Raw genomic sequence first — 72,089 nt, 5'->3', positions numbered from 1 at the left:
TCAGAGATAACTCAGCTAATGGTCCACGGTCTCCCTTATCTCCTTCCCTGGCATTTCCCAGATGAGTGTATAAATCCCAGTGGAATCATGGCCTCCATCTCTTTAATGAGGCCTTTAAAAACCAGAGAAAATTATAGCAGCAGATAAGATTGGCTTTCCTGTGTACCTGCTTCATAAATGTTTTTCCTCTCCCCAGTGAAGTCAATGCCATTTGATAAACCCAGAAGTGAATTTCCTGTGAATTGTCTGGGTCACATGATTGAGTTAATTCTTCCAGCAGGAAAGGAGTAGTAAAAGCAGTTTCTGTCTTTCCTGATCTGATGGGCAACAGAAATGAAAATATTCCTCTCCTCTAGTAAAGGCTGAGGTAGAGGGGAGACTGTGGCTTTCATAATCATGGGCCAGAAAAGAATCCGCTCGTTGCTGCTGTTCAGTCACTAAGTCGTCTCCGACTTTTTGTCACTCCGTGGACTGCAGCATGCCAGGCTTCCCGGTCCTTCGCTGTCTCCTGGAGTTTGCTCAAGTTTGCGTCCATTGAGTTGGTGATGCTATCCAGCCATCTCATCCTTGGTCACCCCCTTCTCCTTGTGCCTTCACTTTTCCCAGCATCAGGGTCTTTTCCAATGAGTCGGTTCTTCGCATTAGGTGGCCAAAGTATTGGAGCTTCAGCTTCAGCATCAGTCCTTCCAATGAATATTTAGGATTGATTTCCTTTAGGAATGGCTGGTTTGATCTCCTTGCAGTCCAAGGGACTCTCATACCTGGTGTTTACTAAAGCTTAGGCCATGGGCCAGGTGCTGAGGTGACAGTACTGACAAAGGAGCGTAGAGGAAATTCCAGCCTTGCATGGACAATACTGGGGAGGGTAAATAGATATGAGAGATACATGACCCGATAGGCGAGACACCTGTCTGCAGGCCCTGGGTACCATCTCCAATTCCTCGTATGCTTTCCCTGATGCTAAAAGCATGGGGACCAGCTTCCTCCAGCCCCTTGCCAACAGGATTTTGGTTTACAGTCTGTGCTGAGAGGCTCACAGGCAAGATTTAGAAAAAGGGAGATAAGTGGAAGATATTTTTACAGTGACAAGAAGAACCAAAGGTTTGGGGGGGGATGTGCCATTTTGCAGAGCAATCCTTTTGGTGGGACTTTAGGCAGCTGTGACAGGAACTGTGGGTTCCTGACCCAAGGGACAGTGGAGTGGTGGTATCTTCTTTCCTTGAAATGTAACAATGTATTGTGGAGGTAGAAATGGTCTTTCATGCCCTCTTCTCTTTCCGCCCTTGATCATATGCTTGGGGAAGACTGAGGTTCTGCGTATTGGAGATTCTGATGAATAGGAGAAGTTTCCCCGGCTCTCATCCCTACCTGAGTCTACTAAGACCCCTTGAAACCAGAATCGTCCTTTCCATTCCTGAGGAATCTAGGCTTCCATCCCTTATGGCTTCATCTGAGGCCATTACCTTGCCAAGAACCATCCTCAAGAAGACCCCAAGAACCTCCTCTCCCACCCTTTTATTGTCTCCTGTCCCATAACTGGATAAAATCCTAGCATATCCCAGACAAATGTGTACAGGGGACTTCCCTGGTGATACAAGGGATAAGAATCCACTTGCCAATGCAATGGACATGGGTTCCATCCCTGGTCTGGGAGGATCCCACCTGCCTCGGAGCAGCTGAGCCCGTGCCCCATAATTACTGAGCCCATGCTCTAGAGCCTGAAAACTGCAACTACTGGGCCTGTGTGCCACGTGAACTGAAGGCCGTGCTCTGCAGCAAGAGAAGCCGCAGCAATGAGAAACCCACGCACTGCAAGTTGGGAGTAGCCCCCGCTCTCACCAACTAGAGAAAGACTGCGTGCTGCAATGAAGACCTAGCTAGCACGGCCAAAAATAAAATAATAAACTAATTAAAAAAAATGTGTACAAGGTCTAACCTGGGAGATGAGTTTACATACCAAAATAATATTGTTTTCATTAGTGTTGGTAGATACTGAAGAAATATGTGTGGGAATGGGTTCCAAGGAGTATTGATCAAGGAAGTATCTACCTGAAATCTAGGAAAATTTATCTTTGAGGGGAGGTGCCTTGTAATTCCATTCTGTATAGAATACCTTAAGAAATGACTAAGTAAATACAGGCAGGATCACATTTCAAGAGGGAAATTTTGTCCCTCCATCAGAGAAAAACCATAGGAGGCTGAAGGCAAAGGGGTCATAGGTCAGTGATAGTGCAAGATGGAAGTTCTGAACAACAGGAGTCTCACTGCAGTTGCAAACAAACAGAATAAGACTTTAAAATACACGCAGCTTCTTCTTTGTTTTGTTATTCAAATATTTGTTAATAATTATGAATTTTTAATTTCCTGTCCTCTTCTCCTGGGTTTGTGCGTGCTAAGTTGCTTCAGCTGTGTCCAACTCTTTATGACCCTATGAACTGCAGTCCGCCAGGCTCCTCTGGGAAGCCAGGGATTCTCCAGGCAAGAATACTGAAGTGGGTTGCCATGCCCTCCTCCAGGCGATCTTCCTGACCCAGGGATTGAACCCGTGTCTCATGTCTCCTGCATTGGCAGGCAGCTTCTTTATCACTTAGCAACACCTGGGAAGCCCTTCCTCTTCCTATGCCGTCTCTGAAAGGAATACAGGTGGTAGATATTAAGAGTGGTGGAGACTGAACAGAAGAGATGGAGACTGGAATCATCACCATTAATGACGAACCAGGACTCCAGTCTGTGTTCACTCCTCCAGTTCATGCACCCATCCATGTAATAATTAAATGTCAGGCTCAGAGATCTGTACGTTCTGCTGACACACCGAAAAATACCATGAGTGTATATTGATCATGCAATCAGAATCCATGAACCCATCACTCTCAGATTCTGTGGAAGCTTTCCCTTCTCCAGTGTGATCTGGAAAATGCTGGCAAAATTTTATATCAGCAAAAAGAGCGATGTGATTTTCTGGTGTCTATTTAACTTCATTGCCGTATCTATATCTCAGACAGAGCCTGCTTTTTCTTCCTCAAGTCTGTGAAAATAAGGAATAAACATTTCAAGCCCTTTTTGGCAGAAAGGATAATACTCTTCTGGTAGTCCAAGCTATAAATGGATCAGTCTTGGGCAAAAATATAAACGCCCTGACATTTCTGCTCATCGCCATTAAAATATCCCTACTGAGTGACTGAACTGAACTGGCAATATCAGATTGTGGCATTTATACACCATCTATGTGGCATGGTTATAATAAAAGCTTGAAAACCTTGTTTTGGATGAACAGATGAAATGAATCTCTTGGGGAAAAAAAGCTCTTTTTTCATAGATAAATAAATAAGTGATTAGTACTTAAATATTCTTTAAATATTCGTTAAACTTTAATCAAAGGAAATTATCTATCAAAGGACCTGACAAAAATCTAAATTAGAAAACAAGCAAACAAACAATTATCTCACAACTTAATTGCAAAATTTCAACATTTTTAAAGCACAGGTTTGAACTGAACCAATCATTAAATATAGAAAACTACATTGAAATAGGCCAATTTGCTTACCACCAAGTTGAACAAAAAGTGGATTATGTAAAAAGCAAAAACAAACAAAATCTGGGAATTCTTAAACAAGTGGAAACAAAGGCAAATGAAATGATTGAATCAACTGAAATCCAAAGTAAAAAGAAAAACTTGTTTCCTGAAGTGATTATCTTGTAACTGAAAAGGTATTCTCTAACATGAACCTGAACCCAAATGCTCACGTTTTAAGATACAGTTAATCGTTTCTAAAAGAGGTGACCATTTTCCATCTCGAAGGGCCAGTTAATGTGGAAAGTCTCATAATTTACTTTCATCTTAATTCAACGCAAGTAGACAGATCAGTTCAGTTGCTCTGACTCTGATCAGTTCGTGTCTGACTCTTTGCGACCCCATGGACTGCAGCACACCAGGCTTCCCTGTCCATCACCAACTCCCAGAGCTTGCTCAGACTCATGTCCAATGAGTCAGTGATGCCATCCAACCATGTCATCCTCTGTCGTCCCCTTCTCCTTCTGCCTCCAATCTATCCCAGCGTCAGGGTCTTTTCCAATGAGTCAGTCAAGTAGACAGATAGATAGATATGTAGACAGATTTTCTGTTGGGTGCTGAGCAGCTGGAAAGGAATCTCAGACATCTTGTAAATCTTCCATCCTGTGGCCTCTCTTCTAAATATAGAAGATTCTCCCAATTCTCCCAATCCCCCAGGGAGAAATCCCCAATCCCCACCCTTTAACCATGTCTATGGTAGAACAGACATTTCCCTCCTGGTGGACTGAACCTAATGCGGCCCTCACAGGAAACCACCCATTGCAATTTAGACATCTCAGTTTTGAGGTAGAATTCCTTCTTCTCTGGGAAACCTGAGTTTTTGCCCTTAAGGGGTTCCACTGATTGAATGTGGACCACCTACGTTATAGAGGATAATATCCTTTACTTAAACATGAATCTGCGCAAACTCCAGAAGATAGTGAAGGACAGGGAAGCCTGGCATGTTGCTGTCCATGGGGGTCACAGAGAGTCAGACAGGACTTAGCAACTGAACAACAGCAACTGGCTGTAAACATTAATCCTGCCTACAAAACCCCTTTGCAGCAACATCTAGACTAATGTTGGAACAGGTGGCCAGGTGGCACAGCCTAGTCAGGATGACACAGAAAGTTAGCTGACACAGAACAGTGAAATAGCCAAGCTCCGGGGCAGGAGGTCATAGTTATTTCAAAGCAACAGCTGGAGGAAGCGAGAAGCTGCTAGGAAAGGAGCAGCCTGAGTTAAGTGGGCTGGGACAGAAGTGGAAAGAGGGGCCATCCCATAATGCTCAGCCTGGAAATATGATCTGCATTCTGAAAGCCAGAGACTGAGATGTTTATAAGACCTTTCCCCTCCACAGGTGAAAAATCATTTCACTGACTGAAGCCACCGAGTCCGTTTCAATTTGTAGGCAGCCCATGGGAACACATCTGCAAAGTTGCTAGATTGCATCAGTTGTGAGGTTGCAGAAAGAAAAAGATGGAGTCCCACATGCCCTCATCCTATGGTCTTGAGGTTTTTTACCAACCAATTATTTCAAAAGTGAGCTCACCTTGCAGGGGCTTGTTCCCAGCAAACCTGCCTGCTCTACCTCCAACCTGTTCCCATTCTTACTCCTGATGCTTGGGTTCTTCTATTGACCCTTCTCCTCCTGGTCTCTCCCTTTCCCAAGGTTAACTGACATTTAGTACTTCATCTCCTTAGTGCTGGGACTTGCCTAGTGGCTCAGTGGTAAAGAGTTTGCTGGCTAATGCAGGAGACACAGGAGACATGGGCTCAATCCCTGGGTCAGGAAGATCCCCTGGAGTAGAAACAGCAACCCACTCCAGCATTCTTGCCTGGAAAATTCCATGGGCAGAGGAGGCTGGCGGGCTACAGACCATGGGGTCGCAAAGAGTTGGACATGACTGAGCACACAGATGCACGCACTCCCTAGTGTTACTCAAGCAGCAATGCAAGAAATTGGGTGAGATTCACCCCAGATTTTTCCCCTTCTCTTCCTCTTCCCTCCTCTTTCCCCACTCCTATGAAATCAGCCCAAACTATGGTTTTTCCAGTAGTCATGTATGGATGTGAGAGTTGGTCCACAAAAAATGCTGAGCACCAAAGAATGGATGCTTTTGAAATGTGGTGCTGGGGAAGACTCTTGAGAGTCCCTTGGACAGCAGGGAGATCAACCTCATTAATCCTAAAGAAAATCAACCCTGAGTATTCATTGGAAGGACTGATGCTGAAGCCGAAGCTCCAATACTTTGGCCACCTGATTCGAAGAGCTGACTCATTTGAAGAGACCTTGATGCTGGGAAAGATTGAAGGCAAATAGAGAAGGGGGCAGTAGAGGATAAGATGGTTAGATAGCATTACTGACTCAATGGACATGAATCTGAGCAAACTCTGGGAGATAGTGGAGAACAGAGGAGCCTGGTGCGCTGCAGTGCATGGGGTCGAAAAGACATGACTTAGCAACTGAATGACAACAACAATGAAATCAGTGTATCTGCACTTAATCTCTTGGGAGCAAATTTCTTGCTCCAGCTCACAGCTCTATGCAGAATACTCATATCCACCCAAACTCTCCAGCTTGGGATGATGACTCAGGAAGTTGAATTCTGTGCTTTTAATGGTATATATATAGTACATGATCAGGGCTTCCCAGGTGGCACTAGTGGTAAAGAATCCGCCTCTGACGCAGGAGACACAGGTTCGATCCCTGGGTCAGGAAGATCCTTTGGAGAAGGAAATGGCAACCCACTCCAGTTTTCTCGCCTGGAAAATTCCATAGGCAGAGGAACCTGGCAGGCTGCAGTCCATGGAGCCACAAAGAGTTGGACACAACTGAGTGACCGAGCACTTAATGGTCAATTAATGCTTGATATTATAATAATAGTTGTTGGGGGGTGGCTGATATGATGTGGGACTGAAACAGAGAAGCCAGAAATTAAAGACGTTTAGTTCCAAAAATTAGTAAGTAGGAGAGAGGCTCAACTGATGACCCCAGAGGCATGGTCAGGCGAGGCAGCCACATTCTTAGTAGCAAGAATCTGTACACACAGCCGAGAAAATGGAACCAAAATGGAGATGTCCAGGCAGAGATGGGTTCTTGAAGGAATAATGCTGAGCGTGAACCGAAGATCAGGGAGAGGAAACCCAGGCTCAATGGGGTAGAGGAAGTAGGAAGGTGGGAATGACGTGAGGACACCAACGAAAGATATCTGCCTGTTCTAGGCTGCTTTCCAGAGATTCTCCACGTCAGTTCTTTTTATTTATTTTAGTTGGGTAGCTCTTAGTTGCATGCGGGCTCAGTAGTTATGTGCAGGCTTTAGTTGCCCCACGCGGCATGTAGGGTCTTAGTTCCGCGACCAGGGATTTAACCTGAGTCCCCTGCATTGGCAGGCAGATTCTTAACCACTGGATCCCTCAAGGAAGTCCCTCCCTCTTGGTTCTTATTTCTTGATGTTTTAAAAGGAACATATGGTGCCCCAGAGTTAGAAATGCTTCGTTAAAAGGCCACAGATGGACAGTTGATTGGATTTTTAGTTAAGATAAAGAGTCAGGCACGACTTAGGCACTAAACAGCAATAAATTCAAGACAGAAAGCTCCCTTAGAGGTTTTGTAGTGACCACTTTCACAGACATGACCCTTACTGAAAAGTGGAGGGCATGTTTCTTCCACAAAATAGTACTTCCTGTTTATTCTAGAGTTCTGAAAATATTACCCCGACTCCACATAAAATGCCACCGACCACTATTAATTGTGATAATGGTGATCCTCTCTCTTGGAATAAGTGTGAACTGCAAGCTGAAGTTTGCACATGGTCCTCTCTGATAATGAATTTGACTGATGCTGACGTTGGCTTGTTTCAGGGTCGGTTTCATTGCAAGACCAAGAGACTTTCCTTACTTCCAACTAGAGGTGAAACAGAAGAACCAATTTGAATCCTACTTTCAACATGATCCAGCCATGTAAGCATAAACAATTCATTTACATTCTGTGAAGTTCAGCCTCAAAGGGATGCTGTTATAATTCAAATCAGCTAGAATTATCCTTCCCCTTAAACTCTAGATTTGAAGATTAGTTTGCAACCCCATTCCCTAAGTTGTGGATAGCCCATTGTCCCTTCCAAGATAGAGTCGCAAGATTCTGGGTGGATTCCCTGGTCACCTCGGCTCTCAGCTTTGGTGTTTATACTGTGTGGTGTTGCTTCACAGCAGACAGACAGGGAAAATCACCTCCTCTCCCTGACATCCTTCAAACCCTCCCCACTTACAAAAAGGGCAGCTTCCCAGGGTATTCAAATGCAAACTATTGAAGCAGGGTATTCTGCATTCTTGGTGTCTAAACCCACAGTGAAACTGAACGTCGCTCCATCATCTCCGATTCTTTGTCAGGCTCCTCTGTCCATGAGAGTCTCTGGGCAAGAATGCTGCAGTAAGTAGGCATTCCCTTCTCCAGGAGATCTTCCTGACCCAGGGATCAAACCCTGGTCTCCTGCATTGCAGGCAGATTCTTTACCGTCTGAGTCACCAGGGAAGTCACAGGCCCTCCGTTGAGCCTGATCCTCTTTCTCTCTTCCTTCTCTGTTCTCCTCATTTCTATTCATTCTGTTGCAGAACAGTTTGTCTGTTTCTCTCCTAGCACAGTCTCCTTCAGATCTGCCAGGGTCTTACTTTCTATACTGAGTGAGTCAGAAGGTATTTTCCTAAGCAGACACGCCCCCCTCTTTAAAAAAAGACTCTGGCTTTCAATACTCAAATTGTCTTCCCTCCCACTTTATGATGGAGAATTCATGACCCGAATCAACAGGAATGCCTATTGGGGACTAGCACCCTGGGGCTTCGGAGCAAGTGTAATATACTAGGAGTTACGCTAAGGACTTCCCCGTCTGTCTGTTCATGTGTGGCTTTCAAATCTCCCAAACCGGCAGTCCACTTCCTAAACTGAATTCACTCCAGAAATCTATTATGCTGCTTCCTTTTGAGGTCTGGAGATGTAGATCTGTCTTCAGTTGAGACTACAGGTATTAATAGATTCAATTTCCTAAGTTTATTGAGTGGATTAAGTGAAATATTGCCTGTGACACACATACTAAAGAGAGAAGCACCAGATAAGTGCTCAGCAAATATTGTCTCTCATTATAAAAATATTTACTAAACGTGGCTATTTTCCTGTATTTCACTCTTAAAAATATTCCTGAAATGACCCATATTTATACACATATTATTGTGCAATGATGGTTTGTTTGCAGACTGAAATCAGAGACGTGTCAAAGGTCAAAGGGTATTGTGGTGGAACATTTCAATGGATATCACACAATTTCCCCCTAAGAATTATGCCATCTTAACCCCCTCAGAGGCTGTGTTTGAGAATGCCTGCTGAATTCAAACCCCCACCAATGTGGGGTGTTATCAACTCTTTTCATTTTTGTCAATATGCATAAGTCATATTTTATTTTAATTTGCATTTCCTTATTAGTGAAGTTAAGCATATGTATATGTTCTTTGTCTTATTCACGTTGTCTACTCATTTTTCTTCAGTTAATTAATTAATTTGGCTGCATCGGGGCTTAGCTGCCGCACGTGGGATCTTTGTTGCCATGCTTGGGCTTCTTTCTGGTTCTGACACCTGGGCTCAGTAGTTGTAGCCCTCGGGCTTAGCTGCTCCTCAGCAAGTGGGATCTCATTTCCCTGACCAGGACTCTGAACCCTAGTCCCCTGCAATGCAAGGCAGATTCTTAACCACTGGACCACCACGGAAGTCCCAAATCAGTTTTTCTTTAGCTTTATTTGGGCATCTGTTATATGCTGGATCTGGTCTCCGGGCATTGTGAATATAGTGGATATCAGAACAGATAGGTTTCTGCTCTTGCCAACTGAAAATGTTTACTCATTTTTGTTCTTATTGATTTGTAAAGCCTCACTGCCTCTTTAGAAAATTCACCCTTTGTCTATTAAGAGGCTACAAATTTGGGGAGGAATGGGATATTTAAGGCAGGAGTTAATAAAAGACATCTTTTCAGAGTGTAATCAAGTGTTAATTCTCAGGAGGCACATAGTGGTTCTTCCATACTTGGGGCAAGCAGTTATCACTGAGTGTGGTAATGATTTTCCTGATACTTTGGTAAGAATCAGATGGTAAGTTTCTTAGCGCATTCTGGATAAGAGCTGGTACAAGGTAGAGGACAGGAGAGGTAAAGTAATTCTTGAATCCTGAATAGATGCCCTGGTTTATAGCAATCCACTAGGAAAAAAAATACTGATTACAAAACACTTACTGGTATGGCCTGATGGTGGACTCTCAGGCCCACATCCAAAAGGCAGAATTGAAGCAAACTACCTAACGATAAAGTCATTTGGGTAGGAGATTGGAAATCAATTTTCTTCTGAGTATGGAGGGCTCTTATTTCGGGGGACAATTTGTACCTAGTCTGTGCCAAAGTCTTAGAAGCGAACACGCACGACACCCAGACCTGATGCTCACGTGGTCTCCACCATTCAAGGCAGGGGGACAGGATGGTCATGGAGGCCCCTGCCCTGCAGGGTCCCAGCAGTTCACCTGGGAAGTCACAGCTGAGCTGAGGCTCTGGGCTCTTTTCTGTGAGATGTTTTCTCCAGGGGTGGCCACTGTCACTGTGAGAAATCCAGGACGGATCCCGAAGACCAGAGCACAGTCTGAGTCAGGGGTCCCCAACTCCTGGGGTTCCCTGGTGGCTCAGAGGGTAAAGAATCCACCTGCAGTGCAAGAGACCTGGGTTCAGTCCCTGGGTTGGGAAGATACCCTGGAGAAGGGAATGGTTATTCACCCCAGTATTCTTACTTGGGGAATTCCAGGGACAGAGGAGCCTGGCAGGCTACAGTCCAAGGGATCGCAAAGAGTCAGACATGACTGAGCAGCTGTCACAACCCCTGGGCCACGGACTGCTAGGAGCTGGGCTGAATGTCAGGAGGTGAACAGCAGGTGAAACTGACACCATCTCTTCTCCCACATCCGTGGAAAAATTGTCTTCCATGAAACTGGCCCCTGGTGCCAAAAGATTGGGGACCTCTGGTCTATATGACTTAGAGGGACAGCGTATCAGGGAAGGCTCCCCCCAAAACACTCGCGTATACGCAAACGCATTTCCCCACCTCTTCCATCCCTCATCGACGCACCCTCCTCAGCACTTCTCTTTATAACTCTTTAAACTGTAAGTATCCTGAGAGAAATGATTCCTCTGGATGTGTATCATCAGACCACACCTTCAAAGGAATCTCCTCCAAGCTGACTACTGCTGCTTACAAGGACTAAATGAGGACTCTTGTGTTTATTCCACGTGTGACCTGTACGTTAGATATATGGGAATATTTAATATGCTATCGAACCGGTTGTGTTTCTTCATCTCACACAGCGGACTCACTAAGCACTCTTAGCACAGAATCACATTCAGAGGTCTTTTTATTAGCAAGTACTGACAGAATACAAATAAGGTATTATAGCATAATACATAATTACAGCATAATAAGATAATATTTATAGCATAATAAGAAAATACAGCATAGTAATCCCCCAAATATTCTTTACATAGGTGCTTCTCAGGTTTACAACATGCTTTTCTGATGTTAAATTTAATAAGAGATATTATTTATTTAGCTCCTACTGCATATGTATGTAGTATATATACTTTGCTTAAACTGTTCATATATGACATATATATTTATATGTATTACTAGGCTCAGGCGGTAGAGAATCCGCCTGCAACTCAGGAAACCTGGGTTTGATCCCTGGGTTGGAAAGATCCCCTGGAGTAGGGCCTGGCAACCCACCTCAGTATTCCTGCCTGGAGAGTCCCCACGGACAGAGGAGCCTGATGGGCTGCAGTTCATGGGTTTGCAAAGAGTCGGACACAACTGAATGACTAAGCACATAGGTTATATATCTAAAAATCTTTGCAAAAAACCCAAGTACATATTTATTATATTGCATTTTATATCTATATATACTGTATATTATACATAGTCATTTACTGTTGTTGTTTAGTTGCTAAATCATGTCTGATGCTTTGTGACCCCATGGGCTGCAGCAGGCCAGGCTTTCCTGTCCTTTACTATCTCCTGGAGTTTGCTCAAATTCATGTCCATTGAATCAGTAGTGCCATACAACCATAATCATTAGTGTTTATAAAAAAGGCCCAGAAGTTGGGCATTGTTATACTCATTTTATGAATGAAAAAAGTTAGGACTTTCTTGGTGGTCCAGTGGCTAAGACTCCGTGTTCCCAATGCAGGGGGTCGGGTTTGATCCCTGGTCAGGGAGCTAGATCCCTTAGATCTCAACTAAGAACCCACATGCCACAGCTAAAGATTCCGCATGCCACAGCTAAGACCTGGCACAGCCCAATAAATAAATAAGTATTAAAAAACAAAGATAAATGCACAAAAGTGAAGTTCAGTAACGGTTGTCAGCTTGCTGAGTGTTGACATATAACCCAGCTTTGACTGAAACTCAGATCTCTCTTCCTCAGTCACAATATTAATAAGAATAACAATAATAGCTAAGGCTATATAGTTCTACTGTGTGTCAGATGGTATTCAAATTACATTTTAGATACATTCACTCATTTAACCTCCATGAGATAGGTATGATCGTCACCCCATTTTACAGATGAGAAAACTAAGGCACAAAGAGGTTAAACAGAGTGCCCAAAGTCACATGATTAATGCCTGGAACTGGTATTTGAACCCAGGAAGTTTGACTCCAAAGCTCAGTGCTTTTTTTGCTACATCAAACTATTAATATTTCTCCAGAAGATTTGAATTTTAATTATACACTAATTTAAGTCTTTTTGCCAAATACTTAGGAATCATGGAAGAGAAAAGAAGAATAAAGCATCTTATAATCCCGACATCAAGAATCATCCATGAATAGCATTTTCTTGTATTCCTTTGCTGTCCCTATAAATGAATATTTCTATACTGGGACTGGCGGAAATCAGTTTCTATGGAGTGGAAAAAATGAATTTTATGACCACTCCAGAATTTATTTCTTCATTTCTCTCCTGATGCTCATTTGTCTTTCTCTCTATGTATTTGAATCCCTTATTTAAGATGTATGTTTTGAGATAGAATTGAGGGTGAGGGAGAATCTCCTTTAACCTTTTGTAAGCACTGCTAAATTGACTTCTTAGCAGATTGTTCATATTCACCAACCCGTCTGAAATGGACGTGAATGCTCATTTCACATACCACTATCAAACTTAACATTTTTCCTAAGAAATTCTAGCCACTTGGGAAAGCATAACATGGTATGTTGTTAATGTGACTGCGTGGTTTTCATGTTTTTTGTTGTTGTTTTTGCATAGTTGCTAAGTCGTGTCTGACCCTTTGCAACCCCATAGACTGCAGCCCACCAGGCTCCTTCTGTCCATGGGATTTCCCAGGCAAGAATACTGGAGTGGGTTGCCATTTCCTGCTCCAGGGGATCTTCCTGACCCAGGGTTCAAACCTGAGTCTCCTTCTTGGCAGGCAGGTTCTTTACCCCTCAGCCACCTATTTTTAATTGCTCTTGCTAGTGAACCTTTCCCCCTTCTCTTTGGACACTGTCTGGATTGATTATTTCCCACCTGAGATGAGTTAGTTGAGAGATACGGACTCTTTCTGACCTGGTCCTATTGACTGCATGTTTTCCACTTCCTTGCTGACCTCAAATGCTCCTGACTGGACCTGATGCCTCTTTCTGGACCCACCTATGTTAGCTGATTTTTTTTTTTTTAATCACTTTGTCAAATTGATCATGTCACGCTGAATCCACTTAATCCTACAGGAAGGGAAAGAAAATCTCCTCTCAGAGCTGTAGGAGCTACATTACCATCTCTCCTCTGCAACTTTTCTGCTTTCTTGTGCGACTCATTTAGCGGGGAAAAAAGCACCGTACCTATGGCATTGAATCGACAGGCAAGTGCCAGGCTCTGCTGGCGTTTCTTTGATGAAGGACACAAGAAGGCCCCTCAGCGTTCTGCAGAGAAGGGCCAACAGGGACTGCAACACAGTTTTGTTTTTCTCTTCCTGGCTTGCTTCGCTCTGTATGACAGTCTCTAGGTCCATCCACGTCTCTACGCATGACCCAGTTTCATTCCTTTTTATGGCTGAGTCATATTCCATTGTCTATATGTACGACATCTTCTTTATCCCTTCCTCTATTGATGTATATGTGGAATCTAGAAAAACGGTATAAATGATCTTATTTTAGAAGCAGAAATAGAGACACAGACATAGAGAGCGTAACTGTGGGCACCATGGGGGATAGTGGGGGGAGTGGAAGAACTGGGAGACTGGGATTGATAATATATATACTATTGATACTAAGTATAAAATAGATAACTAATGAAAACCTACCGTATAGCTACTCTATGCTGTGTGATGACCCAAATGGGAAGGAAATGCAAAAAAATGATTCACTTTGCTGTACAGGAGAAACTAACACAACATTGTAAAACAGCTATACTCAAGTAGAAATTAATTTAAAAAAAGATGAAAAAAAGACATAGTTTTGGAATCAGACAGAATGGTTTGAGACCTGACTCATTTGATGTAATGTGGAGAAAGAGCGTGGAGAATAATTTAACACAGAGCTGGCGCATAACATGTGCTCAGTAAATGACAGCATGATCAGTAGCAGTAGTGTAGACTGATACCAGGGGCATAAGGGAACGCAGCTGAAGGATATCACTGCCATATCACTAGATAAAGGATGTTGTGCTGAGCAAGCCATCAGCCCCTGCAGCGGCCCCACATGATGTACCCTGAGGGGATTCAGGCTGGAAAAAAAGAGTATACTCGCCCTAAATAGTCAAAAGAATAATTTCAATAAGCCAAGACTTCTGCATTTTCCCATACATAGAAAAGCACTAACGGAGAAGGCAGTGGCACCCCACTCCAGTCCTCTTGCCTGGAAAATCCCAGGGACAGAGGAGCCTGGAAGGCTGCAGTCCATGGAGTCGCTGAGGGTCGGGCACGACTGAGCGACTTCACTTTCACTCTTCACTTTGATGCATTGGAGAAGGAAATGGCAACCCACTCCAGTGTTCTTGCCTGGAGGATCCCAGGGACGAGGTAGCCTGGTGGGCTGCCGTCCATGGGGTTGCACAGAGTCGGGCACGACTGAGCGCCTTAGCAGCAGCAGTAGTAGAAAAGCACTAAAGTCATTAACTCAAGATATCTGGTTTTCTTTAATTAACAGTAAACTGTTGATGTTCCAACTACCTGGGTCGTTTGCAAAAACTCATATATCCTGGCTCTTCCCTAACCTCTACAGAAGGAACACGTAGAGCTGTGGTCTCCAATCTTTTTGGCGCCAGAGGTTGGTGTCATGGAAGATAATTTTTCCACGGACTGGGCAGGAGGGATGGCTTTGGGGTGATTCAAGTGCATTGCATTTATTGTCCCCTTTATTTCTATTATTATTATATCAGCTTCACCTCAGATCATCAGGTATTAAATGCTGAAGGTTGGGGGCCCCTACTTTAGAGCTACCTGAGAGGATTCACCCCTGGCTTAAGTCCTCAGTAAGTCTGCCTCAGTTCAGTTCAGTCACTCAGTCATATCTGACTCTTTGCAATCCCACGAACTGCAGCACGCCAGGCCTCCCTGTCCATAACCAACTCCCAGAGTCCACCCAAATCCATGTCCATTGAGTCGGTGATGCCATCCAACCATCTTATCCTCTGTCATCCCCTTCTCCTCCTGCCCTCAATCTTTCCCAGCATCAGGGTCTGTTCAAATGAGTCAGCTCTTTACATCAGGTGACCAAAGTATTGGAGTTTCAGCTTCAACATCAGTCCTTCCAATGAACACCCAGGACTGATCTCCTTTAGGATAGACTGGTTGGATCTCCTTGCAGTCCAAGGGACTCTCAAGAGTCTTCTCCAGCACCACAATTCAAAAGCATTAATTCTTCAGTGCTCAGCTTTCTTTATAGTCCAACTCTCACATCCATACATGACCACTGGAAAAACCATAGCCTTGACTAGACAGACCTTTGTTGACAAAGTAATGCCTCTGCTTTTTAATATGCTGTCTAGGTTGGTCATAACTTCCCTTCCAGGGAGTAAGCATCTTTTAGTTTCATGGCTGCAATCACCATCTGCAGTGATTTCGGAGCCCAGAAAAATAAATTCAGCCACTGTTTCCACTGATTCTCCATCTACTTGCAATGAAGTGATGGGACTGGATACCAGGATTTAGGTTGTGCGTTTTTTTTCAATCAACAGGAAGAAAGTAGTCAAGAGAAGGACTTTGATAAGAAAAGAGTCAGGAGTGGTTCTCTAGGAGAATTAATGTCTCAACCTTACAATTTTGCCAGAAAGCAAAGTACTAACTGTACTCTTTCTCCAATTTTACTTATTTAGACTCTTAACCTTGTTTCCCTTCTTCTGACTGTGGTCTTCAATCAAATGACTTAGTTTCCATCTGTCAACAAATGATGCCAATGACAGAAACCACCACAGTCCCCTTGGCTAATTGGGCCACTCATCAAATGGACTGAAGCTGATCTGTTCAATCAGAAGACACAGTAGGAAGATGTCTGACTCAGAGTCAATCCCATGACTGGCATAGACGTAGCTAAAAGACAAGAACACCAGACATGTTCAATCATACTTCCTTGCAGGAGTTTCCAGTGAACTTTATTTTCTAAATGTGACTCTCAATCTCTCAAAGATTTATAAAGCTGATTTAGTTCCTTGATGTGAAGATAAATATGCCTGGGGTTTCAGAAATGTCAAATACTTTGCTTGAAAATGATAATTACGGGCTGTCAACTTCATGGGCCACATGGGACCCTAGAACCAGTTTAGCTGATTCTTAACCATCTTATTATCTTAGTAATCCCCTAGCCCACTTTCCTATACAAGCAAAATTAGCTAAGTCCTTTACTCACACACATTTATTTATTCAGTGACCTTCTTGACTGAGAGCCCCAATCAGTTTATGACTGTCAGCATAGTGATAAAGCTTAGCTTGCTCCAACCTTTGCATGTCTCACATCTGCCACCTTCAACCCATACTCATTGTGTTTGTATTTTTGTGTCATCTTGTGTAGATTGGCATGCTATTTTTTCTTACTCCTTCTCAAGTTATCTTCCTGCACAAGGAGTTTTTCTAAAATGCAAATAACAACATAGCATTTTCCCACTTGCATTTTGAAGACTCCCCAAAATCTATGATAGTATTGTGCAACAAATAGCAATGAAGGAAAGTTCTGCATCTGAGCTGTTCAGTAGGATAAGCACCAGTCTCATGCAGCTATTGAGCATGCTGATTTTAAGTAAAACATTAAGAAACCTCATTCCCTTAGCAATAGAAAAGGAGTTGGGGATGGCGTGAGATTACTGAATGAACAATGAGCTGCAAATATCTAATATCCAGTTTCACCTGTTCATTCAGCCCAGACAATCTGAGAATCGAAAGCCATTAAAAGTACAAAGCCTCTTTTCAAAAATGGCTTATTCAGTTGTCAGACTGTTTCTCTTACAGTTACTTGCCAAATTTTAGCTGCATTTAAAATATATGTAGTGCCTGTGTTTTCAGAAAACAGATATAAATTAGAGCTGTCCTTTGCACAGTTTAAATTACTACAGCAATTTCTCTATGTGGAGGGAAGAGACTTTTAAGTAAGTTCACTGGTTTAATCGATGTTTATACAATGAATAGAACTCCATGTGGGCATCTGTGAATTCTGACCTGGAAAACATTATGAATTTCTCTCTCATTTTTCCAAGCTGCTCTTAAATCCAACACACAATATTAGCTTAGTTTTGATGCATGGAGTGAGACTTTATTCGCAGGAGCTAAAATACTATTGGACGCTGTCATCCAAGTGATCCAGCCATCTCTGAAATGCAGAAACTCAAAAGCCAGAAATAAGAGCAAAGCCTCAGACCTGTACAGCACTTCACAGTTTACAAAGCACATTTAACTCTATTGTCTCATTTAATTGGTACAAGAGACTTTTCTGTTTTTAATTTATTTTTAATTGGAGTGTAATTGCTTTGCAATGTTGCGTTAGTTTCTGCTATACAACAACGTGAATCAGCCGTAAGTAGGCACATATCCCCTCCCTCCTGAGTCTCCCATGCCCCTCCATTCTATTTCTCTAGGTCCTCACGGAGCACCAAGCTGAGCTCCCTGCACTGCACAGCAGCTTCCCTTTAGCTCCATGCTTTACGCATGGTAGCGTGTGTATGTCAATGCTCCTTTCCGAACTAGCCCCACCCTCTCCTTCTCACTCTAGGTCCACAAGCCCCTTCTCTATGTCTTAGTCTCTATTCCTGCCCTGCAAACAGGTTCCTCAGTACCATTTTTCTAGATTCCATATATATGCGGTAATATGCAATATTTGGTTTTCTCTGAATTACTTTATTCTACATGACACACACTAGGTTCATCCACATCACTACAAATGACCCAGTCTCATTCCTTTTGATGGGTGAGTAATATTCCATTGTGTATATGTACCAATTTTTTAAAAAATTGAGGTATAGTTGATTTACAATATTATGTTAGTTTCAGGTGTAAAGCAAAGTGATTCAGTTATACATATATACGTGTGTATGTGTGTGTGTGTGTGTGTATGCATTTCTTTTTAGGTTTGTTTTTCTTATAGGTTATTACAATATATTGAGTACAGTTCCCTGCGCTGTATAGGAGGTCCTTATTGGTCATCTGTCTTACATATAGTAATGTGTATATGTTAATCCCCAAGTTCTAATTTATCCCTGAACCCCCACCCTTCCCCTTTGGTGTTAGAAGGGTCTTTTGCAATAAGGAGGGCTAAACCCATTATTTGCATTCATAAGAAAGAAAGAAAGAACTGATCCTCTCAATCGCTGTTCTGACAAGCCCAAGATCTTAGAGCTCACACAACAGGGCTAGAACTCTTATTCAGTCTGACCGCAAGTCCAGAGTTATTTTTCCTACACTCTCTGCTGCTCAGATTATGGGTTGGTCACCCTCCCTTGGGACTAGGAGCTTGCAGCAGATAGTAGAAGTCTTCCCCCAAATTGCAGTCTCAAAGTGAGAGCATGTTCTCACCCTATCATCCCACTATTTTCTTTCTGGAATGTTGCTTCTAGTAAATGAGGGGGAAAATTGCCAGTGACAGCTTGATAACTACCCCCAGCCATGGTCGACAGAGGTTACCTTCATCCGCAAGTTGGGAAGTGGTCTCCATGGAAACCCAGAAGCAAGCTATTTCTCAAATATGTCTCAACAGCAAGAGCTCCGTTATAAACTTTGTCAAGAGGTTGGATGTGCTAAAGATTGAGTAAGCCTAGTCATACCTCTGGATGGGAGAAAGGGCTCCATATAATTAAAAAAAAAAAAGATACTGGATTGGCCAAAAAATTCATTTGGGTTTTTTTGGGGGGGACTTTAAAAAATTTATTGAAATATATTTGAGTTATAATGTTGAGTTAGTTTCAGGTGCACAGCAAATTCGTTCAGGGTTTTCCTTAAGAGCTCACGGAAATATCCAAACAAACTTTTTGGCCAGCCCAATATTTGTAGAATCATCTTTTGGTCACTGATATTCTGGATCATATTTTACATCCTTTGAATATCATTTGATGCAATGCTGCCTCTTCTTCATTGCCACCTGAATTTGGAATTTTGGTAATACTTTAGAGGTGAGAGCAGGTTATCATGAATATTTTAGAAAAATTCTTTAACCAAACCTTTTTGTATGGAATTCAAATTCACATGGGACCTACTTCATAATCAATATGGCATTGTGTCAAATGTAATTCATTATGAGGTTTCCTGGTATTTCACATTAATGGATTAGTAACTAGCAAAAACCCCAATGAAGAAATGTGCTTTTTTTTTTTTTTTTGCCAGATGCCCTTCACAAGCAAGAAAATTAGGTACTCTCTATTTCCTGCCAAGTATCTGGAATGAAAAGGAGAAACATCTGGTCAATCATTTATTTCATCTGTCCCCAAATACCAATAGCTTGCTCTCCAAACATGAACTTTTTGCTGCATCTTGACTATCCCCCAGATCTAAGACTCTGTAAATTACTATTTTGCTCCATACAGAATAAGTAGCAGATAATTGGCTGAGTGCTCCCACTTCAATTCAGATGTCCTGGCAGAATGTAAATACAGAATAAGACAGAGATAAATAAATGTGAAAAATAAATACAGTCAAGTCTTAGTTATTAACAGAAGATTATCTACAACTTATGTTAAGCACCAAGCAAGTAACCTCTCTCATTTTTTCTTCTAGATAGCTTCTCGAAATCATGAGTTGTGAATTTGAGCACACAGTATACTTTTAGTTATAAAAAATACATTATTAGAATGTGTATTGGTTATTTATTGTTATGTAACAAACAAGCCCAAAGTTTATGGCCTAAAACAGTGTTTTATTATTTTGCAAAATGTATTAGGTCAGCTCAGCATTTCATCTGCTCCAGACACTGTTGGCTGAAATCACTTATGCAGTTGCGTTCCACTGGAAGATTGACTGGAGCTAGAACACCCATAAGGATTTTATTCATATGCCTGGGAGCTCATGTAGGCTCTGGCTGGAATGACTGGTGGTTGGTGGGTCCTCTCTCTCTATCAGAGTAGCAAGTCTCTTACATGAGTGAATGTGAGAGAGTGAATGACGAACTTCTAAAACTCTTAATGGTTAGACTCAGAACTGGCACAGTGTTTTTCCACTGCATTCTTGGTCCAAGTAAGTTAAAGTCCAGCCAACAAGATTCAACAAGATAAGAGACAGGGTCTACCTCTCAATGGGAACAATTGCATATGCATACAGAATTGGGACATAAAAGGAGTTATTTAAGACCGCCTGTGTAGATAACCAACCACTGTCTGCCCTACAGCCACAAAAATTTATGTCCTTCCCATGTGCGCAAAAGTTATCCATCCATCCCCCCCCACCAAAGACTTTCAGTCTCATCCCAACGGTGCCTCAATTTCAGGTTCAGAAGCCAGGATGTAACACCAGGTGGTCAGATGTGGATGAAGTGACTCAAGTGAGATTCCTCTTAACCTGGAGACTTTGAAAACCAAGAGTAACAATAACAACAACAAAAACAAGCCACGTTATCAGCCCCTCACTCCACACAAATACACCCAACATAAATGATAAGAACAGAATAACCAATAGACAACTTGCTCAAAAAACCATGTGCATGTAGTCAGTTCCCCCAACTATGGAATGGGAAATGTTCCTTGATTAGGGCCCAGTTCTGCAGTCTGAGATGAATCCCTAATTCACAGCTCTTCTCTGCTCCATGCTCTGACCTCAGGATCATTCTTCTTGCATAAGCAAGGACTCATGCCTACAGCTGAGTTGTTTTCTCATCCTGCTTCCTGTTACTACGTCACGTTGGGCGCCCAGAGGACTCTTGTCATTTCACACTTTTTCTTTTAGTCCAAGCTGGGGATGCTTTGCTAGTATTATTACTTTAAACCTTTGTGGGTTTTCTATGAATCTTACTGTGGTTCCCAAAGCCACTTTCATGCTTCTCTCTACTTTGTCAGGCTGATGCGGGCCGTAAAATTCTTAGATACTTTATTGTCCATTGTGAAGATTACTGGTTCTCCCTTCATCTTTCAGAGACTTAAAGAGGTTTTGCATCCCTGATTCAAGAGGAGGAGAACATATTTACTCTCTTACTGCGAAGAGTATGCGATGCACGTGGTTGGGAGTGGCTAGTGGCTATCTTTGGGAACAATATACCGCAGACCTGAAGAGGACCTCAGAGAGCATCTGATCCTACTCATTTTGGACCCAAATCAACCCACTTTTTAGAAAAACCAAGGCTGACAGAGAACAAAGGACTTGACCACAATCATAAAGCAAGTTCTTAACAAAGCGAGAGAGAAATTTCATCTCTTAAAGTTCAGAGTGCATTCTATTACATTTCCCTCTAAGCTTAGTTAGAAAGGAAAACTAGCAACACATTATTAGGAATATCAAAGATAAATTATCTCTGAAGTATCTTTTTTCTTACTATTCACACCACTGTTAGCTTCCTTTCGTATACATAATAGAGTTGACTGTTGGAAAGATATAAAGTCAAGAACAGCAATCAGAGCCAAGTGGGAAACCAAGCTCCGGTTCCTGTATTTCAGAACATCTAGAGGGAAAAGGAGGCTTCCCAGGTGGCGCTAGTGGTAAAGACCCCGACCCGCCTGCCAGTGTCAATGCCATGCAAGAGACGTAAGAGACGCAGGTTCGATCCCTGGGTCAGGAAGATCCCCTGGAGGAGGGCACGGCAACCCACTCCAGCATCCTTGCCTGGAGAATCCCATGGACAGAGGAACCTGGCGGGCTACCGTCCATAGCGTTGCAAAGAGTCAGACATGACTGAAGTGACTCAGCACACTTGCAGAGGAAAAAGGAAGTGCTATTTGTTTAAGGGACGAGGCGAGGGTTAAGGCTCTTTTGCTTCCCAGGTCGCTCAACAGTAAAGACTCCTCCTGCCAATGCAGGAAATGCAGGTTCGATCCTTGAGTTGGGAAGATCCCCTGGAGGAGGGCATGGCAACTCACTTCAGTATTCTTGACTGGGAAATCCCTTGGACAAAGGAGCCTGGTGGGCTACAATCCACGAGGCCACGAAGAGTCAGACACGACTCAGGAACCAGACAACAAGGCTCTTTTACTTTCCATTCATTTTGTAAATTCGTGTAATAAATGCTCTTTAAGCACTTTCTACATGTCAGGCTGTACATGCTCCACGCTGGAGAACTGACCTTTGAGACGCTCACTAGGTAGAATTGTGGGCAGCTGATAGTTGGAAATATAAAAGTCACGAGAACAGAGAAAGCAGCTTTACTTGGGGCAGTTGATCAATGCCTTATAGGAAGAAGAAGAGGCAGAAAATGATCAGGGTTTGGTAACAGCAGGCAGGCCCAAAAGATTAGAGGATGTCCACAGTGGGATGCAGTTAGACTGTAGCCCAAATGATGGGCAGTGGAGGGGAGAGAGGCACGGGGGAGGTCAGCGACATCACACAGTACTTTGAATTGGAAAAGGAAGCTGTAGAGTCAGTGGCCTCACAAGCAAGAGTGGAAAGAAAGAATCACAGCGGTGTTCTGTGCCAGCCTCAAATCAGAGGCTATTCACCCTGGCTGAGAATTTTGAGTTTCTAAGCTCTCGGTCAAGATAACGTTAACTCAACCGAGCATCCGTTTGCCTTTCTGCTGTTGTTCTGTATGGTCACAAACCCTGATGTTGGGAGCTACTGGGGAGAAGCCATGCAGAAAGACACATGGTCATAAAATCAAGCAGTGTTAGTAAAGAGGTGTGGGGGCTCAGGAAGTGGCTGTCCTGAATGCATCATCATTTTCGGTTCGGGTCTCGCCTCGCCCTCTTTAAGTTTGCTTATAGACCTTGTCCTTGTGTTGCAGGACTATTGGTGTGAGGCAGTTGGAACAGAAGTTGTAAAACATGCTTTGGGCAAAGTGAGGATACATTATTTGAAAACATCATTCATTTTGAGATCCTGTAGCATTTCACCAAAATGAACATTAGCGATCATTTAGCTGAAAATACACTACCCATTACATTAAAAAAAAGAGCCCAATATCCTGTGCCCAGATAGGCTTGGGCAGGGTGGCTGCTCAGCTTTGTGTCTAACCTCCAATGGCTGGCTACCTGCTTAACCACCACCATGGCTCAGACAGAAGGCTGAGGGCCAGACCTGTCATATTCTGGAAGAGGCAATCGAGCTGCCTAGCAAAGAAAACAGAGGCAGTGAGAAGGCATGATGCCATGAAATAAATTAGAACGAACATCCCATTTTTATCTCCATGGCAGTCAGCCCATTCCATTCTTTGCATACAATTTTCATATGTTAACAACGGTTTGAGAGCGGAGTAGAAGGAGAGGTGGAATGTTTAATGGAATGAGAGTGAGAGAGAGACAGAGAGGAAGAAGAATCCTTGCTGACTATTAATCCAGACCCAGTAAAACCCAGTTGTGTCTGTTGAAACCAAATAGACTGGAAATTGATTCAGGGGCTCACCGTTGAAATGAATAAGGCACTGCCCTCATCCTTCCCAGCCCTGTCTGCTCTCTGTTGAATCTGGCTTCCATTGCAACAGTCTTTATTGAAGGGGATATGACCCTGGATTTTCCCCAGTGGTCTGGTCCAGCTGGGGCTATGGAACTCTGAACCGGGGGCTTGGAACTCTCCCGGAGGGAGAAGGGAGAGGCTTCTCCAGGCTCAGCGGTCCTCCGGTGCTCTCATCCTTCTTATCTCACAAGCTGGTGCAGCACTGCGGAAAGCATGATGCCTATGATGGGCTGGGTGCCAGGCGCTGAGATCGCGTTAGAAAATGGCCAGTTTCAATGGCAGATTTTATCCATTAAAACCTATTACTAGTTCCCTCCCAGAGCCCAGCTGGTTCCATTATAGAAAATTGGAGTGAAATGATGTCAGGTTTGTGCCATAAAAATGAATAGGAATCTTGCTTTTCATTATTTTAAATTGCAGATTGTTGCACTGATAGGTATTTATTTTTGTCATTTCTCTCTGGCCCTGGTTGAGGGTCTGACCCTTGAATAATGAATAAACAGAAAGACACATGTTGGCACTTGAGCCTTGCCTGTGTCACCCTGGCTTTTCCTTCCATTTGTGACAAATTCAAAAAATGCAGCACTCTTAAATGGGTTTATAATCTGTACTCTTTTAAGCTGTCACTCAATCTCTGTCTTGGAAAATAGGCTATTGAAACTAAGGAGGAAATATTTCATAGAGACCTCAACATGGCAAACTTGATTCCAGGCTTAGAGGCAGCCCTGTGGTAGCTTTAGAATTAAAATAAGAACTTGGAGTAATTGTTGCTTATTGAGATAAAGGAGGTTCATTTGGAAATGCCAGGTTTATTTTAGCAGACTTAAAAATGATGACTTCTTTTGTTTGGGTATAATTGAGTTTTCTAGATGTTGCTTTAAGAATTAGGATTTTTACAGGATGAATTTCAAAAGTGGGCAAAAGGGCAAAGCAATGGTGAATATGGTAGTAATGACTGTGGATTCATTTTAAAAGTGTTTTATTGTCAAAGGGGTTTTATATCTTAAGTGGCTACTGACATACTAAGACCAAAAATATAGCAAGTCCTAGAATTACTAGAGATATAAGAAGCAGTTGAAGTGCAGTAGAGGTGAGAGAACTTACACCCCAGGGCATCCTTGATCTTTAGCGAAATGTACAACTCACCGTGGCCATTCAGGAGTCTTTGGGTCATAGGACAATGCAGATGTCAGTACAGAATAGACCTGACTAACCTAGAAGAATGGGACTTAGTGGAGAACGTTTTTGCAGTTGGCTCTCATGCCACCATCGTTTCTGAAAGTTCAGAATAAAATAAAGTTAGAAAAGGAAGTAATAAAGATTAAAACTAGTCAAGTCTGTCAGATTCACAGAGATATTAAAATCATGATTTGAAAGCAAAAGTGTTACTCGCTCAGTCATGTCTGACTCTTTGTAACCCCATGGACTGTAGATTTTCTGGACAAGAATACTGGAGTGGGTTGCCATTTCCTTCTCCAGGGGATCTTCCTGACCCAGGGGTCCAACCTGGGTCTCCCACATTGCAGGCAGATGCTTTATCACCTGAGCTACCAGGGATGCTCTTTTAAACTATACTGAATCCAAGTGTTTAGAAAACTGCTTATGTAAAAACTAGTATAAAACTAATGCCAAGAATACATATATGTCTGTCTACTGATATCATCGCAAATGTCATGGTAAATTGTCGACTTCTGGATTTTAGAAAAAAGTGCTTGAAATTGGGGAAAGAGATTATGTTTTGTCTATGATAATGTATACTGTGTGATAATAAACAATAAAGTTATTTAAAACTAAAAAAAAAAAAAACCCACTCCAAAAACAGAAAATGAATGAGCTAGAGAATAAAAAGACTATGAAAATCAACAAAAATAGGCAAAACAATCCTGATAAAGAAGAAAAAGCGCCCAGGGCCTCCTGATTCCAAGTATATTATAAAACTACAGTAAACAAAACAATATGATACCAGCATGATGGACGCACAGACTGAAGAGCTGGAACAGAGAGCCCAGAAATCAATTCCTGCCCATATGGTCAAGTGGTCTTCAGTGAGGGTGGCAAGGCTATAGGATGGGGAAAGCACAGGCTCTTCAACAGATTATGTTGGGGAAACTTCATGCCCACAAGCAAAAGCATGAATGAACCCTCCTCTGACACCATACGTAAAAAGCAACCCCAAACAGATCAAAGACCTAAATATAAAAGCCTGATGGAAGAAAACAGAGGAAAGACTTCAGGATGTTGGATCTGGTAACGACTCCTTGCATCTGACATGAGTACAATGACAAACGCAAAAATAAACACATGGAACTACATCAGATTTTAAAACTTGTGTGTAGTGAAGCAGACAGAGTGACAAGGCAACCCGAAGAATGGGAGAAGATGTTTACACACCAGATACTTGACAAGGGGTTCATATCCACAGTGTACAAAGGACTTTCACAAACCCAACAACAGCAATAATGAAACAAACAACCTGGTTAAAAGATGGACAGATGACAGAATAAATATTTCTCCAAAGAAGATATACAAATGGCCAACCATACACGAAAAGATGCTCAACGTCACTAGTCATCAGTTCAGCTCCGTTCAGTCGCTCAGTCATGTCCGACTCTTTGTGACCCCATGAATCGCAGCACGCCAGGCCTCCCTGTCCATCACCAACACCCAGAGTTCATCCAGACTCACGTCCATCGAGTCCGTGATGCCATCCAGCCATCTCATCCTCTGTCGTCCCCTTCTCCTCCTGCCCCCAATCCCTCCCAGCATCAGAGTCTTTTCCAATGAGTCAACTCTTTGCATGAGGTGGCGAAAGTATTGGAGTTTCAGCTTTAGCATCATTCCCTCCAAAGAAATCCCAGGGTTGATCTTCTTCAGAATGGACTGGTTGGATCTCCTTGCAGTCCAAGGGACTCTCAAGAGTCTTCTCCAACACCACAGTTCAAAAGAATCAATTCTTCAGCACTCAGCCTTCTTCACAGTCCAACTCTCACATCCATACCTGACCACTGGAAAAACCATAGCCTTGACTAGATGGACCTTGTTGACAAAGTAATGTCTCAGCTTTTCAATATGCTATCTAGGTAAATGCATATCAAAACCACAGTGAGATACCATCTCACACATGTTGCAAAGGTAATGAACCAAAAAGAAACAATCAAAAAAATCAAATAATGAATGTTGGCAAGGAGGTAAAAAGAATGGAACCCTTATTCATAGTTGGTGGGGATGTAAACTGGTTAAGTTGCTATGGAAAACAGAACTGCGCTTCCTCAAAAGATTAAAAAACAGAACTACCATATCATCTGGCAGTCTCACTTTAGGGTATAAATCCAAAATAATCGAACACAGAATCTCAAATAGCTATTTGCGCACACATGTTCATTGCAGCGTTGTTCAAAGTAGCCCCGAAGAGGAATCAGGCTAGTATCTATCATTTATTAGTGGCTAAATGTATGCATATAATGATGTGTTGTACGGTTTTTAAAAACGAGGAAATTCTATGATATATGCCAACATGGATGAACCTTGAGAGCAGGCTCAGTGAAATAATCTAGTCACAAGAAGACAGATTCTGCAACTGCCACTTACATGAGGGCTCTAAAGGAGTCCGGCTCTTAGAGAGTGAAATGGTTATTGCCAGGGACTGGGGCAAGGGGGAAAGAGGGGAGCTGTTTACTTGGCATAGAATTTCAGTTTTAGGGACTTCCCTGGTGGTCCAGTGGTTAAGAATCCACCTGCCTATGCAGGGGGCATGAGTTTGATCCCTGGTCCGAGTCCAGGAAGATCCCACATTGTGCCATGGAGTGACTAAGCCCATGCATCCCAACTCCTGAGCCCACGAGCCAACACTTCTGAAGCCTGTGCACCCAGAGCCTGTCCTCCGAAACACGAGAAGCCATTGCGATGAGAAGCCTCCACACCGCAAGAAGAGTAGCCCCTACTCACTGCAACTAGAGAAAGCCCTCACAGCAACAAGGACCCAGCACAGCCAAAAATGAATAAATTTAAAAGGTTTTAGAAACAGAGTTTCAGTTTTGCAAGAGGAAAAAAATTATCCTAGCTCTGTTATACAACAATGTGCATGTAATTAACAATAAGGATATTGGACACTTAAAAATGGGTGATGGAAAATTTTATGTTTATTCAACACCATGAAAAGTTGGTTTGGATTTGTTTGAGGTGATTATGATTGTTGTTGTTTTAGTCACTAAGTCACGTCCAACTCTTTGAGACTCCACGGATTGTGGCCCCCCAGGCTTCTCTGTCCATGGGATTTTCTAGGCAAGGATACTGGAGTGGGTTGCCATTTCTTCCTCTTCTCAACCCAGGGATCGAACCCTGCACTGGCAAGTGGATTCTTTACCACTGAGCCACCAGGGAAGCCCTGTCCTCTAATAAACTCACTCCTTCAACAACGGATCCCTTGAAAATTGTTTTCTTAGCCTTTTGGGACCTTAACGAGACATCTTCACCGAAAATATCTGAGATATAGAGAATGAAGAGGCAGTTAAACTTGGTCATATGAAGTTAGACCCACAGAGCCTTTAGATCGAGAAGCTGCTTGGAAATTCAAAGGTTCAATGTTGTAAAATACATGAGTCCCATGGAGGTATAAGATCCTCTCCTATCTCCCTCAGTCATGAACTACAGAAGGAAGGATGCTGGAGACGGTACAGTTTTGAGAATGTATTGCTAAATACCTGAATGCTAAATTCAAAAGAACCCTGGTCCTTAGTGTGGGATGTAAGTCTGCCTCCAGTTAGGGGCAAAGTTATCCTGTTGCCTGCCCCTCTGGGTGGAGAAGGCGATGGCACCCCACTCCAGTACTCTTGCCTGGAAAATCCCATGGATGGAAGAGCCTGGTGGGCTGCAGTCCATGGGGTCGCGAAGAGTCGGACACGACTGAGCGACTTCACTTTCACTTTTCACTTTCATGCATTGGAGAAGGAAATGGCAACCCACTCCAGTGTTCTTGCCTAGAGAATCCCAGGGATGGGGGAGCATGGTGGGCTGCTGTCTATGGGGTCGCACAGAGTTGGACATGACTGAAGCGACTTAGCAGCAGCAGCAGCAGCCCCTCTGGGAGCTATGAGAGGTGACTTAGAGAGAGTCAAGTTCAGAGGAGAGCATTCTGATTGCCTAGGAACTAGGTGTGTCGTGTTTCTGGCCTCCACCCAGCACCTTAGTCTCTAAGCATCGGTAGAAAGAAGGAGAATGAGATCTTAGGAGTCTTTTGAGTTCAGAGAGGATCCGAAGCGGAAAAGTGGCTGAGATAATGAAAAGAACTTGAGTTTGACTGAATGTCCTTCTGAGAGAGCCTCGGAGTTTTATAACCAGATTGGATTGCAGAATTCATTGGACTGGACTAACATCTCAGTAGGCAAGAGATGGAAAATGTGATGTCTTTTTTTTTTTTTTTTTTTAGTGGTTCATGTTTCAGAACAGAATGTGCAGCTGTGAGAATAAAGCTGTGTTTCGAGATGATGGAGAAGAGATTCTTCATCCAGGCTGACAATTATGATGATTTTCTTATTATAAAAATAATATATCTTTCCCACAGAAAATACACTTTGTCATGGTTCTTGATTTTTCTGTATTTTTGGCCTTTCATTTCAGTTTATTTGGGGAATTAAATAGAGAAGATGGGGTTCTGTTGTTGCTTAATCCCTCAGTTATGGGCAACACCCCAAGGACTGTAGCCTGCCTGGTTCCTCTGTCCATGAGATTTCCCAGACAAGGATACCTGGAGTAGGGTGCCAATTCCTTCTTCAGTTGATCTTCCTGAGCCAGGGATCAAACCCGTGTCTCCTGCCTTGCAGACGGACTTATTACCATCTGAGCTACACAAGATGACTTTCACTGCTCTATTGAGCCCATGTGCACAAGTAAGACTGCCTTGATTTGTGGGGACTAAGAGAATCAAAAGGTATTTAAAATTCTATTCATTTATTTTTGGCTGCCCTGGGTCTTTGCTGATGCACCAAGGCTTTCTCTAGTTGTGGGGGGTGGAGGCTATGCTTCCCTGCGGCGCGTGGGCCTCTCACTGCAGCGGCCTCTCTTGCTGCAGAGAGCAGGCTCTGGGCACCGGGCTTCAGTCACTGTGGCTCACCCATTCAGCTGCTCTGCAGCATGTGGCGTCTTCCAGGACCAGGGATCAAACTTGTGTCCCATGTACTGGCAGGCAGATTTCTTATCCACTGCGCCACCAGGGAAGTCCTCAAAATGTAATTTTTGAGGAGCTCCATTAGGGGACACTATCTATGTGGAAAAGTAGAAAAGGAGCAGGTATTGACCGTGTCCGCCATAGGAAGACAGATCATTTCTTTAGAATGGCTCCATGGAACCCTTCTGAATTCCCTATGGGGAGAAGACATGGCAACTTTTCTTGGCCGAATTCATATACTTGGAGCTTGATGAACTGAGGATGATGAAGACTGTTTAGGGATGTTTGAGCTAATTCCTTCTATTCAGTGATGGCACGTAAGTGGATCGTGTCATCCAAGAAAGGATGACTCAGAAGGCCAGCAAGTCACAGAAAGATTAATGATACCCTGGAGCCCAAAGGTTTTGGATAGCCTGACTGGCATAAGGGTGCATGGTGTTCTGAGCCCTTACTGTATTCAAGGAAAATGCATCGACCTAAAATGCCTCACTTAATCCTCACAAGAACCCTACTGCTTTCATTTCATAGAGGAGTAAACCAAGGCTTCAAGTTATTTAATAACTTTCTCGAAGTCTCTGAATAAGTGAGTAACAATCCAGCCCAATAACCTTGATCTTAATGAGCTTTTTAATATTTGGCTGTGTTATGTGTAGTCTGGAATGTGATGTTGCTGTCACATCATATTTTAATCTAGAAGCAAAGTTATATCCCCCAGAGATCTAGATGGTTATAAATGCAGATTTTAAAATAAATCCAGATTTTAAAATAAATCCAGATTCAAGATGGGAGTTTCCTATTGCATAGTTTGGTGTCAAGAACAGAAGGGATAGAGCAGTCTTTAGTTTTCAGGTATATAGCTAATGATAATAAGTACCAGGAAGAAGAGCTTCCTTGGTAGCTCCGATGGTAAAGAATCTGCCTGCAATGCAGGAGACCCCCTCCTCCCATCTTGAACTGTTTCTTTAAGATAGAATTTTCAGAACCAGAATTTAAGAATAATGTTAATGTGTAGCCTTCATATTCTTTACAGTTATTTCTCAAATGTTGGAACCAATTAATATCCTCACTAGTGTATATGAAGATATGGATGGAATTAAATATTTACTAACATTTGGATCACCATTTTTGTATCTTTGCTAATTTTGTTACTTTGCAAAAAAAAAAGTGGCCTCTTACTTTGGGGTACCTTTCCACCCACCCACCCCCCAATTTCTGACGTGGCTGTACATTGTTTTCAAATTTATTTGTATTTTTTGATTTGTGGGAGAATGTAAGTGTTTTCAAAAAATTTTAAATCTAATCCATAGAAGATAAATACATAGTAAGGACATTGTCATATTTGTTGCAAAAATATTAATAATAAGTTTAACTAAAAACTTCACACAAGAAATGGAGATTGCTTTAGAGAACCCTTAATACTGAAATAGCAGGTTAGAAGAAATGAAGTCTGTACCTGCAAGAAATAAACATCTCTGCTGTCAGTTTACTCTATCTCTATCTGCCTAATTTTTCAGATTTTTATCTTGTGTGTATATGGCTTTCTCCTCACCTCCTCCCCACCCTCCATTTTTGAGGTGTGACTTCTCCTGTAAGTGGGATTTAAAGTATAAACACATGGTGATCACCTTTGCTCCCATCTCCATCTCTCTTTCCTCTCCCTCAAGACTCCTCTTACACCTTAAGTACCAGAGCATGCACAGGGCAGGCCTGTGAACCATCTGCCACCAGAGAGAGAGCGTTTGAGAAGAAATCATGTGTAGATAGAGGCTGTTTCCTTCTGTCTCTTAAACGACCACATCTTAGATTCTGTCTGCAGTATAGGCTCAATGTCCAGGCCATTTAAGTGCATACAATTAGCAATGTGCGGTTGAAGAATTCCTCCAAAGGGACTAGGAGGAGCCTCTCTCCATGAATATCTCAGTGGAATATTTTATATGGAATGGAGGGGAAGTGCAGATCCTACCATTATAAGCAAGGCAGAATGCTAAAGACAGTGACATAAAATATTCGTACAAAATCTGTTTTACATGGCCGTATTCTGCCACATGAGAAAGCTATCTGCTCATTCATTCATTCATTCATTCATTCAACACACACACACTCACACACACTCACACACACACAGACACACAGCACTTTCTGTGCAGGCAATTGCAGGTAAGTGCAGGGGTAGAGCAAAGGCATGGTTCCTATTGCAACTCACAGTTTAATAGAGGAGACCAGACAAGTAAATACGTATTGGTGCACTATAACCTTAATGGGGATTCCCTGGTGACTTAGACGGTAAATAATCTGTCTGCAATGCACAAGACCAAGGTTCATTCCCTGGATCAGGAAGATGCCCTGGAGGAGAAAATGGCAGACCATCCCACTCTTCTCGCCTAGAGAATTCCATGGATAGAGAAGCCTGGAGAGTTACAGTCCATGGGGTTGCGAAGAGTTGGACATGACTGAGTGACTAACACATTAACACAACACATATAACCTTAATGATGACCTTTGCAACCTAACATAGCTCAATTAGAATCCTAGCCTGGGGGACCTCCCTGGTGGTCCAGTGGTTACAAATACACCTTGCTGTACAGGGGACTTGGGTTTGATCTCTGGTCAGAGAACTAAGATCCCATAGGCTGTGGAGCAGCTAAGTTCACTCGCCACAACTACTGAGTCTATGTGCCACAACTACAGAGTCCAGGAGACCTAAGAAAGATCCTGCAGGCCATAACTAAGACCTAAGGCAGCCAAATAAATAAATGGATAAATATTTTTTCAAAAATTACTCCTAGCCTGGGAAACTCACTGACTCTGTGACCTTGGGCTTAAATTTTCTGAGACTTCAATTCATCATTTGTGATATGTGGATAACAACTTGTATCATTAAGGAGTTTCTACCAGGATTAAATGCATAATAGCAACTTTAGGGACTGTATTCAAAAGGCACTTAATAGATGATTGAAAACCAAGTTATGTCCAAAGTACAATGGTAATTCAGAAAAGATGCTCAACAAGAAAAAGCATCCCAAAGAGAGGATATTTAAACTGGATTTTGAGGGAAATGCAGGCTTTTGCTAAGTAGGTAAGGCAGAGAGGCAACTGCAGATGAGAAAGATGAGCATGCACATTATCTGAGAACTATGAAACTACAACCAATTTGTGCCAATATTTGAAAGGAGGCATCTGGTAAAGGTAGAAAGTCACCAGGGGAGTGGCTGATTTGGTGTTAGGAGGCTTCACATAGGGTTATGGTCCATGAACTAGCCCATTAGGTTGAGCAAGCCTAGGAACTCTATTTTTACCAGTGTACTGTCACAGGCTTACATCTTCAGAGACTCACATTAGCCCAACTCCTGATAGACTGAGGTCTGGGGTTGGGCTATGTGAAAGTGGCTTCTCAGCTAAGATAGCCTGAGGTACACTTCTCCCTGATAAGCAGGGTCTAAGGGATGCTAGTGTTCTCTCCCTCTCCTGGACAGACATGTCACCAAGTCAAAGAATGCCTCCCTGAATCTTTGTCATGCTGATCAATGACTGCCCCTTCTGGCTGAAAATAGAATCCAAACTTCTTGAGATTGTCAAGCCATTCATTAGCTGTTGTTGTTCAGTCACTCAGTCATGTCTGACTCTTGCAACCCCATGGATTTCAGCACACCAGGCTTCCCCGTCCTTCCCTATCTCCTCGAGTTTGCTCAAACTCATGTCCATTGAATTGGTGATGCCATTTAACCATCTCATCCTCTGTTGCCCCCTTCTCCTCCTGCTCTCAGTCTTTCCCAGCATCAGGGTCTTTTCCAGTGAGATGGCTCTTTGCATCAGGTAGCGAAAGTATTGGAGCTTCAGCATCAGCCCTTCCAGTGAATATTCAGGGTTGATTTCCTTTAGGATGAACTGGTTTGATCACCTTGCAGTCCAAGGGACTCTCAAGAGTCTTCCCCAACACCACAATTCGAAAGCATCGATTCTTTGGGACTCAGTTGTCTTTAGGGTCCAGCTTGCACACCCATACATGACTACTGGAAAAAGCGCATCTTTGACTGTTTGAATCTTTGTCTGCAAAATGGTGTCTCTGCTTTATAATATGCTGTCTACGTTTGTCATAGCTTTTCTTCCAGGGAACAAGTGTCTTTTGATTTTGTTCAGACATTCATTTAGGTGATGGTTATGTCTTGCTTGCATCTGAAGGACAGTCAGTGCCCTGCAGATGACCCTATGTGTCTTTGTTCTAAGCTTTCAGCCTGTTCTTCACTGAATGCACAATTACTGAAACAGTGTCTGTCCACACTGGCACTCAGCAAATATGCCTAACAAATGAACAAGTAATTGTGTTCCCTCTACTCCGATTTTATACCAAAACTTTCAGAAGGCTATCTTTTGGCTAGCTGGGGTGACCTCACTCTTGACCTCTTTTCCTCCATATACCTCCTATAACCCTGGTGGACCTAGAATTTAGAGAATATGAGGGTGCGGAGACTGATGGCAGATGGAGGGCAAGAAGACTAGGGCATACACTCTTGTATTGTAAGCCAAGGAATGACCATCAGAGGCCTAAGTTTATTGTTCCTTCCTGTTCTTCACAGAAACAGCTATCTTGTGTTTTCTGTAGTTCTAGCTTCTGTAACAGATAAACTCTCAATTGTAGAGTTTTTAACATTATTAAGTTGGATTTTCACTCACTCCTAATCCAGGGTGTATGTTTGGTGGGTGTCTTCCATGCAGTGATTCAGGGATCCAAGCTCTTTCCATTATGCTTTGCTGCCCTTGAGAGCAGTAGTTGTTGTTGTTCAGTCGATAAGTTGTGTCTGACTCTGCAGCTCCATGGACTGCAGCACTCCAGGCTTCCCCGTCCTTCCCTATCTCCTGGAGTTTGCTCAAACTCATGTCCATTGAGTTGGTGATGCCATCAAACCATCTCATCCTCTGTTGTCCCCTTCTCCTCCTGCCCTCAATCTTTCCTAGCATCAGGGTCTTTTCCAGTGAGTTGGCTCTTTGTATCAGGTGGCCAAAGGATTGAAGCTTCAGCATTAGTTTTTCCAGTGAATATTCAGGGTTGATTTCCTTTAGGATTGACTGGTTTGATCTTCTCACAGTCCAAGGGGCTCTCAAGAGTCTTCTCCAGCACCATAATTCAAAAGCAGCAATTTTTTGTCACTCAGCCTCCTTTATGGTCCAGTTCTCACATCCATACACGACTACTGGAAAAAGCATCACTTTGACTATACAAATCTTTGTCTGCAAAATGATGTCTCTGCTTTTTAATATTCTGTCTAGGTTTGTCATAGCTTTTCTTCCAAAGAGCACAAGTCTTTTATTTTCATGGCTGCAGTCACCAACTGCAGTGATTTTGGAGCCCAAGAAAATAAAATCTGCCACTGAATCCAATTCCATCTACACTCTGCCACCTTGAGAGAGGTACTTATTTATATATATTAAAAATTCTGAGTCCAGTGGCATCAGTACTATGCGAAGCATGTATGACATGCACATTCCTGGGTCCTCAAGCAGAATCTCTTGGGATGGGGCCCAGCCATCTGTGTGTTAACAAGCCATCCTGGTGATTTTGATAAACACTAATGATTTAGAACCACACTGCCAAAGGAAGGGGCTTCCCTAGTGGCTCAGATGTTAAAGAACCTGCCTGCAATGCAAGAGACCCCAGTTCAATCTTTGGGTCAAGAAGACCCTCTGGAGAAGGAAATGACAACCCACTCCAGTATTCTTGCCTGGAGAATCCCATGGACAGAGGAGCCTGATGGGCTACAGTCCTTGGGTTGCAAAGAGTGGGACACGACTGAGTGACTCAGCACACAGGCTAGAGGAAGGTGGTGTCATTTTAGTGACTTGAGTTGGAACTCGTTCCAGAGATAATGTTGCTATGAGAAATTAGATGCAGTAGAAACGGTAATTGTGCCATTATTTAACAATTTTTTGTGTGTTCCTACTGTGTGTCAGACCCCACGTTAGGCACTGTAGATACACCAATAATCCTTTCGGTTACCTATTACTCTTCTACTTCAGACACTTTGGATTAAATAGGCTTTCATTGGCTTCCCAGGGTACTTAGGCTGTTATCCTATCAATAGATGTTCAGGCAATTAATAGATATTTATCAAAAGAAAATGATGAATGATGAGTGAATCATTTTGCCCTCTTGGGATATTGATTTCTCACTTGGAAAAGAGGGAACTGGATTGCAAAGTTAATCCCTTGGGTGCCTTTCAGAGGTATTCTAACAAAATACATCTCTAATATTTCGGAGGAAATCCCCTTGGTGGGTAGACTTCTTGGCTTTTGCTGCTGCCTAGGGTCACAGAAAATGTTTAAAATATTCTGAGGACTTCCCTGGTGGTCCAGTGGTTAAGAATTCACCTTCCAATGCAGAGGACGTGGGTTCAATCCCTGGTCGGGGAACTAAGATTCCATATGCCAAGGGACAACCAAGCCAGAGTGCCACAAGTAGAGAGAAGCCTGAATGCCACAACCAAGAACCACTGCACTTTAGGGAAAATCCCACGTGCAGTGACTAAGACCCAACAAAGCCGAAAAAATGAAGAATCAGAGATTTACAAATTAAAATAATTCTTAAAAAAAAGAGAGAGAGAGAATGTTCTGGTTCAAAGCCCATCCACTGTGAGAAAGGGGGTTTCCTAGCTTAAGATAATAGTAATAAGGTTAATGGTAATAATAACTAGAGTTGACAATCAGTGGTCACTGCCTAAGAAGCAGGCAATTTACATGCATTATTTTACAGAGTCCTCACGACCTCTGCAGTAGTTACTATGGTTTATCTGTCATAGAGACCAGGTTACCAAGATTGGGAGGTTCAACAAATTGACCAAAGTCACGCATTTAGTCAGCGGTAGGATTGGCGGAGCCTGGTGGCTTGCCGTCTATGGGGTCGCACAGAGTCGGACACGACTGAAGCGACTTAGCAGCAGCAGCAGCAGAATTGGGATTCCAGTTCAGGCTTTGTGTATTTCTAAAGCCTGGGTGCTTAACTTCCAACTTAAACTGTGAAACCCACTTGAAGCTTCTGACAATGGACGTAAACCTGGAGGCTATGGTGGGAAGGAACTGGATTAGAGCGGGAAGAATGTTCTTTATTAAAGCTTCTGTAGCATATTGAGAGCAGATGCTAGAAGTAGCGAGAGAGAGAGAGAGAGAGAGGGAGGCCCTTTGGGAAAGTTTCACAAGAAGAATGGAGTTTCTATACCCGACGGAGCCAGGTTCAGGCATTTACATGCCCAGCCTACAGACTATATGGCTTTGCACAAATCAATTAACGTTTATGAGCTTTACAAGCATGTGGTCTGTAAAAGAAGGGTGATGCCTTTAATGACTGTCTCGCATGGCCATTAGGAAGGTCCAGTGAAAATAATATGGTGTACATAAAAATGGTACCTGTGGAAGGCGTTCTTAGAAAGTAGAGCAGTGTTCCAGACCTTCACACAAAGCCATGGACATTGTCAGGGCAGGTTGGAAAAGGAGATACCGGAGGTGGGCTTGAGAATTTGTACAAATTCCATGGGGAGATGAGAAAAGAACAGTCACTGCAGAGAAAGACTAGCTTGGGCAGAGACGTGGAGGCGTGTAGCAACACGATGTATCTGGCAAATAGAAACGGACTCGCTTTAGTGGAAGAATGAGATGCAGCTGGGGATGAGCAGAAGCTAGGGACAAAGACAAACAAAGCATAGCAATGCTTCTGATATTTTCCCCAAGAATGAAGTACCAGTGTGCTTATACTGAAATGAAAACAAAAAAAAATTGTTTTAAATAACATACATATTTTGTCCGTACCATGCGTCATGTGGGATTTTAGTTCCCCAGCCAGGGGTCAGACCCACATCCCCTGTAGTAGAAGCTCAGAGTTTTAACCACTGAGCCACCAGGGAAGTTCCCCAAACAAAAACATTGGTGCAGCCTAAGTGAGAAAATGTTTTGTGCAAATTCTCTGCAAGCTGCAGGGCACCAGTCCAAACATTAGTTATCGCTTTTGCTACCGGTGTTGTCAAGTTACAGCAACCCGGGGCCTCGCCATCCTTGAAAGACTGCGCGTCATTTCAAGTTGTCACAGGAAATGCTAGAAGTGGGGAAAAAAAAAGGATCTAAGGGGAGGAGGGAAGCCATCTCCTTCCAAACTGAGAATGATTTATTACCGTGAGTAATCAATAGTAGTAGGTCCACATCAATTTTATATCTAATTTAAAATTTTGAGGTCTCAATGTGCTCATTAAAGAATATAATGGATTTACATATTTTAATTATGTTTTATGGATTGTGAACATAATGTAATTAAGAGACTTTTCAGGAGGCATGATGAATGAACAGGGTGGCCCAGCATATGGCTGGAGACGCCACGCTGAGTGAACTCGGGTGAAGTGGAGACCAGCCCCACGGCTGACGGCCCGGGTCAGCGCGTCAGGACAATATTCTCAGTGATGGCAGCCTAGTGATCCTCCTTCTCTGGCCCCTTTCTCGTCTGTCTGCCCCTCGTCCTCTGCTGCTGCCTGAATTTACGGCTCTATCAGCTCTTTTATTTTATTTTTTAAATATGGTTTTAAAAAAACCCAGACATCCCTTGTGGTCCAGTGGTTAAGAATCTGCCTGCCAATGCAGGGGACATGGGTTCTATCCATGGTTGGGAAAGATCCCAAGTGCCAGCTAAGGCTGCACATCACAACTAATGAAGCCTGTGAGCCCTAGAGCCCACAAGCTGCAATAAGAGAAAGCCTGCAAAAAAGATCCAGCACAGTCAAAACTAAGATAAAGGAAAAAAAATTTTTTTAAAGCCCCATGTAACATAGAACTCTTGGACAACAAGGAGATCAAACCAGTCAATCCTAAAGGAAATCAGCTCCGAATATTCATTGAAAAGACTGATGCTGAAGTTGAAGCTCCAATACTTAGGCCACCTGATTCAAAAAGCTCATTCACCGGAAAAGACCCTGATGCTGGGAAAGACTGAGGTCAAGAGGAGAAGAGGGCGACAGAGGATGAGATGGCTGGATGGCAACAGTGACTCAATGGACATGAATTTCAGCAAACTCCAGGAGTTGCTGAAGGAAAGGGAAGCCTGGTGTGCTGCAGTCCACGGTGTCGCAAAGAGTCAGACACACTTAGCGACTGAACAACGACAATGTAGAACCCACCATCTCGACCATTGCTAAGTGTACAGGTGGTGGTGGTAGGCATATTCACATTATTGGGCCACAGATCTCCAGAAGTCTTGTCATCTTGCAAAACTGAAACTCTGTACCCACTAAGCAATAAACCCTTGTTCACCCCTCCCTCCCTCCCTGGCACTCACCCTGCCACTTTCTGTGCCTATGAACTTGACTGTTCTAGGTGCTTCGGGTAAGTGGAATTACTCAGTATTTGTCCTTTTGTGCGTGACTGGCTTATTTCACTCAGCATCCTGTCCTCAAGATTCACCAATGTTGCAGCACCTGACAGGACTCCCTTCCCTTTCAGGCTGAATAGTTTGTATTCGTTGTATGTACATGCCACATTTTCCTTATCCATTCGTTTCTTTCTCTTTTTCGGCCGTGCCCCAAAGTGTGTGTATGATCTTGGTTCCCTCAGCCAGGGACTGAACCCCTGTCCCCTGCTGTGGAATCCCAGAGTCTTGACCACTGACCTGCCAGGGAAGTCGCTATCCATTCATCCTTTGGGGGACATTTAATAGCATGGTTGTCTGCATGGTTATTATGCCTCTCAACTTGCTCCCAGCCCCTATCTCAGGATTCCTGGGACTCACATCAGCCCACAGAGGGCCATTCCAGGATGGCCAGGTCACTCCCCGATTTAAAATCTGTTGATGGTTGCCACTCTTTGGTGTAGTTTCGGCTGCTCTCTGGCTTCCCCAGGGCCTGAGTGGTAAGTAGAGTATCTGCCTGCAATGCAGGAGCCACAGGAGATGTGGGTTTGATCCCTGGGTCGGGAAGATCCCCTGCAGGCGGGCATGGCAACCCACTCCAGGATTCTTGCCTGGAAGATCCCATGGACAGGAGAGCTTGGTGGGCTACAGAACATAGGGTTGTAAATCGTCATAGTCAGACATGACTGAAGCAGCTTACCATGCACGCACGCATGCTGCTCTCACCATCTGGCCCCTTTGCCTGCAGTTCTGACCCCCTTCAGCCATGCAGTCCCCCTGTCCAGGCTCAGCCACTCTATCCAGCGTTCACCATTTTCATCCTCGTTTGCACCTTCACACTTTTGCATATCTGATGTCTGTGCCTGGAATGTCTGAGTCCACTACCTGTGAGGCCCTTCTGGATTCACCAACTTCCAGGTCATCTCCTAACCAAACCAAGAAGAGTCTAGGACAAGGGTTGGTCAACTATGGCCAATGGGCCAATCTGGCTCTCTGCCTGTTTTTATAAAGTTTTATTGGGACCCAACCATGCCCAGAGTTTCATTGTTTAAGCATTGTCTGCAGCTGCTCTCCCACTGTAATTCAAAGCTTTTTTCTTTTCCTTTTTTAAAATGTTTTTGGCTGCATCCCATGGCGTGTGGAATCTTTGTTCCCCAGTCAGGGACTGAACCCACACCCTCACAGAGGAAGCACAGAATCTTAACTGCAGGACTGCCAGGGAAGTTCCCAATTTAACCCTCTTTAAAGAAAATACTTGCTGACCCCTGCTCCAGGCCACGTCTTATGTTCAAATCCATCTTTGCTATTTCCTACCTATGACCTTGGGTAAGTCAACATTTCTGAAATGGGGTAATGATGATAATAATTCATAGCTTTGCTTATTATTATTACTACCACTTTCCAGCTGTATTGTGCAGACTGAGCTAATAGCTATGAAGCCCTTGGTACACAATTACCAGCATGGCTGTTAAGGCCACGAAAGCATCTATTTTGGTTTGTAGTCAAAAACAGACCCAGCACAATCCCAAGCAGTGGCTTCAGCCCAGACTTTTCTTCCCTTGAAGGCAGCATGGTAAGTACAGTGTGAGTTTTGGCATTTAAAAATTAGGGTCCAAAATTCAGATCACACCTATTTTTAAAGTGAACTTGGGAACTTTCCTTGTGTCTCAGATGGTAAAGAAACTGCCTGCAATGCAGGAGAACCAGGTTCGACCCCTGGGGTGGGCAGATCCCCTGGAGAAAGGCATGGCAACACACTCCAGTATTCTTGCCTGGAGAACTCCGTGGATAGAGAAGCCTGACAGGCTATCGTCCATAGGGTTGTAAAGAATTCGACACGACTGAAGCAACTGAGCACGTACATTATGGGTGAAAAGCCTACTGCACTGGTGGAAGCAGAAAGCAGATGCTCAGAAGAGGGCTCTTCCTTTATCCCTCCTCCCGTCCGCTTTCTGAGGCTGAAATTCACAATTCACGGCTCTGATCGCTTGCTTGGCTCAGTTATCTTTACGACACCCTTCTGCCTTTGGAATGAATCCTGAATGGGCTCTTGGGCTGTGCCCTGAGAGTGCTCCCTCTGCTTCTCCACAGTCCTGTGCATTTCACTGTTGCTTCTCTCTGGGAATCATCTACTCATTTATATTGACCTGCAGAATCTTATCCATTTTCCTTCCTGCCAATTACTATTGGCCTCTAGGGGGAGCTCAAGACCTCATCATTGTTACCGGCCTGGGTCAAAGGCAAAGATACTGAGTCAGAGTCAGCTAACCTACTTGTAAAGATCTGCTGATTGAAGGGAGAGACACCAGGTGGGGTGGATGTCAGGGAAGAGGGTAAAGCTCGGCTTCTGAAGGCTTTTTCTCAGTTAAAATTATATGTTTTGGGGATTTTCTTTTCTTCGTTTCATGTTTGGCTCTGGGGGCACTCATTTGAAGGTGTTCCTCAACTTGGTTGGAGGCATATCCACTCTTTATCCTGCCCCCATTCCTCATTAGAAAGATAGGTGCTACAGAACAGCCTGGTGAGCATGAGTTCTTAGGCTACTAGCTACTCCAGAACATTTGCAGAAACATTCCCAGCCCAGAAATGTGTTCCTTCCTTTTCTTTGCCTCAGATCATCTTTAGCATGGGAAGTCTTGCGAGCCAGAAGTGGCATCTTACAGAAAAGAGACCAAGTTGGCCACTGAGCCTTGGGTCCTGGTTCAATTTGAGCAAAAACATCCTATAATAGAGAAACCGTCCTATCCAATTTATCTGGTGGCTACGCTGGTGTTTGAGAACATAAGTTCCAAGTAGAAATAAAATGTTTTATATAGCCTGACATTTCCTTCTGTCTCCTGAGGATGACTTAAGCCACGGTTCTTGGTTGGTCAAGGACTTAGGGTACCGAACTCTTAGCTCACTCATGCTCTCTGTTGTTCCTCGCAATCTTGGAAGAAAACGAAAGGATGGTTCTATGCAGGGAGGATTATTGTCACAAGGGCACCAGGGAACCAGGTAAAGTCAGAGCTGAGTTTTGAGTGGGGAGGGGGAGTTGTCAAGTGGAAAGGATGGGAGGATCATCCCGCCACATGGGAATAGCAGGAACACGGGTGAGAGACTGGGCCATGGTGTATTGATGCGAAAGATGATCGCCCCTTGGGGTCTAAAGGAGTCGTGGGAGATAAAGCTAGGAGGGAGTGGCTTTCACATCATGGTGAGGGTGGTATTCATCCTTTCAACAAGTATTTTTTGAGCACCTATCACATATAACGGGGGCTCCCCTGGTGGCTCAGCCATAAAGAATCAGCCTGTAATTCAGGAGATGCAGGGGACTTGGGTTCGATCGCTGGGTTGGGAAGATCCCTTGGAGGAGAGCATGGTAACCCACACCAGTATTTTTGCCTGGAGAATCCCATGGACGGAGGAGCCTGGCAGGCTACAGCCCACAGATTGCATAGCATTGCCTTCAGGTCGGAGGATACTGAAGCGCCTGAGCACACGTGCATCGGGTATAATGTTCTAGGGGCTATGAGTATCTGAGTAAGCAGGCTCATTCTTTGCCTCCAAGGAGTGTGAATTCCACTATGCAATCTGTGGGTGATTACATCCATCCAACGGTATTGAGGAACAGTTAGAGACAATGTGAAGTCAAATGGTTATGTGATCAGAACTCTGGTTCATAAACATTGCTGATGCTGGTGGAAAGGCTGGACTGGAGGAGGGTAGAGATTCAGGCTTGGGAGTCAGGAGGGAATTGCAGAGTCAGGAAGAGGAGCTGGAAAGAGGGATGTAAGAAGTAATACTCAGGGACTTCCCTGGTGGTCCAGTGGTTTAGACTCAGCGCTTACAAGGCAGGGGGCTCAGGTCCAATCCCTGGCTGGGGAACTAAGATCCCACATGCCATGTGATGTGGCCAAAAAATAAAACAGAGTCACACAGCTCAAAAATTAAAAAAAAAAATAATTTAAAAGTTTTAAATAAAAGAGGTAGTTCTCAGAGAAGGGGGAGCAGGGCTGAGAGTCTGTGGTGGGCAAATGGAGGAAGGGAAGCTTCAAGGAAGGAGTGGCTGAAGGTAGCATATTCCATGGAGAGAGCTGATCCAGAGACAGGTGGAAAAGACATTGGTGGTTGAGGTGGTGATGACGTCATCATTCTTGAGGGGGCAAAGACCTGATTGCCGCAGACTGGGGAATCGGTGGGGAAATGAGGGCAACAGGGACACTGGAGAGCTATGTCTTCAAGAAGTTGGGTAAGGAAGGGAGGGGGGTTTAGGCTGGTGGCTGGAGGGACAAGAAGAAATAAAGGTAGAGTTTTTTTTAATGGAAAGTGACTTGGAAAGCACTGCCTTTAATGGAAAGCAGTGCCTTCCCAATGAAGCCTTTTCTGTGTCACCAAGTGGAAGTGTTAATCAAAACATTTGTTTTCTCAAGTAGGTCTGCTCCATTGCTGGCAACAGCAGTCCGAGCAAGGTTCTCAGGGGACATCTTGCTCTCCTGTCTGTCTAAGGTATTATGATACGTGGCAAGAATATCTGTAAGCACTGTGATATCTGGGGTGTTGGATACGCTCTCTGAAAAAAATATTTGTTATGCAGAAGAGTGGCCTTTGCCACTAATAGAAATCAAGACAGATGGAAACCCCATTTCTTGACTTTCATGGACATCTAAATCTCTGCCTAGGTGACAGTGGGCCAGCCACTTACACTGAGTCTCAAAGTCCTTATTTAGACAACAGCAACAATACGTCTCCAATACTTTGGCCACCTATTGCAAAGAGCCAAATTATTGGAAAAGACCCGGGAGCTGGGAAAGATTAAGGGCAAGAGGAGAAGAGGGGCACAGAGGATAAGATGGTTAGATAGCATCACGGACTCAATGGACATGAGTCTGAGTAAGCTCCAGGAGATAGTGAAGGACAAGGGAAGCCTGGCATGCTGCAGTCCATGAGGTCGCAAAGAGTCAGCATGACTTACCAACCAAACAACAACAGCAACAATATGTCATCACAGGATATTTTGGAGACTCACATTCTGCACCATTAATTTTCTTGGAACCAGCACAGTTAGAGACACTCAATAACCATTAGCCCTCTCTTCCCCACACCCTCCTGCCATGTGATTGCCGTGCATTTGATGACTTTGGCCTGAGCCAACTCCCTTAACAAATGTTTCCACCTTAGATTGAAATTAATTCAAAGACAGAGACCAGGAACACATCCTGTAAGGGACTAAGAAAATGGCATTAATTTTGTAAATTAATAAATATGCAAATGGAAGCTTTGTATGGAATCGGCTATATAAGCAGGAAGTAAATTGTGTTGTAAATTATGCATTGCCATATGGAGCGGATCCCCTTGACTTAGCATGCAAGGCAGGGAATGCTGGAGCGGACCCTGCCATAATGGTTTCTGAGAGTGACTGGCATGCTGGTTCAACAGCAGCCCTGGGTGCTGAGTCACGCAGCTGGCTCCCAGGATGGGGAGGGGGCAGTGGAAGCCCCGCGGTGAGCAGGCTGCTACTCTGATCTAGGAACTGAGAATGATCTAGGGACGACCATCCTGCTGCCACCAAGAGGATGGGCAACCTTGAGCTCCTGGGGGACAGCCCCGGGTGCACTGAACACTCTGCCAGAGGCTACAGGCTGGGAGGGCTCTCCTGGGCTGCCAGAGTCTTGGCTGATGGCACCATAGTCCCAACTCTGAGGCAGGTGTGACTGGCCTGGGGAGACGTGGCTGGCTGCTGGATTGATCCATCAATCATGAAGAAACAAATAGTCTGAGAACCATCCAAGTGTTCCACGTTGTGCTACAGAGAGGCTGGAGGGCAGCGCTTCCCTCTGATGACGATTCAGCAGAATCATCCAGGGAGCTTTTCAAAAATAGATTCCTGGGCTTCTCGCTCCAAAATTCTGTGGCAGCAAATCTGGGCTGGGACCTAGAAGCTGGTTTCAAACTCCCAGGTAATTCTGGTGATCAGTTGTGCTGTGCTCTGCTTAGTCGCTCAGTTGTGTCCGACTCTGCGACCCCATGGACTGTAGCCCGCTAGGCTCCTTTGTCCATGGGGATTCTCCCAAGAGTACTGGGGTGGGTTGCCATGCCTTCCTGCAGGGCATCTTCCCAACCCACGTCTCCCACATTGCAGGCTGATTCTTTACCATCTGAGCCAAAAGGGAAGCGATGATCAGTTGGGGGGGGGGCGTTGCTGGGAAAGATAAAAGGCAGGAGGAGAAAGAGATGACAGAGAATGAGATGGTTGGATGGCATCACTGACTCAATGGACATGAGTTTGAGCAAATTCCGGGAGATGGACAGGGAAACCTGGCGTGCTGCAGTCCCTGGGGTCGTAAAGAGTTGAACACAACGGAGCGACTGAACAACAGCAAATGGGTGCAGAGGAAGTTTCTTGTTAGTCCTGGCCTTTAAGGGTCTTAAACTTCATTGAGAAGCCACGGATAGGCTACCAGACCCAATCCTGGCTGGTGTTCTTCTTTCTCTGTAGCTCAGTAGAGGGGCAGACAGTGTGCCTCAAGGAGACATTTCTAATAGCTTGGCAGGTTTTCTGGGAGGGTTTCAGGGGGTTGTAAGACATGGCTGGCTCTCAGAAACAAGGAAGGAGAAGGCAGAGGAGCAGTTGAAGATGGAGAAGCCCGTTGCTATGGGAGATGGGAGTCAGGCATTATTCTCTGGTGTGGGGACATGCAACTCAGAGCTGGACCTGGCTGGCCTGGGATGCCAGTTGAAGATGAGTTTGTTGCCTTTGGGGGTTATTTTATTAATGGTTGTTTTTCCTGTGGGTTTGCTAAGTAGTTGTATCTCTCCAGGTGTGACCAAGACCTGTGTACCCAGCGCCTGGTGTTTATAAAGCTCTGGGAAGATGCTCAAGTGATAGTCTGCATGATTCAGGCCTAGAGCTCACAAAACCCAGAAGAATTTGGAAAAAACGCTCATTTATCTCATATGATGGTGATACACTAGACGGAGCTGTGGTCCTAGCACACTGATTTTCTCTCTCTTTCTCAACCTTCTTCTCAAAATAAAGTCTCTCCCATTCATCGTATCCCTCACCTCTTCCCGTCCCTTATTCCTCCTTTTCTCAGGATGAGAATCAAAGGTTGCTCTGATAAGGATGAGGAAACAGTAAGACTGGCCCCGCCGGTATCCTCTTTAAAGTCCAAGGGACTCTGGGAACTTATCATGGTGAGCCTTGTCCCATCAATTACAATGATCATTAGGGGGACTTCCCTCACGGTCTAGCGGTTAAGATACCTTCCTTCCAATGTAGCAGGTGCAGGTTTGAATCCTGGCCAGGGAGCTAATCCCACGTGCCATGTGACCAAAAGTAAATAAATAAAATAAAAGGCTTTAACTTTTTAAACACTTAAAAAAAATAAATAAAAAGAAAATACAAAATTTAAAACTGAACACCAAAGTTGCACGCTGGGTTCTAGATACTGCCTTGCATCCGTGGCTCTCGGGAAGAGCAGGTCAGTTCCCCTGGGGAAGCTTCAGAGATGCACATTCCCAGCTCCTTGGATCTACTAAATCTGAACCTCCAGAACAGGGCCTGGGACTCTGCATTCTCAGCTCTCCCTACTGGGGTTATGATGTGGCTCTCCCCTCCCAAATTTCTGCAACAGCTCCCTAAGGGCTGGCCTGGCCCAGGCTTAGGTTCTCTACATGATGGAAAAACTGTCCCACTTTTAACACCATGTGGAAACAATGCCTCAGCAACCACGCTCTTTATGTCATTACAAATCAGCCTGAAGTGGTAAAAGCGTGGGCTTCATGGTCACAGCGACGTGCCAGGAAATCTTGTCTGCTTCGTGTTAAAAGCTGTGTGACTTTGGACATAAGCCTCAGTTTCTCCATCTGTAAAATGGGAATGATAAGAAAACTGATCTTGCAGGGCAGCTGTGAGCATGAGAGGAGGCAATATTCAAAGGCAGAAGGGGCTAGAAGAGATGATTCCATGTTAGCAAGCGTCGCCTTGAGCTGAACGTGCCTCCCCGGCATTCGTGCTGAACCAGATGATGGATCTGTCCTCTGAGCCAACCTTCTTCCACTTAGCACATCCTCTCTGGCGCCTGTGACCTCGGCCCCATGGATATGTGAGAGCTGGCTGTGTTTGCCATCCCTGGGGGTATCTCATTTTACAGCTGGGCAAAGCCCAGCAGGCAAGGTTCACATCTTTGCAAAGTCACACAGTTACAGAAATATCTGGGCAGCAGGTGGCAAAATGGTGTTGTTATCTGAACCACATAGACAATCATGCCTTGCTACTAATCGCTCTCCACCTCATTCATGTCTTCGCATTTACAAGGGGCTTCCACGTCCATCAGCTTGTTCACCCTTCTGACACCCCTGTGCAGGGTGATCCACTGTGGAAATGCTAGCGCCTCACACTTAGGTAGCACGTTGCCCTTTTCCAAGCATTTTCACACTCATAATCTCACTGGCTCTTCCTCACACCCTCAGGAGAGAGAAAGGGCAGGAATGACTCGGGGGAGAAGTGAAGGAACAGACAGGGCAAGGGCCGGCCCAGAGCACACAGCACAGCGATACATCGGGGCCGCTTTACATGCAACCCTGGCACGTCTTTCTTCTCATGGGTCTCTGGATCATGTGACCTCTTTTCCCCCTTCTCGGATGTTAGGATGGAACTAGCAAACGGTACATGAAACCACTGTTTTCACTGAGCTGAGACATTATGTCCTTCCATCAAGGTCAAGGTCAAGATCTAGCCACCACCATCACGCCTGTGCACACCTGCTGAGCAGCACAAAGCCCCAGAACAAGCACTCAGGGCTCCCGGGGCAGACGGGATGGTGGCCGTGGCTCAGGTCCAAGTCCAAGCTGAGCATTCCTCTGCTGAGCGGAGGTCGAGAGCCTCGGCCATCTGTGGGCTTCCTTCCTTCTGCCTTTTGCTCATGGGGAAACCCTGAGCTTGGAGCCTGTTGTCCTCTGTTTGATGAGTGCTGCTCAGGCCTTGGTTGGCCTGAGATTACCCAAGGTAAGGAGACCCGAAATCCGAGCAACCTCATGTGCCTCCCAAGTGACGGAAGGGGATGCTCGTGCCAGGACACAACCAGCGTGTGTGGTGTGGTCTGTAGGCTCAGGGGCTGGGATGGGGGCTGGGAGGCTAGGCCATGGGTAGAACCACTGTACGGGAGGGGCATGGGGGGCACCCTACCTCCAGTGGGAGGAGCGGGAGGCGGGCGCTCTGGAGACAGAATGCCAGCATGGGTGGGAGCCCACAGAGCGTCAAGTGCTGGGTGCAGACTGAGTGTGTCCGTGGTTGTCACTTCCAGGGGGCGTAGAAGAGCTGGGGGAAAGAGAACCAGGCTCTGCCCCCGGCTCAGGGCTGTCTCCCACCCGCATTTCAGGCTCCTGTCATTCTGCCTTCGTGGGTGCCAGTCTCTCCTTCTTGTATGGTTATGGGTTTGGCAATGTCTTCTGTAGAGTTTAGGACTTGCGGGTCGCTCGGCACGTCCCCTGTCTGTTTCCATGACTCTGAGCCAAGGGTGGGGTTGCTGCCTCGTCCTTCTCTGCACCTCCAGGGCTGGTGTCCAGTAAATGTTTAAATGTTGGTTGAACGGATGAGTCAGCAGGTGAATCCATGCGGCATGTGGACCTCTGAGGATAAAGGAACTAGTTCTTTCCAAATCAGAATTACAATACTTGGAAATTCCTCATCTTCTCTTCTTAAAGTCCCAAACTATGACATTTCCAACAAAAGTCTTGAGGTTTTATTTCAGGCAGGATTATGAATGATACCAACAAAAAACTTTCAAGGACAATGGGGTGTCACTTTCGATCAGTTCTAGCCAGTGAGCTGGCTGCAGTAGGTCCCAGGGGTGTCATTGCTCCCAGGGGAGGACGTACATGCGTGCGTGCCTCTGTGTGTGTGTGTGTGTGTGTGTGTGTGTGTGTGTGTGTGTGTGTGATGGTGCAGCAGCTGGCAGACAGGCAACCAAGGCTTCCTACAGGGCCCTTAAGAAGAAGCACTATATTTATACCATGATCTGTTTTCTATACTAAGAGTTCAGCGCCTCCATCAATCCACTGCATATTCCAGTCAATCAAACCCAAAGCTGGCGGGAACAGAGACGAGAAAAGCTACATCAATGGCTTGATTCATCTGGTGACGGTGAAGGCTTTTTTTTTTAATTTTTTTATTTTAATTGGAGACTAATTACTTTACAAAATTGTGGTGGGTTTTGCCATACAGTGACATGAATCAGCCATGGGTGTACATGTGTCACCCATCCAGAACCCCCCTCCCACCTCCCTCCCCATCCCATCCCTCTGGGCTGTCCCAGCGCACTGGCTTTGAGTTCCCTGTTTCATGCCTTTAACTTGGACTGGTCATCTATTTCACATATGGTAATATACATGTTTCAAGGCCATTCTCTCAAATCATCCCACCCTCACCTTCTCCCACAAAGTCTAAAAGTCTGTTCTTTATATCTGTGTCTCTTTTGCTGTCTCATATATAGGGTCATCATTACCATCTTTTTCAATTCCATATATATGCGTTAATATACTGTATTGGTGTTTTTCTTTCTGACTTACTTCACTCTGTGTAATAGGCTCCAGTTTCAATGAAGGAAACTATAAGCAAGGTGAAAAGGCAGCCTTCAGAATAGGAGAAAATAATAGCAAATGAAGCAACTGACAGAGAATTAATCTCAAAAATATACAAGCAGCTCATGTAGCTCAATACCAGAAAATTAAATGGCCTAATCAAAAAATGGGACAAAGAACTAAACAGACATTTCTCCAAAGAACACATACAGATGGCTAACAAAACATGAAAAGATGCTCAATATCCCTCATTATCAGAGAAATGCAAATCAAAACCACAATGAGGTACCACACACAGGTCAGAATGGCTGCCAACAAAATGTCTACAAATAATAAATGCTAGAGAAGGTGTGGAGAAAAGGGAACCCTCTTACACTGTTGGTGGGAATGCAAACTAGTACAGCCACTATGGAGAAGAGTGTGGAGATTCCTTAAAAAACTGGAAATAGAACTGCCACACGACCCAGCAATCCCACTGCTGGGCATACACACCAAGGAAACCAGAATTGAAAGAGACACGTGTACCCCAATGTTCATCGCAGCACAGTTGATAATAGCCAAGACATGGAAGCAACCTAGATGTCCATCGGCAGATGCATGGATCAGAAAGCTGTGGTATATATACACAATGGAGTATTACTCAGCCATTACAAAGAACATATTTGAGTCAGTTCTAATGAGGTGGACAGTGAAAGTTTTAAGCGTCCTACCTATGACTCACTGACTATAACTCTTTCTCTTCTCCCAAAATATCGGGGGGCAATCTGTGTTGATATTTATGCCTATATCCTATCTACACTCGTCACTGAAACGTTAAGGACTCTGGGTCACCACATGGGCCAAAAAGCCTCCTTGTACTTTCCCTGGGAGGTGAGCACTGTGGGCAATTGCTCTGAATTAACTGGCCTCTTCTCAACCCAGCATCCCCAGCAGCTGTTGGGAACAACACCCCTTTCTTGGGGCCCAGAGCTACTACGAGTTGTGCTGGGGCTAGCTGTTCTATTCTGGATGGCACATCTGATCTGATCTGAGTCTGGCGGGCTCCCATCAGGAAGGTTTCCCAGACAGCATTTGAGAAGAGGAGACACTGGATGGAGATGGAGTCCAGAATCTTCCCTCTCACTAGACTGTTCTTGGTAGGCCAGGCTCAGATGATGTGGGCAGCCACCAGCCCCACCTCCCATAAGACACAGACCTCGTGAAGCAATTCCAACTTGTCATGAACCCAGAGAGGCCACGGTGACTGCTACTTTGATGGACTACGTTGTTTCCAGGTCTTTGTAGGCTGTGCACAAACTTCTTTTGGGAAGCTCCATCCTACAATATATAAAAATGTACCCAGATCCCACAGGAAACAAACACACATACATTTGCATGTATGTCATTAAAGATCAAGTGTGTTACAGTTGTCCCAGGTGGCACTAGTGGTATAGAATTGCCTGCCAGTGCAGGAGACGTAAGAGATGTGGGTTCAACCCCTGGGTCAGAAAGATCCCTTGGAGGAGGAAATGGCAACCCACTTCAGTATTCTTGCCTAGAGAATCCCATGAAGTGAGGAGCCTGGCAGGCTACAGTCCACAGGGTCCCAGTGGGTTGGACACGACTGAAGTAACTTCAATTCAGTTCAGTTCAGTCACTCAGTCGTGTCCGACTCTTTGCGACCCCATGAATTGCAGCACGCCAGGCCTCCCTGTCCATCACCAACTCCTGGAGTTTACCCAAACTCAAGTCCGTCGAGTCGGTGATGCCATCCAGCCGTCTCATCCTCTGTCATCCCCTTCTCCTCCTGCCCCCAATCCTTCCCAGCATCAGGGTCTTTTCCAATAAGTCAACTCTTCGCATGAGGTGGCTGAAGTATTAGAGTTTCAGCTTCAGCATCAGTCCTTCCAATGGACACCCAGGACTGATCTCCTTTAGGATGGACTGGTTTGATCTCCTTGCAATCCAAAGGATTCTCAAGAGTCTTCTCCAACACCACAGTTCAAAAGCATCAATTCTTTGGCGCTCAGCTTTCTTCACAGTCCAACTCTCACATCCATACATGACCACTGGGAAAACCAAAGCCTTGACTAGATGGACCTTTGTTGGCAAAATAATGTCTCTGATTTTGAATATGCTGTCCAGGTTGGTCATAACTTCCCTTCCAAGGAGTAAGCATCTTTTAATTTCATGGCTAGCATACATTTAATTAGACACATTAATGTTTGACTTTCTAGTTTTCTTTTCCCATTTTGAAACCAAGAGATCTTTTTCAGGCACAGCTATGAGGCTTATGGGACTTTTTGTCTCTCGCCAAGGTATTTCTATGTACTATTTCCCAACATGAGCATCTATTAATTGGCCAAAAATTTGTTCAGATTTTCCTGTAAGACATTATAGGAATAGCCAAAGGAATTTTTGAACAACCCAGTATGTGTGAGTCTAACCCCAGGCTCTGCCCTGCAGAACTGCTTATACTCTGATCAGCTTCCCTCTGGGTCCACCATATACCTTCTGAGCTCTCCTCCAACCAAAATCCCAGAGCAGGCATCCACCTCTTTCAAGTCACTCCAGACCTCCCTCTTTCATATTATCCATAATATATTCCCTCATTTTGGCAAAACACATCATGTAACAACTTCTGGAGAAGGAAATGGCAACCCACTCCAGTATTCTAGCCTGGGAAATACCATGGACAGAGGAGGCCTGTGGGCTACAGTCCATGGGGTTGTGAAGAGTTGGACATAACTGAGCGACTAAACAGCAACTTGGAAGCCTGGAAAGAGATTTCCTTTTGATTCTCAGACATATATTGTTTTCAATAATCCCCTTAACAAACACATGCACACACATGCACACCCTCTCTCCTTTCCATCACACCAATTAAAAATTTTGCTTTACACAATCATAGTTTTGATCTTGAATTCCATTTACATTTTCTTTAAAACAATCTGATTTGCCTCAAGGCAACATGGATGACTCTGATTGACTGCTATAAGGCATCTGCTACTGAGTGTAGAAGAGAAAAACACAAAGGGAGTGTTAGGAACTGAATTATGTCCTCCCCCAAAGTCAGATGCAGAAGCCCTAACTCCTGCTGACTCTCTTCAGTTGCTCAGTCATGACCAACTCTTTGTGACCCCATGGACTGTAGCCCGCCAGGCTCCTCTGTCCATGGGATTCTCCAGGCAAGAATATTGGAGTGGGTTGCCATTTCCTTCTCCAGGGGATCTTCCTGACCCAGGGATCAAACCCGCGTCTCCTGCACTGGCATTTAGAGACAGGGCTGCAACCCAGGGATTAACCCAGGCCTCCTGCATTGCAGGCAGATTCTTTACCATCTGAGCCACCAGAGAAGCCTATATTACCCATCTACAAAACAGGGAAATATCGTTCTAGCCCTTCCCACTGCTCATCTTTGTTATGGGGCTATTTAGTCAAGTGCTATAAAACTGCTTTGGAAGCTAAGTCACTCTTCAAATGCCAGGAATTGTTTCAAACCTGAGCCAAATTTCTCATGGTGGGTGAGGATAATCTTGACATAAATTATCAGCTGGCTTAAAAAATCTAGTAGTCTGGTTTCTTTGAGGATGTCCAGGATTCTGATTGTGTGTATGTACCTTAACACATTTCAGGAGAACTGGAAAAAATTATTGAAAGGATATATAGGAGGGGGGATTTTTTTTGTTTAAATACAGATTATATGAATGCTGAGTACAAATTATTAACTGACTTAGTTCCTCACCTTCAGTTCAGTTCAGTTCAGTCACTCAGTCGTGTCCGACTCTTTGCGACCCCATGAATTGCAGCACACCAGGCCTCCCTGTCCATCTCCAACTCCCAGAGTTCACTCAGACTCACGTCCATCGAGTCAGTGATGCCATCCAGCCATCTCATCCTCTGTTGTCCGCTTCTCCTCCTGCCCCCAATCCCTCCCAGCATCAAAGTCTTTTCCAATGAGTCAAATCTTCGCATGAGGTGGCCAAAGCACTGGGGTTTCAGCTTTAGCATCGTTCCTTCCAAAGAAATCCCAGGGCTGATCTCCTTCAGCATGGACTGGTTGGATCTCCTTGCAGTCCAAGGGACTCTCAAGAGTCTTCTCCAATACCACAGTTCAAAAGCATCAATTCTTCGGTGCTCAGCCTTCTTCACAGTCCAACTCTCACATCCATACGTGACTACTGGAAAAACCATAGCCTTGACTAGATGGACCTTAGTTGGCAAAGTAATGTCTCTGCTTTATAATATGCTATCTGGGTTGGTCATAACTTTTCTTCCAAGGAGTAAGCACCTTTTAATTTCATGGCTGCAGTCACCATCTGCAGTGATTTTGGAGCCCCCCAAAATAAAGTCTGACACTGTTTCTACTGTTTCCCCATCTATTTCCCATGAAGGGATGGGACCAGATGCCACGATCTTTGTTTTCTGAATGTTAAGTTTTAAGCCAATATTTTCACTCTCCTCTTTCACTTTCACCAACAGGCTTTTTAGTTCCTCTTCACTTTCTGCCATAAGGGTGGTGTCATCTGCATGTCTGAGGTTATTGATATTTCTCCCGGCAATGTTGATTCCAGCTTGTGCTTCTTCCAGTCCAGCGTTTCTCATGATGTACTCTGCATGTAAGTTAAATAAACAGGGTGACAATATACAGGCTTGACATACTCCTTTTCCTATTTGGAACCAGTCTGTTGTTCCATGTCCAGTTCTAACTGTTGCTTCATGACCTGCACACAGATTTCTCAAGAGGCGGGTCAGATGGTCTGGTATTCCCATCTCTTTCAGAATTTTCCACAGTTTATTGTGATCCACACAGTCAAAGGCTTTGGCATAGTCAATAAAGCAGAAATAGATATTTTTCTGGAACTCTCTTGCTTTTTCCATGATCCAGAGTTTCTCAATTCAGTAGATTGTATTCTTTCTCATCTCTCACCCTCGCCAGCTGATTACCAAGACTGATGCCTTCCCAGATGCCAGAAGAAAAGCTACATATTGATTTCCAGATCTTTTTATAGTTCATTCTTTAAATCCTCCCATGTTGCATTTTGTCATATGTACAAGATATTAATACTCGAGTGTGTGTGCATTCTAAGTGACTTCAGCTATGTCCAGCTCTTGGCCCGCTAGGCTCCTCTGTCCATGGGTTTCTCCAGGCAAGAATACTGGAGTGAGTGGCCATGTCCTCCTCCAAGAGACCTGCCCAACCCAGGGATGGAACCCAAGTTTCTTATGTCTCCTGCATTGGCAGTGGGTTCTTTACCACTAGCACCACCTGGGAAGCCCAGTACTTGGGTACAGTTAAATAATTTATACATAAATAAATACACATGTATTGGAATGTATTAAAAATTGGAGACATCACTTTGCCAACAAAGTCATCTAGTCAAAGCTATGGTTTTTCCAGTAGTCTTGTATGGATATGAGAATTGGACCATAAAGAAGGCTGAGTACCAAAGAACTGATGCTTTTGAACTGGGTGCTGGAGAAGACTGTTGAGAGTCCCCTGGACAGCAAGGAGATCAAACCAGTCCATCCTAAAGGAAATCAACCCTGAATGTTCACTGGAAGGACTGATGCTGAAGCTGAAGCTTCAATACTTTGGCTACCTGTTGTGAAGAGCTGACTCACTGGAAAAGACCCTGATGCTGGGGAAGGCTGAGGGCAGGAGGAGAAGGAGGCGACAGAGGATGAGATGGTTGGATGGAATCACCAACTCAATGGACATGAATTTGAGCAAACTCAGGGAGATGGTGATGGACAGGGAGGCCTGGCGTGCTGCAGTTCATGGGATTGCAAAGAGTCGGACATGACTGAGCAAACAACAACATTGGAGTGCATGTTTCTTTTTTCCCATTTTTCCTTTTTTATTTTGTAAATTAATGACAGTCAGGAACAAAAAGTTTCAAAAGCCAATAACCTACTTCTAGTATCAGTCTGGGTGCTCCAGAAAAATAGAAAACACACACACACACAAGATACTCATTTTTAAAAAACTGGCTTATGCAATTGTAGGGGTTGGCAAGTTCAAAATCTATAGGGAAAGCTGAAAACTTGGGCAATATTTCTGTGTTAACTGTCTCCAAGCAGAATTTCTCCTTCTCGGGGAAAATGTCAGTCTTACGTTTAAGTCTTCAACTGATTGGATGAGGCCCACCCACCCATCTGGGGTAATCTTTATTTTAAGTCAACTGATTATGAGTGTTAACCACAACAACAAGATACTCTTACAATGCCTAGATTAGTGTTTGATTGTAACACTGGGTACAGTTTTTTGGCCACATCGTGCAGCAGGCAGGATATTAGTTTCCTAACTAAGGATGGGGAGAGCCGCCTGCATAGGGAGAGCAGAGCCTTAAGAACTGGACCACTGGGGAAGTCCCTTTAAAAAACAAAACGAAAACAATTCTTGCCCATCCATGTCAGACATACAAATGTCTGTTAGGCTCATGTTTGATTATGAAACGGTATATAGCCTAGCCAAGTTGACACATAAATCTTACCATCACACAATCTTATTGCCAAGTTTCCTAACTGATGATCTGGCTTCAGTCGGTCCCTGTCCCCAGGCCCCTCCATGCCACTTCTGGACTCAGCTGACCAAAGGATCCTTCTGGGCAAGTCTCTCTAGGGGACAGTTATCACCACTAATGACCAAATCCTTGGATTGGCATTAGCTACTCTTTAGAGCCCAAGTGTCTCTCATCCCCATCCCAAACTCCTCAACATAAACATCTTATTCATGTTAAATCCTGTTCTCTATTGGCCCTGAGTTTTTCTGACAATGGGCCCATTAGCGCACGCCTTCGGGCTTGTCTCCCCCTTTCAGCCCTGCCTATCAAAATCCCACCCTCTCCAATCAACCTGTCCTGTATCCACTCATTAGCTTACTCAAAATAGTCTTCTACTGGATTTCTGGGACTCCATTAATGTATTCCTTCCCTTTGCAGGGGTGAGGAATCTCAAATAAAATTTAATCAATGGCAGACAAGGATGGGGGTGGGGGAAGATATTTCCAATGCCTAAAATAGTCAAATGAATAATTTCTAGAATCTACAAAGAAACCCTGCAAACCAACCCACAAGGACAAGGAAAACTGATAGAAAAATGGACTGAAGATATCCCAAGGCCTTCCCCAGGAGAGGAAGCCCTGGGAGGTGATGAGCAGATGAACAAATGCTGAAACTCACTGGTAATCAGAGATGGAAATTAGAGCAACATTGAGATACCACTGGATAATTGAGACCAGAGGCAAAAACAAGAAAGGTAGCTAGCTCCAACTGTTGGACTGTGAATGATTGCAGGCCTATGTCTTCCCTCTGTTGACTTGGAAGTCACTGAAGCGCCAATACTTTGGTCACCTGATGCGAAAAGCTGACTCATTGCAAAAGACCCTGATGCTGGGAAAGATTGAGGGTAGGAGAAGGGGGTGACAGAGGATGAGATGGTTAGATGGCATCACTGACTCAATGGACATGAGTTTGAACAAACTTTGGGAGATAGTGAAGGACAAGGAAGCCTGGTGTACTGCAGTCCATGGGGTCACAAAGAGTCGGGCACGATTTAGATACTGAACAACAATAATGGTCCTTAGCTGAGGTTTGTCTCTGAGCCACATATCTGCAAGTCCAACCCATTTTTAGACCTCTCTCCTTCACAGTTGCGCTGGTTTGCTGAAGATTGCACATCCAAGATGGAACTTGTGCTGTGCTTCTCTAAAGGCGATTCTCCTCCTGTTTCCTGTCGCAAAAGGCCACCTGCCACCCCTAGTTTGCCTCAGTTATTCAAATCCCAGATTCCCCTCTTGGTCACCCCTCCCCGGTCTGTCACAAACTCCTTTCTGCTTTACCACCATGTATTTAACATCTCTCTCCCTTATTTCATCCTTTCCAAATGCTACCCTCGCCTAAGCTATTGTCATTTCTAGCTTGAATTACTCAAATCATTTCTCCTTGGTTCTCCCTCCCTACAATCTTGCTAATTTAATAATGAGTGCTTTCTATTTGACAAGCACTTGGACACAAGGGTAGATAAGATCCGCTTCATGACCTCGAGAAACTTGCCCTTCTATGATGGGAGGGAAGGACAAATACGCTCGTTTACAACCCCATGATGAGGTAGAGAAAAACTGTAGTTACTAAAGCAGGGAGGAAGGGTGCCTGATAGCACAGCGTGCCCTTTGCAAGCGAGGCATGTGATCTCCCTAAAATTCAGGTCTGGTCCTATGCCCCTGATTAAAACTCTCCAAAGGCTCCTTGCTGCTTTTAGGATGGAATCCTTGACATGGTGTAAACTCACGCGTGGGCTGTTTTGGCCTGCCTTTATAGTTTCTGCATGAATTCTCTCACACACATAAACACACATATTATCCCCACCCCCACAAAAACCATCCTCTCTTTTGCCACCTGATGGAGCACCCTATAGCACCCACTATAAGTTGAGTGGCATTTTGGGCGGGAGAAAAATTATAGTTCTGATGAAGCTGTGTATTGTCTATTTGCGGCTTCCCATCACTCCCCTGCTCAAGGCTGTAGGTGCTACACCAACAGACGCCACGCTCATGAAATGCCAGCAGCGTGCGATGCATTGTGCTCGACATCGTGGGGGCGGCAGCGATGAGTCAACAAGCTCCACCACCTGCCTCTCCCTACATCCCCAACGCCACAGCGACCGTCTCCTCCCTAAACGCCCAGCCCTCCAAGCCTGAGTGCTGCTCCTTCCGCGTCCAGCTCCAACACGCTGTGCTCCAGGGGGTGTTTCCTGTTTTCCACAGGGGAACCTCAGAGTCTCCCCCTTTGAGCTCCTTTTGCACCATGCGCCTGGTTCTCACGCACCGTTCCTGCCCTACGTCATCTTGGCTTACATACCAACACCACCACCACCTGTCACCGCCCAGACTCTGATCTCCTTTGATGCAGATACTCTCCGCTTTTACTCTGTGATGCTGTCTGGCACCTGTCTAGGTACCCAACAAATGTGCAAAATGGATGAGAAGTAATTCTTGTTTTCTGGGAGTTTGCAATTTGACTATGAAGTCAAGTCCAACTTTTCCAGCAAAAACGTCAAAGCCTTCTAGAAGGAGACCCCCCACCTCACCTGATCACCCTCTGCTGTTTCACCAGCATAGATGCTCTGTGTCAGCCAGCCTAGTCCTTCATCGTGCTTGAAATATGGCAGTTTGTTTATTTACTTCAATAGGGATCATCACGGAAAATACTGGAAACATGTGCTGAGAACCTACCACATGCCAGACCTCATCTAGACAAAAAGATGAGAAACTTACACATGATTCTTGCCCTATTAAAATGTACAGAAGGAGAAGGAAGTGAGGGTTAAGTAAATAACAATTACGAATTTTGAAAAGCACTATGAAAGAAGCAAACAAGGCCCTTAGTTCAGTTCAGTTGCTCAGTCGTGTCTGACTCTTTGTGATCCCACGAACCGCAGCACGCCAGGCCTCCCTGTCCATCACCAACTCCAGGAGTCCACCCAAACCCATGTCCATTGAGTCGATGATGCCATCCAACCATCTCATCCTCTGTCATCCCCTTCTCCTGCCCTCAATCTTTCCCAGCATCAGGGTCTTTTCAAATGAGTCAACTCTTCACATCCAAAGTATTGGAGCTTCAGCTTTAGCATCAGTCCTACCAATGAACACCCAGGACTGATCTGCTTTAGGATGGACTGGTTGGATCTCCTTGCAGTCCAAGGGACTCTCAAGAGTCTTCTCCAACACCACAGTTCAAAAACATCAATTCTTCAGCGCTCAGCTTTCTTTCTTTCTTTATTTTTTTTTTTGCAAAGTTTATTTTTTTTTTTTTAATTTTAAAATCTTTAATTCTTACATGCGTTCCCAAACATGAACCCCCCTCCCACCTCCCTCCCCACAACATCTCTCTGGGTCATCCCCATGCACCTGCCCCAAGCAAGCTGCACCCTACGTCAGACATGGACTGGCGATTCAATTCTTACATGACAGTATATATGTTAGAATTCCCATTCTCCCAAATCATCCCACCCTCTCCCTCTCCCTCTGAGTCCAAAAGTCCGTTATACACATCTGTGTCTTTTTTCCTGTCTTGCATACAGGGTCGTCATTGCCATCTTCCTAAATTCCATATATATGTGTTAGTATACTGTATTGGTGTTTTTCTTTCTGGCTTACTTCACTCTGTATAATTGGCTCCAGTTTCTTTATAGTCCAACTCTCACATCCATACATGACTACTGGAGAAACCATAGCCTTGACTAGATGGACCTTGTTGACAAAGTAATGTCTCTGCTTTTTAATATGCTATCTAGGTTGGTCCTAACTTCCCTTCCAAGGAGTAAGGGTTTTTAAATTTCATGGCTGCAATCACCATCTGCAGTGATTTTGGAGCCCCCCCAAAATAAAGTCAGCCAATGTTTCTTTCCACTGTTTCCACTCTATCCCCATCTATTTCCCATGAAGTGATGGGACCAGATGCCATGATCTTCGTTTTCTGAATGTTGACCTTTAAGCCAACTTTTTCACTGTCCTCTTTCACTTTCATCAAGAGGCTTTTTAGTTCCTCCTCACTTTCTGCCATAAGGGTGGTGTCATCTGCATATCTGAGGTGATTGATATTTCTCCCGGCAATCTTGATTCCAGCTGTGCTTCCTCCAGTCCAGCGTTTCTTACGATGTACTCTGCATATAAGATAAATAAGCAGGGTGACAGTATACAGCCTTGACGTACTCCTTTTCCTATTTGGAACCAGTCTGTTGTTCCATGTCCAGTTCTAACTGTTGCTTCCTGACCTGCATACAGGTTTCTCAAGAGGCAGGTCACATGGTCTGGTATTCCCACCTCTTTCAGAATTTTCCACAGTTTATTGTTATCCACACAGTTAAAGGCTTTGGCATAGTCAATAAAGCAGAAATGGATGTTTTTCTGGAACTCTCTTGCTTTTTTGATGATCCAGTGGATATTGGCGATTTGATCTCTGGTTCCTCTGCCTTTTCTAAAACCAGCTTGAACATCTGGAAGTTCACGGTTCACGTATTGCTGAAGCCTGGATTGGGGAATTTTGAGCATTACTTTCCTAGTGTGTGAGATGAGTGCAATTGTGCGGTAGTTTGAGCATTCTTTGGCATTGCCTTTCTTTGGGATTGGAATAAAAACTGACCTTTTCCAGTCCTGTGGCCACTGCTGAGTTTTACAAATTTGCTGGCATATTGAGTGTGGCACTTTCACAGCATCATCTTTCAGGTTTGAAATAGCTCAACTGGAATTTCATCACCTCCACTAGCTTTGTTCGTAGTGATGCTTTCTAAGGCCCGCTTGACTTCACATTCCAGGATGTCTGGCTCTAGGTGAGTGATCACACCATCGTGAATATCGGGGTCGTGAAGATCATTTTTGTACAGTTCTTCTGTGTATTCTTGCCACCTCTTCTTAATATCTTCTGCTTCTGTTAGGTCCATACCATTTCTGTCCTTTATTGAGCCCATCTTTGCATGAAATGTTCTCTTGGTATCTCTAATTATCTTGAGGAGAAAACCACTACACCATTCAGGTATAGCCTAAATCAAATCCCTTATGACTATATAGTGGAAGTGAGAAATAGATTTAAGGGACTAGATCTGATAGGCAGAATGCCTGATGAACTATGGACGGAGGTTCGTGACATTGTACAGGAGACAGGAATCAAGACCATCCCCAAGAAAAAGAAATGCAAAAAAGCAAAATGGCTGTCTGAGGAGGCCTTACAAATAGCTGTGAAAAGAAGGGAAGCGAAAAGCGAAGGAGAAAAGTAAAGATATACCCATTTGAATGTAGAGTTCCTAAGAATAGCAAAAAGAGATAAGAAAGCCTTCCTCAGTGATCAATGCAAAAAAATAGCGGAAAACAATAGAATGGGAAAACAAGTCCCTAAGTGAACACAATAGAGATTGTCCAGGCCGCTCTCCTTGCTGGGACATGGACTGACCCCTCTCTGCCCACCTGAATCTCCCAGCTCTTTTATTCCCATGGCTCACTCCTGGGAAGCCTCCCCAGGTTACCGCAGGCCCTGTCTGCCCCCATGGCACTCATCACATGCGTAACCAAACCATCCAGCAAAGCTGCCGTGACCCTTTACTTGGTGCAGGGCTGCAGAGATGACGTGGATGTGGCTGCCTGGCCCCACTTCAGGAATCCCATCATGCAGTGTATGCATGGTTTGAGAACGAGGCTCTCAGGCAAACAGTGTGATTTCTGGGATCTTCCGCATGCTAACTGATGGAGAGAAAACTTCATGCAAGGCAGCCCCGCCAAGATAGGCCCCTCCCCCTCCCATTAACCTGTTCTTGCCTGACCCCAGCTTGACTCATCCTTACCTGTGTATAGTTAATGAATGATTTTTTTCTTTCCTGCCAACCTAAACCTCTTGCTGAAAAGGTATAGTCTGTTAACTTAGATTTAACTTACACATGATGATTTGAGATTTCTTTTCCAATGCTGGGACAGCTCCTTCAATTCTCAAAAGGCTAATAGACTCCTTCCACCTGGGAATAGACCTATGGGTTAGGTCTCTTTTACAAAGCAGTGAAAAGTTTTATATAATAACCAATATGCTAGGCAGAATGAATAAACAGTTAGGAGTCAGAGGTGAAGGGGTTAGAGAAGATTACTGTTTGGGTTAGAGTATCTCACACTTTCCATATATTATTTCTAATTCTTAAGCACCTCTACCTAATGTAATTAGGTGCATTTTTATAGATGAGGAAAAGTAGGATATGATGGAGATTGCTCAAAAAACTAATACCAGAACTGCCATATGACCCAAAAACCAAAAATACAAATTCGAAAAGATACATGAACCCCAATGTTCATGGCAGCATTAGTTACAGTTGCTAAGACATGGAAGCAACCTAAGTGCCCATCAACAAATGAATAAATAAAGAAGTGTGATGTGTACACACACACAGACACACAAACAAACACACACACACACACACGATGGAATACTACTCAGCCATGAAAAGTATGAAATTTTTCCATTTGCAACAGCAAGAGTGGCTCTGGAGGGTGTCCTGCCAAGTGAAATGAGTCAGAGAAAGACAAATACTCTTTGATATCACATACGCGTGGAATCTAAAAAACACAACAAATTCGTCATATAACAAAAAGATGCAGACTTGCAGATATGGAGAACAAACTAGTGGTTACTGGGGGGAAGGGGTAATAGAGGGGTAGTGAATTAACAGATGCAAGCTGTTCAGTATAAAATAAGCTACAAGTCAGAAGTCCCTGGTGGCCCAGTAGTTGAGACTCTGTTCTTTCCTTGGTGAGGGTGCAGGTTAAATCTCTGGTTGGGGAACTAAGATCCTACAAGACATGTGGTGTGGCCAAAAATTAGTAAAATAAGCTACAAAGGTATATTTACAACACAGGAAATATAGCCAACAATTGATAATAATTATAAATAGAGTATAATCTTTAAAAATTGTGAATCACTATATCATACACCTGTAAAAGAAATGGTAACCTGCTCAGTATTCTTGCCTGGAAAATTCCATGGACAGAGAAGCCTGGTAGGCTACAGTCCTTGGGGTCACAAAGAGTCACACAATAACTTATATAACATGGTACATCAACTGTAACTCCAAAAAAATAAAAAAATAAGACACAGGCAAGAAAAATAACTTGGCTCAGAGGCTAGACAGCCTATTAAAAAGCAGAGACATTACTTTGCCAACAAAGGTCTGTCTAGTCAAAGCTATGGTTTTTTCAGTAGTCATGGATGGATGTGAGAGTTGGACTTTAAAAGAAAGCTGAATGCCAAAGAACTGATGCTTTTGAACTGTGGGGTTGGAGAAGACTCTTGAGAGTCCCTTGGACTGCAGGAGATCAAACCAGTCCATCCTAAAGGAGATCAGTCCTGAATATTCATTGGAAGGACTGATGCTGAAGCTGAAACTTCAATACTTTGGTCACCTGATGCAAAGAGCCAACTCATTGGAAAAGACCCTGATGCTGGGGAAGATTGAGGGCTCGAGACGACAGAGGATGAGATGGTTGGATGGCATCACCAACATGATAGACATAAGTTTGAGTATGCTCCGGGAGTTGGTGATGGACAGGGAAGCCTGGTGTGCTGCAGTCCATGGGGTCGCAAAGAGTCAGACATGACTGAGCGACTGAACTGAAGAAGCAAGGAGGATGGTCCTGTTTTTAGGTGATTTTCATATACTATGAGATGTTATAGTAGAAGTTTGCATAGCCTGATGGCTTTCTAATGTAAGTTTGCATCAGAAGCATCTGGAAGGCTTGTTAAAACACAAGTTGCTGGGCCCCACCCCCAAGAGTGTCTGATTCAGTAGATCCAGGGTGGGACCTAGGAATTTGCATTTCTAGTAAGTTCCCTGCTGATGCTGATGTTGCTGGTCTAAGGACCACACTGTGGAAAGCACTATTGTAAAACATAGTGTGAGGCCAAAAGGGAGAGACACTTCCAGTGTACTGTGGCAGTGAAAGGAAGCCTTCAGAGGGAAGGTGGCACTTGGGTTGGGCGTGGGAGGTTGTATAGAAGAGCTCTAACTCACTCACAGGTGATCCAGGGAAAGACTGAACACAGGCCGCACACAGACTTAGAGACGCAAGGGAGATTCAGGTGTGTGAGTCCCTCAGTGGGCATGGACAACTGGGGGTGGTTGTGTGGGCTTGCCTGGCATGAGAGGAGGCTGGCAGGGGAGCTTGGGCCAGATGCAAAGGCATGCTAAAGAGTCTGGACTTCATCCTTTGGGTACTTGGCTCTTAATCAGAAGAGTAATGCAATTCTCTTTGCCTAATTGTGTTCTAATTGTTCATTCATTAAAGATAAAAAGGTATTAATCACTAACTGCTCCAAGAAATGCCAGGGGTATAAAAATCTGACAGTCTCTAAAAGTAATAACAACAACACGTGGTATCCTTCCAGCCCGTTATGATGGTGATTAGGGCCTCACCTGCATGACCTCTATGGGCACGCAGGTGGGGCTGCTAAGGTTCCATTTTACAGATGAAGAGACTGAGGTTTATGGAGCCAAAGGCACACTTCTTTTTTTTTTATTTTTTATTTTTTATTGGGGGTATAGCCATTAACAATGTGATAGTTTCAGGTGAACAGCAAAGGGATTAAGCCATACGTACACATCCATCCATCCATTCTCCCCCAGCTCTCCTCCCATCCAGGCCAAAGTCACACTTCTTGAAAGCAGCTGAGTAGGGATTTGGGTCTAAGTTTAAAGGATCATTTTTGCACTTTAAACCTTGTTTTCCTTGATAACAGGCTTCCCAGGTGGCACTAGTGGTAAAGAATCTGCCTTTCAATGCAAGAGATGACGGTTTGAGCCCTGGGTTGGGAAGACCCCGTGAGGAAGGAAAATGACAACCCACTCCACTATCCTTTCCTGGAGAATTCCAAGGGCAGAGAAGCCTGGCAGGCTGCAGTCCATGGGGTTGCAGAGTCAGACACGACTGAGCGACTGAGCATGCCTCCCCTGATGCAATCCTTGAGTTCCAGGACTGGCTCTCCATGATCCCTTTCACTCCAAACTTGTCGCATCTAATCTGAAGCATCACCACTGTGCCGGGTAAGCGCAGCCCAGGCTGAGCTTGTTGGGCAATTCCTTTGCCCCCTGCAGGTGCCTTGACCTCTTCAGAAAGGCACAGGAGAGCAGGGGGTGTAGCTTGTCATCCGAAGGCTCTGTGGCCATCCTCCTGAGGGGACGAGCAGGATCTATCACTGTCAAACCCGGAGGCCTTTTTTCCATCTTGCAAACTCAGGGCTTTTCAGATCTTTAAGGCTGATCAGAGATAGAGCGCTACAATAGCCGACTTAAATCTCAGTAAGCGGGGAGGAGAGGCGGAGAGAGGTACGCGCAGAAAATAAAGTATGCTGGCTCTTTTCGGGAAGATAAAACATAAGTCTTGGTACACACGGCACAATAAAAGCCTGTGGAGAACAGAGAAGATCTTTGTCAGGAATTGTATCTCATTTAGCACCATTGTTTCACTGTGTTCCTTTCAGAATGAAAGTGATTCATCTTGCTTTTGTTTTCGGTCTTTTATTTTTTCCTCTTGCAGAAATTTCCCTCTTCCATTAGGAAGCAAGCACTTTTTCCTCTCTCGCCTCTTCACAGACAGGACTTTCATTCTCTGCGTGTTTAGGCTCAGCTCATGGAGTCCAATCAGTGATTTTTTCCCTCCCATTTTGTCAAGTAGTGATTCAGAGAATACAGACTGCTGTGCAGTGGGTTTTAAAAAATATTTTAATGATCCCATTCTTTGCAACTCTGTGTGTGTATGTCTGTGTGTCTGTGTGTCTGTGTGTCTGTGTGAGGCTACAAATACCCCCGTCATTTATTGGCTCAGGAAATATTCGTGAGGACATATTTCTGTTCTTAGGGAGGTGAAGTCATTGTCCCCATCTACAAGGTGGGCACCACCCTAAGTGTGTAACTGAAGAGGAGGTGGCACAAAAAGGGGTTAATTATGGCACAGAAGTTAAAGAGCCAAAAGGCAAGAGAAGAGATGCCCCAAGGGCAGACTTAGAGGCTCTGGTCCCTGCATTTGGACACAAAAGGATACGACTCATAACAGGCGCTTTTGCTTCATTATGAAATTGACAGCAGGCTTTCTGTAAAAACAGAATGAATTAACTCAACTCTCTGTCTTCCTGAAGCCTCTCTATCTGCTGATGCTATGCACTGCATCCCGTTATTTCTGTTGTCCTCAGTAGAATCCTTAAGGTGCAAGGATTCAAGGTTCACAACCATTGGGTGATTTTCAAAAAGCTGGACTGTCCCAGAGAGCCTGGTTTCAATTTCTGGTCTTGATGTCAGGGGTGTAGAGAGGCAGGTCTGGGCTCCAGGTTTTGCCAGCCATCAGTGATCATTGCTTCCTATACTTGAACTCTTCTGGGGGGTTTCTTCCCCATCCTTGCACCTTCCCAGACTCCCACAGTGAACCTCTGGACATCTGAGAGCTGCCTGGCCTGGCCTGGCAAACTGTGGGGTCCCGCCCTCATAGTGAGTGGCATAGAGAGGCTGTTCTGGGCGTGGTTCAGAAGGATGGAGCTTGAGAGGGTCCAAGTCCCAGAGCTGGGGAAATGTGAGGCCACGCCCCCAATCAGAGGAGACCTGGACGCTCGTCTGCCTCTCGTGGCTCAAGCCTCTCTGGCTTACCACTTCTGAGCTTCTGGTAGAGGACAGGGAGCTCTGTGTCTCAGCAGTGGTGTCCTCGGGGCCACCAAGCCTGCCCTGTCTCCTTGGGCTTCTGAGACTCAGCTTGTCTTCCTTCTACTGCGCTCCTGTTCCCTCTGTTCCTTTTCCACCATCGTTGCTGCCTTTCCCTCTCCCAGTGGGTTGCAGTCAGAGCAGGCCCAGGCCTGGCTTTGGCCCTGGGGATCTCACTCACTCACTCTCAGGACTTTGAATTATATAGGGACTCAACCCTGACTATTCATTTATGAAGCTCCAATGTTTTGGCCACCTGATGCAAAGAGTTGACTCTTTGGAAAAGAGTCTGATGCTGGGGAAGAATGAAGGCAAAAGGAGAAGGGGGCAGCAGAGGTTAAGATGATTAGATAGCATCACTGACTCAATGGACGTGAATCTGAGCAAACTCTGGGAGATAGTGAAGGATGGAGGAGACGGGCGTGCTGCTGTCCATGGGGTCGCAAAGAGGCGGACATGACTTAGTGACTGGTCAGTTGTATTATAACATGCAATGTAACATAGCATATGGTATTATACACATTTATTATTCAGAGCCCCATGTGTGTTTGTATAAACACATGCACAAACACATATCATTTATCTCATTGTTTTTCACCCAGGTTCCATCCCTGAGTTGGGAAGATCCCCAGGAAAAGGAAATGGCAACCCACTCCAGTAGTGTTGCCTGGAGAATTCCATGGACAGAGGAGCCTGGTGGGTTACAGTTCATAGGGACACAACTGAGCAACTAAAAATCATTACTATATGCACAAGTTATTCAAAGTTGGGTATATATATATATATATATATATACCACACTCACATGTACACACACCCCTTAGATTTTTAGTTTTTAACTTGGATCTCTTCCTTGAAGTCCAGGCTCTTAAATCCAACTGCCTCCTCAAATTCTCCATCAGGAGGTTTAATAGACATCTTAGTTTTAACCTGGCCTCAGCAGAACTGTTGCACTTCCCCTCAAACATATCAATCCCCTTCGCAAAATTTTATATTTCTTTAAATGCCACCACAGTGCCAATCTACCTGGTTGCTCTGGCCTCAAATCTTGAGATTTGAGTTTTCTTTCTTTCCCTCACATCTTCCATGCAATTCATTTTCAGCTCCATCAGCTCTACCCTCCCCGCCCTCCCCTCAACCACCTGTAGGTCCAGAATCCAGCCATTTCTCAATGTAGCCTTGGCTGCAGTCCTGGATTTAAGTGAGCTACTGGCTGGACTCCCATATCACCATTCCCCTGGTTAACCCTCCAGTGGTCTCCCATTTCCCAGAGCTCAGACGGTAAAGCGTCTGCCTACAACCATGGGAGACCTGGGTTCGATCCCTGGGTTGGGAAGATCCTCTGGAGAAGGAAATGGCAACCCACTCTAGTACCCTTGCCTGGAAAATCACATGGACAGAGGACCGTGGTAGGCTACAGTCCATGAGGTCACAAAGAGTTGGACACGACTGAGCGACTTTACTTTCACCGTGGCCCCAAAAGCCCTCCAACATCTAGTCCCTCCTTCTGTCTCCCAGTCCATCTCCCTCATGACTGATATCAAGCCCATTCATTTCTTAAAAAAGGCCTTTGTGATTAATCTTCCTTCTTTCTAGAGCAAATTCCCAACCACGACAGGGCTGGCACATTTTCATCTTTCAGAGCTCAACTTCATCATCCCTTCTCTGATACAATTTCCTTGACACCAATGCTAACCAGCCTCTCCAGCTCCACCCAGTTCTCTGTCCAATCTTCTTTGTCCCACTTGGGTGTAGCCAAAGCGATCTTTCCCCACTTATGTTTATGCCCATCAGTTCACTTTCCCTTATGTCTTCATCTAAGAGTTCTATAGTTTTAGCTCTTACGTTGAGGTCTTTGATCCAGTTTTGAGTTAATTTTTTTAGATGACGGAAGATCAGGGTCCAACATCATTCGTTCGCTTGTGGATATCCAGTTTTCCTGGGCTTCCAAGGTGGTGCTAGTGATAAAGAACCCGCCTGCCAATGCAGGAGACATAAGAGACGTGGGTTCCATCCCTGGGTCTGGAAGATCCCTTGGAGGAGGTCATGGCAACCCACCCCGGTATTCTTGCCTGGAGAATCCCCATGGACCAGAGGAGCCTGGCGGGCTACAGTCCATGGGCTCACAAAGAACTGGACGTGACTGAGTGAGCACACACATCTGATTTTCCCAACACCATATGTTAAAAAAAAATACTGTTTTCCCATTGAGTGGTCCTGGCAGTCGGGATGAAAATCATTTCACCAGCATGAGCGTTCATTTCTGGGCTCTCTTTTCTGTTCCATGGGTCTGTCTGCCTGGCTTTATGCCCTATTAATTCTTTCACTGCTAGAAGGTCAATTCCTTGAGGGCAGGCGCCCTTGTTTGCCTGTCACCCAGCCCCTGGTACAGAGGGGCTCCGTGAATTTGGTCTGCTCTTCCTTCCAAAGCCCTAAGGGACTTCCCTGCATGGCTTCTGCTCAGGCCTGTAACAGACATGACAGCTCCACGGGGCAGCCAATCAGACATGTTCCTCCTCCTTTGACTTTGGGTCAGAGGCGGGCCCTGCCCTCCCCTTGCTCCAAACTGACCTTCCTGTCTGCTGGGTCACCTTGACCTTGCCTTGTGCCATTCCGGTTCTGTTTATAGCTGGTGTTTGAGCCTCTCGGCTTTTCTCAGTCTGTTGCTTCTTTCTTCCAGATGTCACCCCGGGGAAGTTGTGTCTGGCTGCCAACAAACCACATCCTTGGGCACGTGTTCTCCTTGGAGCCACGCCCATCAGACCCTCAGGCACCCTCAGGTGCCTTCAGGGCTGCCCTGCACAACTTGAACCCTTGCATCTCAGCTGTATTTGGAAACAGAGGAAAGCCAGTCACATCTAAGGACCATGCCTGTTTTCAGCTTTCATTTCCGGTCTCATAAATAAAGCCTCGGTAATGGCAGAGGGGGGATCCAGAGGACAGGAACACAGCATTACCTCATCGCATTACTCCACTGATGCCTTTTCAAGGCCAACAAACTCAATTAGCTCGCTGGTAACAGCTGCAACAACAGTGCGGCTTCTGCAGCCGAGTTCATCGTTCCGAGAAAGGACGTGGAAAACAAATGACAGAGCAGTTCGTCAGGCAGAGCTGCCCACAAATCCGCCCGAAGTTGCAGCTCAGTGGGCTTCCCTGATAGCTCAGGTGGCAAAGAATCCACCTGCAGTGCAGGAGATCCAGGTCTGATCTTTGGTCGGAAAGATCCCCTGGAGAAGGGAATGTCTGCCCCCTCCAGTATTCTTGCTTGGAGAATCCCATGGACAGAGGTGGCTCCCTTTCAACAATCTTGAACTGTTCCTTAGAGTTCAGATTTTTGATATATAAAGTCACTCAGTCGTGTCCGACTTTCTGTGACCCCATGGACTGTAGCCCGCCAGGGTCCTCCATCCATGGCATTTTTCAGACAAGAATACTGGAGTGGGTTGCCACCTCCTTCTCCAGGGGATCTTCCTGACCCAGGGATCGAACCCAGGTCTCTCGCATTGGAGGCACACTCTTTACCATCTGAGCTACCAGGGATGCTCTATATTTAAATCTGGAGACACCCAGAGCTATCTGTGAAGTGTGTGCAGTTATTTGTTACATCACTCACTCTTGAGCAACTTTTGCCTTTTTTTTCCCTGTAAATTATCAAGCCTTAGAAGCACCGAAACTGAGAATGACTAGGAAAGTTACCTGAGGACACTTAGCAAGTGGTCTTATCTCCTTCACTATCCATTTAGCCATCATTCTTCAATATATCAGATAATCAGTCAATGCTTTGGGTAAGTTAGAGAGGGCAGAAAACTCCCACTCAGAATGAGTGGTGTGGAGGATGGTTGGGGTGACTGAGATGTCAAATTAATGTACTGTTTCACCCACAGTGTCATGAGAATGAGGAATGGTTTAGTTGAACAGTCCTGAGAATTTTGGCTTGTCCAGTCCTGTTATTTCATAGATGAAAAAGCCCAGAGAAGAGAAGTTTATGTCCTATAGGTCACTTGGCTGATGAGCAGACATGCAGAGTCACTGTCAATCAGCCACAGCCTTGTGCTGACCTAAGGGACAGTCCTGCAGGGCCTTTTCAGAAGGCGCTTATCATCCTGAGATGAGAAGGATTTCAGAGTAGCACATCGGGCCTGCGGGTGCTGTCAAGGTGATGTCGCTAGGGTGTTTGCTTTTGTCTGTAAGCTAAACAAGCCCTTCACCATCTTCACACTTTTAATAGTGAGCTCCTTGTGTACAGTGTTAAGTTTCAGCGGCACTATCGAACATCAAAATGGTCTAATTGGGACTTCCCTGTGGTCCAGTGGTGAAGAATCCACCTGCCAAGGCAGGGGGCACTGGTTCAATGATCCCTGCTCTAGGGAGATTCCACGTGCCGAGGGGCAGCTGAGCCCATGCACCACAGCTACTGGAGCCGGAGTGCCTAGAGCCGGTGGTCCGCAACAAGAGAAGCCACCGCAATGAGAAGGTCGTGCGCTGCAACTAGAGAGTAGCCCCCACTCGCCGCAACAAGAGAAAGCTTTTGCAGCAATGAAGACCTGGTGCAGCCCCCCAAAAAAGTTTTTTTTAAGTCTGATTGCATGGAAAACATATGATCACCAAAGCAGGGAGGGGTGGGGGTTAGGAGGAATAAATTAGGAGTTTGGGATTATCAGATACAAACTATCACATACAGGGTGGATAAACAACAAGGACCTACTGTAGAGCACAGAGAACTCTATTCAATATCCTGTAATAAACCATAATGGAAACGAATATGAAGAAGACAGAGGCTTTCCCAGGTGTCTCAGTGGTAAAGAACCCACCTGCCAAGGCAGGAGACACAGGTTCTATCCCTCAGTCAGGAAGATCCCCTGGAGAAAGGAAATGGCAACCTACTCCAGTTTTCTTGTCTGGAAAATCCCACAGACAGAGGAGCCTGGCAGGCTACAGTCACTGGGATCACAGAGTCAGACGTGACTGAGCACACACACAAGATATATATACATATATTACAGTTATATATATATACACACACACTGAATCCCTTCGCTGTATACCAGAAACTAACACAACATTGTAAGTCAACCATACTTCAATAAAATATTAGGGGGGGGAAACTGTCTAATTGGAGGCACTGAAATTCCATTGCCCAAAGGTTAAATCACTTTTCTCTCAAAGGAACCTCTC

The sequence above is a fragment of the Capra hircus genome, chromosome 25 (genome assembly GCF_001704415.2).
Source record: "Capra hircus breed San Clemente chromosome 25, ASM170441v1, whole genome shotgun sequence".
Lineage (NCBI taxonomy): Eukaryota > Metazoa > Chordata > Mammalia > Artiodactyla > Bovidae > Capra > Capra hircus.
This window is presented reverse-complemented; position numbering follows the sequence as displayed.